Raw genomic sequence first — 72089 nt, forward strand, 5'->3', positions numbered from 1 at the left:
AAATTAAATCGGTATAAACCTCACTCTGATCCCTCTAATTTAATAAGGTTAAACCAGTGTAATCAAAAGAGCATCTCAGTGACTGCACATCAAATTAGCTCTCAGTATAATTGCACTGGTGTTGGAGGAGTCACAGAAGAAAGATATTTCCTCTGATATTTGCTGTAGTTATTTCTGTTGTTGTAAGTGCTGCCAAACCAGGTCAGGGAAGGATGAGCTACGAGGAGGAGGGGAAGGAGGAACGGCTTTGATCTCAACACAAATAGCCTTGGTACTGTGGAAAGACACATGGGGACACTGAGAGCATTCACATTGCTTGCTTGCAGGTATCCAACTCAGTTGCCAAAATTCAGGGATCAGACTTGAGAGAGAATAGCATTTCAGCTGGGTGTCACAACAACCTCCTGATTTGTCCAGGTTAAGGCAGATTCACAGCACAGCCCACGCACCATCCAAAGGAGATTCGTCCCTTCACTTAAGCACTTAATGTTAAATGCCCAAAACTGGGCAGCAACCTCTTCTTTTAAAAGTATCTAAATTATTCTTGTGCAATTCAAGTCATGAAGGGGAAAAATGCCTGGATGAAAAATGGGAAACACGATCCTGTGGAAAATAAAGGAAAGCGTACAAACATCCTTCAGCAATACTACCATCTGTTTGGGCTCAATTCTAAGAATAGCCTATTTGAGGAAAAGGAGTATTTTTATTCTTCTATTCACAGCATATGCCATAAGGTGAAATATATGATAATCCAAATTACTGTTTTCGTGATGCACATTAAGTTTTTAAGGCTGAATTTGATTACTTTTTAGGAGCAAATAAATCCATGAAAAGCAAAATATGATGCAAAGATATACTGAATCTTAACAACATTTTCTTAAGGAAATAAAGTGTTTCTGGGATTAAATATTTACATCTTGCATTTCAAAATTACTTCATGATAATATTTAAGCCCAAGGAGAGAGACCAAAAAATAAATTTAAAAAAAAGTTAATGAAAACTAGTCCAGAATGGGTGACTGGTTTCACAGCCAGGTTGGTATTTTATGCCTTAGCTCACAGGTAAGTTTTGTTGCCACCACCACGTGTGCCATCCAGAGATCATTCCCAAAATCAAATTCCTTCCCTGGACAGGATTATGAGACTGAACTTGTCGGGCATCATCTGAGTTTATGGGCAAGGATTTGCAATATTGGAGGTAATAAATTAAGGAAAAAATTATAAAGACGTTTGACCCAGTGCTTGAAGACCCAAGAGAATCAGAATGTCCACTTATCCTGCCATGCACTTTGGATGTAATCAGAAACTCCGTTTTCATGATTATAGCTTCTTCATCATCCTCTGAAGCATCTGACACCATTCACAGCCATCACCCTTGTTATAAATCTGTTTTTTTTTCATGGCTAATAGCAGAATTATATTCAAAACCATAAAGCAACACAGAAATAAAAGTGCCATCCAGATGATGTAAGCAAGTCAATAGGGAAGAAGATTGCAGGAATTGCAATGGTATTCCAGTTTATTTGAATCTTGAGACACACACTGTGCAGACAACACACTAGAAACAAGCTGATTAATATATTTGAACACTTGAAGCTGACAGTCAAGTGATCTATGTACACCAGGCTTGGATGAAAGGAAACCTAAAGAGAACTTCTGGGAACCCCTGGCCTCGGGATATTGCATTAATAATTAAGGAGAAGTTGACAATGTGCTTTTAGTATCTTCGCATGGTGACAGTGTTAACAGCATTGCTGCTGTCACACGCTGAGCGTGGTCTCTCTCAGAGCCTTGCGGCAGCAGCTTCAGCCAGTCCCCAAACTGGTTTATGGTATCACCCTGTGTGAGCCTTTCACAACTCTTTGCTATCACTTTCTCAAACTATAAAATAAGGAATTTTTTTGTTGGTATTACAACAGCCTGTGGGAACCCCAGCTGCTGAAACCAAGTTTTATTGGCTGAGGTGGTGTGAAAACTCAGAACAAAAAGCTTTTCCCTGCTCCAAACACCCCCAGTCTGAGCGTGGGTTTAGTGACTCACATTGGGGAGCCGTAAATTTTGACAATAGGTTTAAAATATAAACAGTTAATCAGTTAGCACATTAGGGAAGGATACTGAGATCCACTTTGACTACAGCAAACAGCTACGACATTAAATGTACTTTGCTTTTTTCTGCCATTTTGGGAAAAATCCATGTTTAGAAGGGATTTTTAGGTGTTCAGTGCAACGCTACAGCTTCCAACAACACAGTGTTTGTGTTGGGCTGCCCCAAAGCCATAAAGTCAAGTGTGCATTTGAACAGGTTTGGGTGGCCAGGATGCTGAAGAACAGAAAGTATGTCGAGAAGGGCTGGGAAGGTAGACTACTCCACCCCTATGTGTGTTTGCACCCAGTGTTTGTGACCACTCCTTGGGCTGATTACAGGAGGCAGAGGCAGGGGCAGGGACAGGGACACGGGCAGGGACAGAGCCACCGGGGCTGGGTGAGCAGCACCTCGCCCTGACCAGCTCCGGCTCCCAGGGCGCTGGGTGCCCCGGCCGCCCCCTCCCAGGTAACTCCTGCTGCTGCTGCTGGTTGGCTCTTCTTAGGTTTTGCTTTTACTCTTCCTCTGCTGCCACTTCTGTCCCATGCTTGAGTTTAGTCTTGCATGTTCTCTCATGCTAAATGCTCTTGGGAGCTCCTACAAGTGCTTGGCTTATTTTGTTTGGGCTTTAAAGTACCTAATATAAATTTTCCCTTTGGGTGCGCTGGCTTTTTCTGCAAAAGAATAATAAGATCAGTTTCTACCAGGCAGGTTGGGATTGTTCACCTTCATGGCATTGTTGAACTGTTCCCTCCCTGAAAGCCCAAGGAGTTAACGTTTGAATTATTTTGCTTTTCCCATTTGACTACAATGCAGAATGGCTGAAAGAACTGTATTAAAAACTGCCCCTAGAACCTTAAGGACTATAATTCTGCATGTCCTAGATGCACAGCCAGCTGCCAGGTTGATATTCAAATTGTTCTTGGGTGTTTCTTGTTTGCCTTGGGTGAGTCATCTCAATCCCTCCTTCTCCTGTCCCTTCACTACTGTCTATTGTGTGTCCATTTCTCCTCTTTAGCCACTGACAATGCTCAGATGTGTTTGTCCCCTAGTTTCATCATACCCAACACGTCCCTGAGTTACCTTTTCCTGCAGGAGAGCAATTGAGAGCTGCACTGAAGGAAGGTAAGGAGACTTTCTAAAACCCTATCCTATTATGAGTCCTTCCTTGGCTCCACATGAACCACAGCAGGAGCCCTGCCTTTCTAGCTGGACACTGACATGTCCCCACATTCACCTGTTTTCCAAGAGGCAGGATAAAGGGCAGGGATGTACTAAAGGTCTTGGGATCCAGACCTTGCCCTGCAGCCACGATGCAGGATGCTTTTTGCATAAATTAATGCATGCAAGGTCCTTCCTCTGCCTCTGGACTATAAGTTAGTTTATTTAAGTCTTTCTCCAGCTCCTGCAGAGTGGACATATCAATAATGAAATGAGACGCAAAGAGAACTAAGTAAAATTGATTATTTTTTCTGACATTTAAGTACAACATATGGCAAGTTTTAGTGAGGAATTAATTGTGTACTTTTTTTATTAATATACGCTGTGATGCAGGTGATTTTAATGTTCTAGGTTGGTCAATACATTAGAAAGGTTGGGCTTATCTGGCTTTAGCCAGAGTACACAGTAGGTCACAGATTTTGTTGTAATTTTCTCTCATAGTGTTCAAAGCTTTTACCACTCTGCCAGAACGAACACAATTATTTTTGAGAGTGAGAGAAAAAAGAGAATTTCACTAAACCTTGAGCTCATGCTCAGGGCACACAAGGCTTCATATAAAGTTAAGAAAAAATCTGAAAAATACAATTTTCTTTTGGATTATTTTCTGCATTACAATAGAAGCAGTGAAGCATAATTTGAGAAAGGAACTGTTTGAGAGCTGTGTCTGATCTGGAGGCTGGTAGTTCATGTTCCTTTTTAAACCAGTCGGGCTGCATTCCAGCTGGTCTGAATGAGCCCCCCTCGAGGATAATATTCTTGAAACTTAATCAAGAAATCTGTATCTCGAAAGAAAGCCTAGGAATGAGAATGAGCTTACTCCAGTTCCTTTTGACTTCTAAGGGGTTTCTTCCCATTTTGGAAAAAAGCTCTAGCATCAGGGTCATCTCTTTTCCCTTCCCAATCCCCCAAAATTGTCTTGTCTCTGTAAACGTTGTCAAATCTCCGCTCATAAAATAGACATCTTGCCAACAACACCTCCCAGGTCTAGTGGAGGTTTGCTCCACACTCACAGTTTAGTACAGAGACCAGCTTTGTGCTTTTCAGACATAGAACAAGGGGCACAAGTAGGTCCTTCCTGGTGACTGTACCAGTAATAAAAAAGCATGATTAATAACCAAGACAGAGTAAAAACACCCAATGAAGAGACTAAGTCAGCAACCCAAGGACCAAGAGGTCCTCAGTGGTTGACAACGTCTGATTCTGCCCACCAGGAACAAGTGCGTGGCCAGATCCTGAGAGCTCCCCAAGACTTGTGGTTCTCAGGAAAGTCACTGCACCCTGGGAGTCCTCTGCACCTTTTGCAAACCTGTTCACTTGTGTGAGGATTTTAGCTGGGTACCAAAATGGGGCTTGGTGCTTAGCTTTCGGCAGCCCACATTCAAAATGGTGGTCTTCAAAACGAATTGGTGAAAAAAGACACCAAATGAGAGCCTTGTGGGAGCCCCTTATTTTTCCTAAAACATTCTTTGCTCCACATTTAATAACTTTAGCTTCAAGAGAAGGTGTTTCAAATGAGAGAAAAATGGATTTGTTAGTATAAATTAGAGTCCTGAGCGCTTTGAGGAAGACGTAACTGTTTCATGTTAATGGTGGAGCTGAAGTAGAGCTTGTTTATGTAAATCTAGAGCCACAGATGGGTGCGATAACATGCAATAGTCTCTGCAGCAGCAATTTCTAGATGTGATGGCAGAAGCGAATAGCTGTGACATTACTTGCTTGGAAACTTGAAACTCTGCAAATTTGATACCATTTTGTATGTGTATATTATTACTTCTGCTGATACTCAGTTTTGTCTATAGGTGGCAGTGACCTTTCATTTTTTCTGTAAAATAGGGCAGAAGCTTACATACATACATATCTTCCTAATTTTACTAAAAGATCTGGGCCAGGGCTGTGAGGCTGTGCCATTGGCTGAGCTCTGCACCCAGAGGAATGACCGCAGACTTGTTACCTTTCTTCTGTAGCCACTTTGCCTCAGAGCATGCCAAATGTGTAGTTGTCATACTGCACATAATGCAAAAACCAGTGCAATACAATAATCAACTACTGTTGCAAGGAGGGAAAAGGTCTGAAGACATATTATATATGTGCATGGTGGAGAACTGCATTTGGTGTTTTGGGATCATATTCCTGAGAGGGTTATGTAGCAGGTTTGTCCCATTTTTAGCAAAAATAGCCTCCAAGTTTTGTCCAGCTTTCTATGAGATGGAGGGTTCTGGCCAGTGAAAATCTTTTAAAATTCCACATAACCACTATGTGTGTTTTATTTCAGTGAGAATTATAAATTTGATTTTAGAGAATGGGTAATGTCTCCAGAGCAAAATATGCCAGAGATCAGAGCCTATGATCTCTGTTCTGTATCAGCTGAAGATAATTTACCTGACAAGGGTAGAGCTGCATCAACAAGAAACTGGTGTAACTGAGAATCAAGATACAAATCGTTGTCAAAATAAAATAAAAATAAATAAAATAGGAATTTGCTCCTCTTGCTCCCCACAAATATGTACTGATTTTATAGCACATGTGAAAAAGGAAGCACGTAACCTGCAAATATTCCATCCTCTGCTTAAGTTGTCTCCTGGCATAAACCAGGCGGCCTTGTGAATGGAAAACAAAAGTAAATCCTCCAGATTCAACCAGATACTAAATTTACCATTGAGACTAAGCAGTAGGATTTGAATCTTGTTTTCTTCTCTTCTGATAGGATAATGCTTAAAGTTGCTAGGAAACAGAATTACATAGCAAGGACAAGAGGCCATTGTACATCCATGGGGAAATGCTGGCTGTTTTTCACCATAAATCAGAAGTTCTGATTTATAGTGGAAATATCAGCTGAGAAGATAAAATCCTTGTAAAATAGCTCTGCACTCCGAAATCAAGGCTCAGTCCTGCAGCCACTATTTCTGCAGCGATTCTCAGCAGTGCATGTTCCATGGCTGCAAGTCCATGTTCCAGCATCAGTGGGGGCCATTCAGTGTCCAGCGCAGCACTAGGCGCTCAGGAGAGAAAAATAACCATCTCTGGAGAGGGGCCCAGCTTGGATTTCATGTCAGTTAGGATGCAACATAAAATAGAAGACAGATCTAGACCATCCCTGTAAAGCAAAGGTTTGTAGATCAGGGTTAGGGAAAGACCAGCTTGAGCTCTGTAAACAGTCACTGGAAGCAGACACCCCAGGCTGTGGGCTGAAAGGAGAGCTGCCCCCAGTTCTCACATTCAAATTCTAGTGAAGATGATTTAGCAAAACTACTCTTTTCATTCTTTTCTCCAATAGCCACAGGTTGTTTAATCAAAACAATAAAGAAGTTGCTCTCATCCATACCTCTGCAGGTATTCCCTGATTCATACAGGCATAAACCAGAGCAATATTAAAACAGAAGAGCTCTTGGCACCCATGGTGGCTGGCCAGGACATCCAATGAGATGAGCAGTGAGGCTGGAGCTGGCTCCAGCCCTCTGCCTTCCTCTCTTTGGAGACCTTCCTCTTTCAAGGTGTGGCTCAGAATAGTTTCTCCTTATTGTTTATTTGTGTAGCTTTAACAGTATGTATACATCTATATCTTGAGCCAAACTCAATAGGAACCTTCCTCTTGATTTCAGTCTGCTTTGCTCTTCAACATGTTGCAAGAAATATGTTTGGCCTCAAAGAATTTACTACAGCACATCAAGCTTGGAAGATACTTAAATGTGTTTTAAGTTTAGGGGAAAATAAAATAAAGAAAACCCCAAACAAACAAAAACTGCTACAGGTTTATGTGTACTTGTACATAGGAAGGAGGCTAAAATTGAACCAAACACATTGCTCCTGAAACAAAATTTAAAGAAATCAGAACAGTTTCACTAAGTGTTGAATTATCTAATGGACTAATAGTAACTAACTAGCTAAGATTATGCCTGGGTTGTAGTCAGAGCTGTGACTCCACTAGATGCGAACATAAGAAAGCCATTTTAAATAGACTATCTTAGGTCTCAGTAGTCCTGCACCTGTGGCAACACAAGATGCTCAAAAAACACACCCAGGACCACAGATGAATGCTGCGGTGGCTGGTTCAGGCTGTCTTTGACTTGCTGCAGTCACAGTGCTTGAACTACTCAAGGAAATGCAGCTCAGTAACTTCTGTGAGCTGCAGTCGACTGGTGAAGCTGCCTAGAGCAAGGCAAATACTTCCACAGCCACAGGCGAAAATTTTACCCAGAGAAAATTCTACTATAACTAAAATTCTACATAACTGCAGGACATGCAGGGCCTAATTTTCAGAGTTTACATGCATGATGTCTTTACATGCTGCCTCTTTTCTCTCTCTTTTTTTTTTTTTTTTAAATGAAAGCCAAACAAAAATATAAAACTCCACCAAGCTGCTGTAATTTATTAATATATTTTGGTCTTTTTCACTTTATTCTGCTGCTAACCCCAAGTTACTATTTGCTGAGTCCTAATGAATCCTGCAGGTGTGATTGCATCCAGTTTTCCTCAACAAACGAGACAAGTTTGTTAGCTTGTACCGTTTTTAGTGAGCAGCTGTGAGCCACTATACATAGCTGGGTTTGAGTAAGACTGGCTGGTGCAGACTGATGGGCAGGTGCCTTTGGGAAAGCAGGTGGGGTTTATTAGGAATTTAAACAACCTGTCACAGTCCATCACCATTGGCTGTCTCTTAATTTGAATTAGGCAGTAAGTTCATATAAATGAGAAAGAAAGGGTTTTTTTTTTCCTCCACCTTGCAGGAACTATGGGGAATACAATGAGCCTCCCAGAGGAAGCTGAAGAAGACAATGCATGTACAGTGAAGAGCTATCAGGTAAGAAAGAGCTGCCTGCTCTCATCTTCCCTGGTTATTGCATATTGCAGTTTTCAAATGCCATGATGTATCCAGTCCTAAGAACTGTGTTATTTGCTATTTCAGGCTCTATCTGAATCTCCTGACAATATTAAAAATGGATCTGTTGCATTTGTTCAGACTCATTCTCCTGTAATGAATGGTGAAGGTATGTACCGGGAAAGGGTGGCATATTTCCACTTCTTTTGCCACCAGACAGGCAGAGAGAGGTTTATACTGGAGCAGCAATAAATATTGGTGCACGGTCTCAAAGTAAAAGATAAGCCTGTATTTTAGCTCTTACTTGTGAATCAGCATGTGTGGCTTTTCAGAAGCTTAAAAGTTTAAAGCTAACAAAGAGTGAAACAGGAAAATATTTCCAAAGTCCTCTGGAAGCTGTTTGTTTAATCGTTCTAAGAATTTGGTTCTGTATCTGGCCAACAAAAAGTTGTTTTACAGACTGAAGATTTTGGTCAGCATGAAGTTTTATAGGGCAGGAGTGGTTTGGTGCTGGTCCCTTTCAGGTTACTCCACAAACCTCAAGGTGTTCAGTGATAAACTGTCTCTGCTTGGGCTCTGGTGGAGGTGCCTCTAACAAGCCTTGGAGGAATTGTTGCTGCAAGGAGCACATACTGGGGCTCTTGAAAGGGGCATAATGCAGCAATGGCACCAATGCAAGGCTCGGTGGCCTGTTGGTGAGGTTTTGTGTTTGGGGGGACACAGTGAAATGGTGTTTGGTGGACTGCAATAAGAGAGCAGTTCAGGTAGGGGAAAGGAGAGCGAGTTGTCTTTAAATAATGTGGTGTCCCTGTGGCTAGCAGGGAGTTACCAGGTGATATGAAAACTGATAGTCTAGAGGGGATGGAGGAGACTATAAAAAAAAAACAAAACAAAACCACCAAGAGGACTGAATGCATTGAAAAAAGTAAACTGGAAAAAGTACCAAGAGGTGGTAGACACTATACCTGCAGTGATGTTGTTATAACATAATTGCCTCTGGACTGGAGGTTTTGCAGTGAAATGCCACTTCTGATCCTGAGCTGGGCCTTAGGAGTACCTCTCATATCTAGAAACCTCCCTTGCTCTCGTTTTAGATGTAGCAGACCTTCTTGAAGACAGCAGAGTACGTTAAATCTGCAGCGAGATATTTGTAAACAAAATTTAACTGTGTCAACTGCTTGTGTTTGAATTCTAGAGAATTTAGGGTATAGCACAGTAATTTATAGAGGTTGATAAGTGGCAGCTGGGAATGCAGCATGGCTGACTGTATTATTACCAGGAGGTCATAATTTGGTCCTATTTACCAGAATTACTCAAACTGTGTCACAAGGCTGATGATGTAACCCTGACCACTTCTCTCCTGTTGCTGTTATAGGATGTATCAGATATTACTCAACTACTGCTAGGGCAAAAAGAGCATGGTGCCAGGGGAGACAACAACTTGCTTCTCTTTCTCTGTACACTAATGAAATAAAATCGATATGTCCTTTTTATGTATAAACTGTGGGTGTTAGTGTAGAAGTCAAATAGTTGGTGGGGCTACGAGTAAACCACTACTCGGTACGTGCATCCCGTTTCAGACCTATTTGGGTGGTGTTCATAGCAGGACAGCAACTGGGTTTTCGAGTGATCACAGCAGTGGCAGGCTGGACCCTGGGCTCTCCATGGGAGGTGTCTGTCAGCAGCTGAGCCCCACTGCCAGTGTTGACATATTGAAAATCTGGTGTGAGCTACATGGCTTGAGCATTAAAAATTTAGCTCCAAGTAGTCTTCAAAAATTATCACCATGTATCCACGGGCAGTTGCTCTTATCCACAGACGTGTGTCTCCCTCCTCACCTTTCAGCACCTCATTAATTTCTCCTTCCACCTCTTGTTGGCTTTGGAGCCTTCTCGAGCAGCATTCAGGCAGCACTCATTTGGAGCAGCGTTCCTTCAGTTCATGTCTCTGCAGATTAAGTCATGTTAATTTTGCAAGTGTTTTCCTTGCATTAGGTTTCTTTCTGTTTTCAGAATACAATAAAAAAAAAAAAAAAAAAACAGTTCTCTCCAATCTCTGTGAGGAAAGAAAATATTATTTTATTATTCATTGTTAAGAGAACCCTCTCAGCCTGTGACATTCAGTTGAAAAATCTAAGCTTAGACAAAAATAATCAAAGACTGGTATGGCAATATGCAGATGGTGCTCATTACAGTTTAGAATCTCTGTTCCATAGCTAATTTCCTAATGCCATCTAGCTGTAATAAGTCAGTATAAATGATTGCCTACTAGAAAATAAAAGCCTGTAGCTGTGTGCTTCTGCTGGTGTAAACCAACAGAGTTCTGGGAAGTAAATAAAAGCCAGATGATTTACACTGTCTGAAGACCTAAAATATAAGTGTACATTTTACTCTTAATATATAAAATGAGGCATATGGCATTGTGTTACTTAAATGGATTGCCTGATTAATGTAATTACTAAATCAGTTTAAGTAGCAAGTTGAAAAATTGGACTGTCCTATGTTGATATTACTTGTATTTTAACTTTATTAACGTTTAAAAAAACAGCTAAAATCCTTAACTACTTAGATACCACTGAAATCTCACTGGTTTGTGTAATGTAATCAAGGTTTTGGTGAAATAAAAGTGCAAGTGCTGTTTGGAGATATAAGTTATTCCTACAGAAAATGTAGTGGTTAGTTTTTCTAAGATGAAATAATGCAAGAAATAGTACTGAAATCTATTTTATGGTCATAAAGTGAGCACTTCTGGAGAAAAAAACTGCAAAAAAGGCAAGTGAAGCAAGAAGATTTTATTAATAGTGTTAGATGTATGTTTGTGGTCTTTGTCTTGTTAGTTTGCATTTCTGTGATTGCCAGTGATCTGACCATGTGCTGTGCATTAAAGGGTATAGTTGATAAATGAGTCTATGAAATCTATATCTGCTAATATAATGAAAAAAGAATCCAGAGAGTTAACTTAATATGACCAGAGGAAGTAATGTTATTTGGAAGAGCCCTGTCACCATCTGCTTCACATCTGGGTGAGCAGATTGGTGACTGGTTCCCTACATTTGCTGCTTCTGCTCAAAAAGGCTGACAGATGTGTGGACTTAGGGATTCTTTCCATGACTTGCCTTTCCTGCTCCTATTATTACCAAGACTGCAGACACTGCACAGAGTGCTAGCGTCCACCTTCTCCTCCTCTAATACCATTAAATAATAATGTTGTCCTTGCTGCTACTTCATGACGTGTTTTACAAGAAAAAGGATAGCAAATTTGATCCTGACTTTTCATAGTGTTTTGTCTGAGCCTTTTTGAACTAGTATAAGTACTTGGTGGGCAACAGGTAAAGGGAAGAAGGTTAGAACTAGAAGCCATATATCTCAGATTTGCACTATGTAGAGCAGAAATGTATCAGGAGGACAAAATGGGGAAAAGTTTATTTGGATGGCAATTACATGCAGATTAAAACAATGACCTGCTCATAAAAAGAAAGATTACACAAGGAAGAAAAGATCAGTTAAGATGCAACTCCTTTGTTCCGGAGGATAAATCTGGTTCAGCAAATTCTGCATCTAGCCAGTGTCTAACAGAAATGGGTGTACCGCAATAACTCTGCGTGCCTGTAAGGCGTGAAACACAATGCAGTTTAGTTATCTTCTTTAAAGAATAATCATTACTATTCTTGCTGCTAACTCATTTTCCCCTGTTTCCATTAACTTTAGTAAATCTGTTAGTCAAATAACAATGCTAGTTAACGTAGTGAAACAAAATTATTCTTAGAGCATAAATGTACTGTCAACTTCATTGCACGGAATAGTAAAGCAAGATTGCAAAAGAATATTAATATGTTTTTTCTTTTTAAAGAAAGGATCAAAATGTCTTTTTTTGGGGGCGATTCTCTAATGCTTCTGAAAACTCAGTCATTTAGTCTTGTCACAAAAGTTTTTTGGGGTCTCCCTCAAAAATGTAAGGTATACTTGAAGATCTGAAAATTCCACACCTACTGTAGCGTTATGATACTAACCCAGTTCTAAATAATGGAAGGGAAAATTAACCTACACAACATCTATAAAAATACATTAGAAATGTAAATTAGAAAATTTACTCTTTGTTGCTAGGTACTTAGATTTTTAAGTATTTGCTGCAGTAATTTATTCAGGGCTATTATAATCCATTGTGCTGGCCTACACTGGTGGACTTAGTGCCGAATGTTGCCTTGTAGCCCTTAATGGTTCCTTCATGGCCGTTAAAATCTATTGTTTCCATGATTATCTGAACTCCAGGGAACAAGATAATGCTTTGGTAGTATAATTGCATTCCTAAGCAAAATATCTATTTGTAACTGGCTTGTATTCAAAATAGTCAAAGATACTAAAACCATATTTGTAGCTAATGGCTTGCTCAGTTCAGTTCCACAAAAAACCCTCATTTTTTTCTATTGTCAAAAGCAACAACATTAGAAAACATTTTCTCCTACCATTTATTTTATGGCATGTTCACATGCTAGTAGCCTACAGGAGGAGATGTCTACACTGAAGACTTTGCCAATTCAAGCTGTTCCTCATTCTACAGCTGAAAGCCAATGGCACTATGAAAGAGTCAGTAGGATAAATGGCAGGAGGTGAGAAGCTGCCAAAGTAAGACAGCACAGGACCTTATTTCATATGTTCCATAAGTGTAAGTATTACCCAGGAGGGTGCATATAACTGCTGAAACCAGACTAGCAATCGAAGGCTGAGAAAAAGGAGTGTGCTTTAAGAAAGCATCTGAAGGATTTCATTTGGGCAAATTGAGCCTCGAAAATAGATGCCTACCTAGTACACGGCTTAGGCTCCTGCCAGGAGTAAAAGAGCAAACTAAGCTTCAGAGACAATTGGGTTACGATGGAGGAGGGAAGGCAATCTGGAAACGCTGGACAGAATTGCTTTTGGTCCCACTTGAGGGAGTTTGGCTGCCATCTGTTACGTGCACCAGGTTGAGGTCTGGTTATATTCCCACTGATCAGCAAAAGCAAATCAGCGGAAAAAAGCTCAGGCAGCCTTTTCATTTATGTTGGACTGGCAGTGCTGAACTTTCTTTCATGTCAGTCGCATTCTCAGGATTCTTGCCTGCATCTGCTGTTACCTCTGGTCAAGTGCTGCATCTTGGTCCCGAACACGCATGAAGTAGGTGCTTCACTGCAGGCACTCCACACCGATGCTTTCTGAGCTCTGCTGCCTTCCCGTGAGGTTCTGGGTGTGCCAGGTCCCATAACAAACAGAAATAATTCCATTCCTATGTGGTCAGTTCTGCAGCTCGCATGGTCAACTTAAAGCCTGTGCTCACCTTAAGGCTTTGTCCCTTATAACATTTTATTTGCTGGTTCTGTCTATTAAAACCAAAGCATTTGCTTTTTAGGATTCAGTGCCAATTCGGCAGACTTGGTCCCATTCTTTGTCAGGGAACGTTGTGCTGCTCTTCATCCTCAGACTATGGAAGTGCTTGAAATGTTAAAGTCAAGGATGTGAAAGGAAGAGGGAGAAAGTCTGTCAGCAATTACTTCTGAGCAGGGAATGGTATTGATGTAACATTGCACTAACCATTACTCTTCTCTGTACAGTTTTTCTTATAAGTCACGGGAAAAAATGTCAGTCTAATTTAGAAAATTTCAGAGAAAATATCCTGATTTTGAGTGTGTTCTTGCAGAAGTGACTTTGTGCAGCTATAGTACTGCCTTTCTAACATATCCTGATGAAATGAAGGGAAAGGAAGGAGAAATCTTCTGTAGTGTGACTGTCTTTTGTTAAATACTTGAAAGGAAAAGGCCTGTGTAATAGTAGTATGAAATGCAATCTCACAGCAGTGCTGTACATTCTATATTGATCCTCGTTTCAGAGCACGTTATTAATTCCATTCAGTTATTAATCTCATTCAGAGTGAGCAGCTTTGATCTACTTGCAGGCCTGGCCTAGAATTTGGGAGGTTTTGCTTCTATTCCTAATTGTACCTCTGGATTGTGGAATAATCTTGGAAAGAATGGCACTTCTGTGTCTCTTTAGAAACAAAAATGTCGTGCACTTTCCATCCAAATACTGCAATTTCAAAGCCTTTCTCCTTCTGTTTTCTGTGAATATGGCATGAGTCAAACTCTTCTGTTCAGCCCACCGCAGCAGTGTCTCCTCTCTGGTGGTGGGATCTGCTTTGCCTGGTGTCTGAGCAGACTTTCCCTGAAACAGTTTGAACTGTTTTGACACAAAAGACACGCTGCAGAGCCCATGCTGGTGATATTTTCCAGGTCTTTCATTCCTTCCATGATAATTAGAGATAAAAGGAGCTTGATAGGTTCATGAGCTACTTTTTATTTGGTTGGTTTTCTTAATGATGAGCTTCTGTTCCTATTTTTATACTAAGGACAATTTTCCCGTGTTCCATTTTTTTATCTGTTACATAAAGCAGAAGTTCAGCATCTATTACAATTATTTTCCAATGGATATTGTTTCTGCTTTCTTTAGCTGAGGAAGCGTTTCCTTTTTTGCTTCCCTCCCAAGTTTCCAACTATAATTAGAAGTAAGTGCTTCAGTTCTTTTTCATATAGTACTACAGGAGGCTTAGGAAACTATAACTGATACTTAGTGGCCCTGACTGAATAGTTGAATAGGTGGCTGAGTAGCTAGTTATTTTTACCTTTTTTTTGCATGTTGGTATGTTGAAATAGGTGCTCATGAAATATTGCAGAAGAATATTACTGGCAAAGGATTCCTGCCAGGGTGCGTTATTTTCTTACATGAATAGTAACAGAGAATCCAGGGAAAGAATTTTCTCTATTAGAGTGCACACAAAAGTGAAGATATCTTTACCTGGATGGAACTGAAGTGCTCTGGCCCCTCCGCATGCTTGCATATGCCCAAAACACAATAAGAAAGCAAATTTCAGATTAAAAATGTTAGAAGCAGAGAAATTAGGAGCCAGCTCCCTGACAGCTGGTAAAATGCTGGCTGCAGTTGTGAATCTGCCACCACAGCCATTACTTTGCCAGCTGTTACTTCCACTGCAGGCAAGTATTTAAGCAAAGTTACTTGAGATTCAGGCTGGCACACTCCGGCAATTCTGGTTGCTCAGGTTTATGGAAGTTCCCACCTCCTGCTGGTCAGGACCAACCCTGTGAAACGAGGGCCCAGCGAGGACCTGCAAATCCTGAGTTAAGGCTGTGGGGAAGGGGATGCCAGGGCTGGATGTGACCATGGTCCCTGGGCACTGCCACGGGAGGACAGTATCAGCTGGATACAGACCCCTGTTGCACAGTGCCTGTTGATGCTTGTGTGGTGTTATGCAAAATCCTTGCAGGAGTGGGAAAGATTGGGGTAACTGGAGTAAATAGTAGAAAGGTGGGGTAATTTTGCTGTGCAAAGTGAAGTGGTAGCTTTGAAAGATCTAAAAATGTTCTGCTTTCCTTTTCTTAAGAAGGGATTTAAAAGATGAGACAGAACACTGGAGATCTGTACTGTGGAAGATAGGCATCTCAGGTTGTGTTGGTATCTGGGGTTCTATTTCTGTTGAAGTAAAATGTGAAGGGCATAATATTGACTAGACTATTACAATTATCGTTTGAAATAATTTCAATTTTACACTGAAACTGACAATTTTTAAACTTCTAATTTAGCAAGCCAGTTTGAGACTGTGAAAAACTGACAGTTATAATTAAGTAGATCTAAATTCATCCTTGAAATCTGTGATGATTGACAGGGAAATCTGATATATATATATATATTCTAGCCAGAGTAGGGAAGAGGAGCTCAAGCTGAGAGGGAGCTGTAAGGCTTACCTCTCCACAAGCCTCCTCTTGTTTACTGGGGTTTCACACCACATAATCTGTGATTCAGTCTCCCATCCACAAAATAGATACAAGACAGATTATTTTTTTTCTTTTGTCTTCTGTAAAGCAGGAGCCTTCTGCTGTCTGCATATGCAGTATTAGGGATTTTCACCTCAGCTGTATTATCAAAGTGCTATCCTAATATAAAATCATCAAATATACTTTAAAGATGAAAGATTTTTTTCACATCTAAAGTGTGATGGCCATGTGTGTACACAAGGGGGAATTATTTGTGAGAATTTTGAGGGGGGAATGGGATTAAGAGCCATATTGTTTGTGGGTAAAAGACAGAAACATAAGGATGAGAAGCCTGGCTCAGATGTGATTTATAAGTATTCAAATCAGGCTTAAACTAACCTGCACACAATGAAGGAGGAGTAAAAGTAAAAATTACACTATGGAGAGCAGGCAATAGGCAAGGAACAGTGCTGGAAAAATGAATGAATTAAGTTTTGACTGCAAAGCCCTTTGGGGAGTTTGGGAAGTCAGGAAATGCAATCAGTCCTCGCAGTTTCCATTCTTTTTCCCACTTAGCTCTGAGAGAAAAGCATAATATACTAATATATAACTTTGTCTCAAGTTTTATTGATACTTTTTTTTTTGCATATCACTTTACTTTTAATGGGAAGTTAAGATATCCTTGGCATGTCCACTGGGCTAAACAGTCAAAAACCTGGGCCACTCTCTGGTGTTGGCAGCTGAGAGGGGACTGTGGAGAACATGAAATTTGCACCAACTTCAATGAGGAATGACAGGAAAGAAAATCAGACGGGCAGGTCTGATAGATGAGTGGCAGCTTGTGTTTCGCACAGGATGACAACAGGGTCTCTGAACAAGCTGCACTCTGTGTGGTCCTCCCCGAGGCTCCACGTTTCAGAATTAGTTTATTAAAGAGCAAGGTCACCATGATTAATTGTACAACCAGTATAACTTCTTTGCTGTGCTGGATAATTACCGTTTTATGCTTCTGTTCGTAGTGGATGCAAAGGCAAGCGTTGCACGGGATAATGCGGCCATTTCTTCCCCGAAGACAATGGAGCAGAGCCCCATTCCCGATGCGGGCGGGCAGAGCCTCGGGAGCGCTGCCAGGAAAGCTCTGCCATCTGCTAAATCCCGCTCTGTCTTCGCGTTTTCATGGTCTGTACCAGGGCGTACTGAAGACCCAGCTACAGATTCATCAGTTGGATCGGCAAAACTTGATGTCAGCTCGGAGGCGCCCGGAGTGAACAAAGCACCAAGTGACAGCGCGGAGGTTCCCGCAGCAGCTGCGGGGGAGAAGGGCACACATAAAAACCTGACCCAGGCCCCGCCGGCAGCGTCGCTTCACGACATCGATCTCACAGCGTCGGTGACACCTGAGGGAGAGGATGCGGCTGCCTCCAAGCCAAAACAAGTAACCTTCTTTGACAGGATCTTCAAACTGGAGAAGGGAAAGGAAAGGAGTAAAACGCAAACTGATACCCGGGAGGAAAGGCAGACTTCAGACCTTCCTGACGGACACATCACAGCGAAAGAGGCTGCTGGATTACAGAGCACATCAAACACTGTCCCACAGGGGAAGGCAAGTGCTTGAGTAGGAATATCCATTTCACTCTTAATGAAATGTCTTAGGAATATTAATAGTGCAGGACAACTTGATGTCATGGTGGCTGTGTGAATGAGTCTTAAAATGATTGCAGGTAACCCCCCACAGGATGGCTGAATAGAGGTATGGGAGAAGGACCTATGGTGGAGTGGTAGCAGCTCTGATACCTGCCTCATGACTAAATGCTGGCATCTGCCCTCGAGTTTAAATTCACTTGTATTTTCTCTGAAAGGTTTGGGCAAGATAGCTGTGTTGTGCTCCAATTGCTGGGATGATGAACAGCAGCCAGCTACAAATGAAAGCAAAAATACCTGAAAGTAAAATTGTTTCTTATGCTTCAGGAGCTTGGAATTTGGCACTGGATGGTTTTAAAGAAGTTCTTTAGCATGTTTTCTGCCATTCTTAAAAGAGTCACTCTTCTTGAACAATAGCTGCCTGTTGCATACTCTGCATACCAGAATAGGGAATATTATGCGGTAGCAATTTTTGTACTCTTAGCTACTTTGATTTTTTTTTTCAGTCAAGGAAGGGTGGTCCCTTAGAATTGACTTTACAGGATGAGACTGGGATATAAGAATTCAAGTAACTCATCTGAGAGAGCGTGCTAATCAAAAGGAGATGAAAACAGGTGTGAGTTTAGATTTTACACATCCTACAAAGTTTGATACCAACAAATATACTATAGGAATAATTTTCAGGTAACTAACTACTGAAAAATTCCATCCCCTGACTGGGACTAAGTGGCATAACTCTTACTAGTTTCACTGGAGAAGTGGCAGTACATGCTACCCAGTGATCTAGTTCAAATCCTGTCCAACATCAGGAGCAGGAGGGAGAAACTAGCTTCAGGGCCTCCTCATCAGAATCTACGTATAAATGCAGTGTTAATAGTAACTGCTTTTATTGGCCTAGTTCAGGCTTACAAATTAGACTGCTGTATGATCCCATTCTTCGAATAGCGTAGAACATAGTTCACAAGATACCCAGTGTTTGCACTGACAGCATTGTGGATTATCTCCAAAAGCCTCTTCAATCTCTATTGTTCTGCCTTGTCTTCTCTATCTTATGTCTCCTCAAATTTGAAGATCACGTTTCTTGTGTAAACTTATAAATTGTAATATTTTCCTGAAGGTCCATTTGTAAGACTAAACAGTTGCATTTTTGACTGTTGCCCTTCAAAAGCATCACCCATCACTAGTAATTCAGAGAGCTATATATGTGTGTTTTAAAGAATCTGCAGTTTCAACCTAGCAGAATATCAAGTCATTTGCTACATAAGCAGAACAGGGTGAATAATTCAGAATGAATAATCTGTTCAGTGCGTACTGGCGCTTCTGTTTGTAACTTATAAGACAGAAGCTTTTCAACAGTTTAAATTCCTGCAGATATTTTTGACTAATATGCACAAAGAATAAGTTTTGCTTCCCAAGAATTGTTACTTTTACAATCAAATGCAAAATTCATAGTTTCCTATTTTGCTGTGACTGCGAACTACAGAGTGTGAAAGGTCACAGTTTGTGCTGTTGAAGTAGTACAGTGCGAAACTCTCTAATGAAATAACAATCTGAAGTAGCTTTAACTAGAAGTCAGAGTTAAACATTTGCTGGTAGCAAATAGTCATATTGAGAAAGCTCAAGTAAACAAGTGTTTGTAATAAGCAACTACCAGGGGACAGGACAAAACAATCTAAATCTCATTCTGCCAGTTCAAACAGATACTAGAAGCACTGTTCGCTCAGATCAAGCTTTTTTTATATCAATAATTCTTAGTTTGTTTATTAATTTTGTGTTCTGCTCCAGTCTTCGTCTTATACCTACCCACATCCTGAACCTCCGTAATGGGAATACTCTGGAAATCCCAGGCACTCATCAGCTGTAGGTTATGTTTGGTATGTGTGTAAGTGTTTGCAGGATTCTAGCCCACACAACAGCTTTTTGGCGCCTGGGGGCCTGCTTGAGGACAGGTCTTCTCTTTAACAGAACTGCCTCTACATCTTTTACATGTGTGCTTAAAGCTGTACCACTGAAAATCTTTGAGGGCTCACAAAATCAGGGTTCAAGTTGCTCAGGGTAAATGAGTGGCAGAACACAGGGGAGAGTGGAATTTTAACTTTCCCATTGAATTTCTGAACTGTAATTTTTGTCTTATTCTTCAAATATGAAAAGGATGTTGGGGGGAGAGAGGAGTTAAGGACCTTTCCTGGGAAAAATATATCAACTAAACACTTCTGATATGTTGCCAAACTTGCTTTAACTCAATTTCTAAAACAAAGGCCATGTCTGCCTTACAGCACAGTTGCCTTCTGTTCCCTCTAAAGTTGCTAGTTCTCATGTAGGATGGGAGAATGACCAAGTCTAATTTAATTGCTGTTACTGTAGTAACTACAAACTGTTACCAAATAATCATACTAAAAATCCAGATATTGCTGCCAGCAGGTTTTTTTTTTTGGTGGATTATGACTTGTAGTATCTGTAAAAGCTAAAAGAAAAGCGAAGTTTCCCTGAATTGAGTGCCAACACAAAACAAACAGCGTTGCTGGTAAGTAAGAGAGAGGCTCCACAGTCGCAGCTTAAGAGCTGCACAAACATTCTGTGTTTGGTGAACCACTCTTTATTTTTGTGGTCTACAAAACTACATTCAGAACACGGCATAATTAAAACAAGGACAGAATTCATGAATTCATGAAGCATTTACTATGTAAGCCAAAGAAAAGATAAATTATATGCCTGAAATGTTTCACTGAGCCATGATTCATACAAACAAAAGTGCTGGCAGGAATACATTCTTTTGATATGTTTTCTAATGACTGAACTGAAACTACAGTATAAGTATTTAAGGTGTTTATTACCCCCAAATTTGGCTCCTCAAAGAAATGAATTGAACATTTGGATGTATCTGTTAACTTCTCAAAATAACAGAAGAAAGTCAGTATTAGAATTTTTCTTTCATTATTTGCCTCCAGGGCTTTGCACAGCATATTATGCAGTGAGCTGCTGCAGAGGGTTTTGTGGTTATTTGACTATGGCTCTGAAAATGGTGATGTTGTAGGATTCCACATTATCTCTCCCTGATTTATATGCTGATGGCCTGAGTCTGTGCTCTTTCCTACAGCAGTATTCCCACAAAAGCGCAAGATGGATCACAGCACCTATCAAAGTCCAGATCCAAGTTGTATCTCAGTAGCTAATGGCAGCCTTGGCTTGGGAATCCTGGAGTAGGGTTCCTCGTGCAGTAGTGGGTCATTATGGGGCCCATTTGTGCTCTGCAAGTCAGAGTTCAGGGATTTTTGGGTGGTGGTGTGCCTCAAGCTCTGTACTGCCTGCAGCAGCTTTCCCATCTGCTGGCCAATGTGTGGCTTTAGCAGGGACATACCCTGGAAAAGTTAGCGCTGCCAGTGGTGGTACCTGTCACCTCTGCAGCTGTCCCAGGTGGTATCTGCTGCTGGTAAGAGCAGATAAGTTCCCTCAGAGCTTAGCAAAAAGATATCTTCCTCCTAAACAAAGGGCAGCCCAAGGCCAGAGCTTGGGCTTGTGTGTGTAAAAAATAAAGTTTGTTTATTCTTGTTTGCTAACATCAAGTAGTGAAGAGTTCGCTAGCATCAAGTGCTTCAAGAAACTAGTTTTGCTTAGCAACATATCTTCTGCCTCCTGCTGCCTTGGTCTCTTGCCTCATGTCTTTGTTGCCTCTTTAATATCTGAAATAGAGCCAGCATTCTTCATATGACCAGAGGTCTTTAGATGGCATCCCTGGAAGCAGGGCTGCTGAAGCTGGCGTGGCCACGCATGTTCTGCACGGGACATATTGTTCTTGGAGCCACTCTGGCCTGTAACTGGCAGCTGGACAAAGTGGTGTGTTGGAGCCTTGTAAAAAAACTTCTAAATAGCCTGTTGAAGCACTCTGAACTACTGTGCTGTGTTTCTTCCTGGGTAAACTTGGAAAACAGTGGGTGGAGAATTAGACAGAAGTCTGTTCTTGCAAGTAAAACCTTGTGTATTTTAACTCCTTAAATGCTGCATGGAGACTGGCCACCCCATGCTCATCTTTCCTGATGTCAAATTGATCCTCTGAAGATTTAACTCACTTGTGCATCTTTAGTCTGCTCCTTCCATTAGTGACCTACAGAAATACATGTCCTCTGCAAAACCTGTATAAATACTGTTTGCAAATCTCCTGCTCCAGGGAAAGGCTCTCAAGAGCACAATTTAAAATTTTCCTGGTAAAAATTGCACTGAACAAGTATGTCTAATTGGCACATCAGGAAAATATGCTTGGTGTCCCTTAGACCTCCAGGCAGTCTTTGAGAGGCAGTGATTCAAAGATGCTTTATACTGGAGACACCTAGATGGGTTCATCTGTTTTATTTCTTCTCCTTTATTTCCCTCTGGAGTAACCTAGGCATCTAGTGTCTTAACTTTTAACTATCTAAACTCTATTTCCTAAGTGACCAGATGTGTAAGGCTGTCTAAATAGTTGGGAGTGATAACTTCTGCTAAAGAAATATGGCATTGTTATGATTGTCCATTCAATACTGTCTCAAATCCCCTACCAAAGTCAAGGCCACCATTGTGCTAGTCACAATATATTTCAATAATAATTGACAGATCTAGCCCTGCACTTAAAATGTAAACAGGTACACAAAAGGGAGGAGAATTATTGGGAACTGACTTGGATATTACTTGCCGGATGTAGTGCTGTTTAAAGATTAAAAAAGGAAATGCTGAATGGGACATGAGGACTTGTCTCAAGCTGCTCTCATGAACAACGTTTGTGTTGGCTTTACCTGTGCAGGCTCAAGGCAAAAGCGGCCAGAATGGCAGGTAAATTCAGTGTAAAGGGGTGCCAAGCTCTCCAAAACTGGTCTAAGAGGAGGGTTTGTTCTTTTCTTTTTAAAACATGCTTAGGTGTCTAAACAGAAACTGAGTATATTACATACTTGTGAGTGCTTGAGCACTGGGAAACTATTTTTGGGCCCTGGGAACTGTAATTCCAGGAAGAGAGGAGGCTGCTCTATCTGGCTCAGAAGAATTACTTTGGGTTGGTTGCTTTTGCCATTCTTTTAATCTATAACATGCTTGTGTTTGCTAGATAAAAATTATTTCTGGAATTGCAGAATACAGAGTATCAGAACCAATCTTTGCATGGTACAATCAGACACTGAGCCATCAAAGGCCAAAATCTCAGCATTTGTTCCTATTCACAAGTTCAGCCTTGAAAAGAGAAAAGCAGTGTTGTTTGGGATGCCGTGTGCAACTTTACTTGTGTTTGTTATACTTGGTAGCTGAGAACAATGTTCCTCCAACCAATGGCAAATGCTGAATATATTAGAAAAGAGGGAAAAGAGAAGTATAAATGTTCAATTGTTCTGAATATGTAGGCTGGAGAAGTATGGTTGGAATTAGGGTTGTGACTCTCAGAGCAACATAACGCAAGTCACAAATGTTACTTTTGCATTCCACTGGAAATTAAGTAAGCTAGGACTAAGGAAACGCTGCCCTCTCTTTTTTATTTTTTGGTGGGTTGTTTGTTTTTTTTTTTAGGAGATAGATGCCTGCAACCAAAAAGACCTACAGCAGGACTCGGCAGGTGTCAACGGTCTCACTGTTGAGCAACCTGAAAAGGCAGAGGTAAAAGAAGACAACCCCCAACCAGTGGCTGCAGTAGAAAACTCCGTCATGAGCTTCCTCAAAACATTGGTAAGCTTTTGCCTTTTCATCCCTAGGCTATGCTTTAAATTGTTTATAAAAATCTCATGTTGGACATGTTGAACTAAATGTACCATGCCCACTGCTATGGGCACTGAGAAGTAAGGAAGCCAAATGGGTGCCTTGGAGGATGTCTTGAGAGTGATAGGGATGTGTAGGTACAGTGCAGTTACGATCAAATGATGACCTACTCTGGATACTTCCTCTTTTGCAGAGATACTTGTAGACTTGGAGATATTTTAGCTGTCTTAAGTATTTTCTGCATGTTGAAATTTTTGTAAAAATCTCTAAAAGTTCATTTTTATTGATTAATTGGATGTATAAGCTTGAATAATATATCTTTTGTCCAGACATTTTTCATTTTAGCTGTTGACTTTAAGTTTCCATCAAGAAACATTTATAATATAAACTTTCCCACATAGGGGGGAAAAGCCATATTTGTACTTCTTTCACCTTTGTGCTAGAAAAACCTGCGAGTTTCAACAGATAAGCTTTCAGATCTTTTCAAAGACTGAGTTGGGTGTGACTGATTATTTTTTTTCTCAAATATATTTAAGGTCTCCCCAAGCAAAGCTGAAGCCAAAAGTGATTCTGAAGACAAGGTAGGCAGATTTCTCATTCTGTCACTGATCACTAGATGGTTTTAACAGAGGTATTTCCTCTTTGTTGTGTTGCTTTTTCCCCAATTGATGACATCATTTGAAGGAATTTAAAATATTTTTCTCCTGAATAAGTTTGAAAGAAAGATGAGCATAAACAGGGCAATTCTTCATAATATGTTACAATCAAGATCTGAACTGTAACATTTTCTGTAAGGTTGATGATGACCTGGTAATGCTTTTGGTTCTCCTCTGGTTTGTCCTTGATATAAAAAGCACAAGTCCCTGCAGTAAAATCCTTTGAGTCCACAGAAAACTCCATTTGCTTGTAGAGCTGTGCAAAGCTTCTGGTTTTTCATTTCCAGTAGTGTATATGCATGTTTCCTTTATCTCTCAACACCTGCTGGAGCTGCTGGGGAGGACATGTGAGGTCCCTCTCCTTGTGGCAGCTCTGTGCCTTGGTGGGCAGGATCCTGCTCCCACTCTCCTGCCCTGTGGTGCACCCACAGCTACTTAGCTGCTGCACTGGGTGTGCACCTTAGGGTGCAGGAGGATGGGCAAGGATCAGCTTCCCTAAAATCAAAAAGCAGGAGGAGATCCCAACTGTTCCTCTCTGGGACTCTCCCAGCTGAAGCCCCCCTGTATGGGCTGTGCTGCCGTCAGGGCTGATGGGCTGTTCCTACACAGCAGCTGAAACCTGGGGAAGATGATGGAGCTGCTCTGGGCGGGATGGGGACTTGCGGGGAGGGTTGTCCTTCCCTCACCACTCAGGAGTCTTCCTTTTACATGCAAAGAGGAGAATCAGTGGGTTTTTTTAAGCAGGGTGAATTGAACACTCAAGCTGTTCTAACACAGTGTCAGGCTGACTGCATGTGTGTGGTGGTCCCACCAGGACATGAAACCCATTGGCTGGACAGGTACAGAACAAGCCTGAGAAATGCTTCTCCATGTAACAGGCAGTTGTGGCCCCTTGCTTTCCTTTTAACAAAACATTTGTTCTTGGTTTCCACTGGCAAGAGGAAACATTTTAGCATCCATGAGCAGTGATGATCCTTTATACATGAATTCAGAAAGTCTTCATTATTACATCTTTTATTTGCTATTAGAGATATTGAAAATATCAGATTTATCCAATGTATTTGCCAAACTTCAAAAAAAAAAAACCCAAAACACTGGGGAAAAAGATAAACTGTAAAAATGTGAAGTTGGAAACATAACATTTTAAAATGGAAGCATGTAGGTGTTCAAAGACTTCTCCTTTCCCCTTTTTTTTTTCCTGTTAAGTTAGTGCCAAAACTTACAGTAGTTTCAACAGGAGCACAACTATGATTTGTATTAAGCTGCCCTCTGTCTTCTGGTGTTTCAGTGGACTACAGGCATATCACTGTGAATAACAGGAACTTCCAGATTAAATGTCCTTAAACATTGTTACAACTAAAATAACTACAGCTTTTCTTGCAATGTCTGTGATAAATTTTAATTAATGCATAAAGAATAAAACCCTAAAAAAGGAAATAGTCTTTCCATGCAGCTATTAGCCAAAATAACAATTGTCATCAATGTTTTTGTTTTCATCCCTTTTTTTTTTTTTTATCCCTTTTGTCCAATTCAATTTTTATGTAGCCTGGTACTAAAATGGTGAAGTCAGTCTTTCCAGAAAGCTCGATGAGTACATGGGGGATACACATCACTCCCCAGTTATAGCTCAGTAACTCTGGAACTGAGGTCTTCTAAGATATCCAGAGAAGGTAGCTATCGAATCGCACCATTTCAGCGAGAGTTGTAGCCTTTTCAACAACTTGCGAAAAATCCAGTTGTTCAGTCCCGTTTGCATACCTGGCTTTATCAAACACACCCGTGTGCTTCTATAGCAGGTGACTGTTGGTGTAGGTGTGCTGTAATTTGGAAACAAATATGCTGTTTGGGTTTGGTTTGCTATCACACCTCTGAGAGTAAACAAATCCAGATGACTAGCAGGATATGCAAACTCATTATATAGGAGTTAAATGGGAGTTGCTTTTTACAAAGAATTTCTTTACCTTCACTATTGTTTTCCTGATACAAAGAATATTTTCACTACATTAAAGGAAAAACATGCGAAAAAGGTTAACTTGACAACTACTATATAGAAAAGCTGCAGCTTTTAAAGCTGATATAATTAAACAATGACAGTTTCCCCCCTGAGAAATAACTTCTGTATTAATGGTAAAGTTGTGCTCTTAAGTGAGGCTTCCCCTTCATGCATTTAGAGCCCCTCCTGAGTGTGTGGGGCTGTCCCATGGTTTGGCTGGCACAGGGACCACTGTGTCTTTCACTCCTGGTCCCACTATCATTTTGGCTGCTAGTGTGGTCCCTTTGCAGGGAGGAGCTGGGTTTTATCTCACAAGGCCGGGGAGGTTCCCAGTGCCTCTCAGCAGTGCTCTCCCATGGCAAATAGATGACCTTTCTCATGAATCTGAGAAACAGCTACAGCCCACCAGGGCAGCGTGATCCCTCCTGCTGAAATGCAGAGGTGTGCAGCATCAGTGAAGCTGACCTTGGGGTTTTTGCAGCAATATGCTGTCATCAGTGATGCCGCTGACGTTAATCAGCTGGCTAAAGACATGTGTGCTTTCAGCTGCCTGGGCACACCCTTAACGATTGTCACTTCATCCATGTAAACACAAGAGTTTAATGCGAGTTGAGTCATACTTCCTTGGATTCATTGATCCTTTCCAAGTTCATACTAACCCAACACAACATTTGGATCAGATCTGCCCTGGACCATCTATTTGATCCTTCTCCAGCAGATCCTGACTTGTTCCCCATCACTGTACGTTTGGGAATACTGGGAATGGAACAGAGTACAAGGAAAAATGGCCATTTTTGATGCAACTGGCCACAACCTCTTCATAGTACAAAGCCCTTTGTAGGAAGTGTTTAATTGCACTGAATGAAACAATCCTGAGACCAAGATCTTGACTAAGTGTCCTCATACGTGCTACATTCTGTACTTTGGACCTTTCCTCCTCACATATTAGTTGTGGGCAGCCACTGTGCTTGATACTACACATTGTGCAGACTGTAGGCTGATTGTTTCTTTGGAGTTTGGGTCTCTACATGTTTTCACAGTTCCTGGAAATTTTTGTCAACCATTTTGATGCGTTTTACTAAGATGGAAGCTTTTATTTTTGCTTTGTTCAAGTGTAAAAGAAATCAGACTGAAGCTTGTGGAGGAACAAGCTAATTACCCAGAGGGTGAACACTTGAGTAATTTTTCATTGAAACAGAACTTCAAAAATTTATATTTCTTCACTATATATTGGTCTGATTCTTAATTAAATTGGGAACTAAATTGCCTAAGGGAGATCAGAATTGAAGTCCAGGATACTAGCAAGTAGCAAGTAAAAGAAATACTACATCCTCCTTTGCAGTAGGTAATCAAAGGCATCTTACTGCTTTAAAACCTGACACAGACACTGAAGAGTGAATAATGCTACCCCATATTATTTGTGATTAGTCATATATTATGGGCATTTGTACACTGCTGTTACCGTAGAACAAACTCTTGTGTGAACTTGTTTGTATGTTGAAGCTCAGTTAAGCAACCCTGCAAATTTGTGGGTTTGTCCCCTTCCTTTTTTATTATTGAAAAGATGAAAATGGTAAGGAAGGAAGGAGAAAAAATTCCTGTTGTTCATTAACATGAAAACATAACCATTTTTCCCCCCAGTGATAAATCCAGAGGGTTGGTTGAAGATTAGAGGGGATGAGGGAGGGGACAGCAACAGCAGATTGAAGAGTGATGAAGAGGAGGTACTTCAATTATGATTTAAAAAAAAAAATTCCAATGTTGTGAAAAGGTAAATGGAACATTTTAGCAAATGTTACTCAAGTTTTTCCAAGACTTGTAGAAAAGCTATGTATTTGAATAGGCCCATCTCTACCCTATGCAGTGTGATTCAGTCTGCATTGAGCTGCAGGGAGTCTACTACCACTTCTTAAAAATAGCCTGGTTCTGCCTTTTTTTTTTTTTTTCCCCTACATAGGCATCTATTGGGTTTCTGTGTTTTATAGCCCTTTGCGGATTTTTCAATGTACTGCCTAGTTTTTTAGTTTTAGTCTCTAACATCAGTAGGCAATGATTCCCAAAACAAGTGCCTCCTGCAAATATTCAGACTGAAACTAAAAGGAAGCAGCACTTTGTTTCATCACTTTTAGTGATCATTCTATCACCACTATTTTTCTGATACTTTCATTTCTAACTAATTTCATGAACATTATTGCAAAATTGAAATATTGTATGTAGCATGTATTGTGAATATTCATACCCCTATTTTCCTAAATAATGCATTATGCAAAACATTTTAAAGTTCCTATAACACTGCAATAAAAAGGATGCAAATATTTTCAAAGTTTTACATATCTGCCTATTTTAAACTTACAAGTCCCAAATTTAGTTGACTACTCATGAATTTAAATACAGAAGTCTCAGCCTTTGTGGGATTTGGGTTTCAACTTAATGAAGAATATTGTGGTTTAATTGAGTTAACTGGATTGCCCTAGCTTTTACAGTTATTTCACTACTCGTGTAGAAGAAAGCCTGAGGAGAAATGCGTAATTGCAAGAAAACATAATTTGTTGTCCAGGGCAAAAAGGAAATATTTGGTTTTAATATTACATGTATGAGTGTTTGTTTTTCATGAAATTAATAAGAACTTTGCGATAAGTACTCAACTTCCAATGGTGTTGTACAAAAGGGATCAAAAGCGGACAAAGGCCATGGTGGGCAGCCTGCTCCGAAGACAGCGGCAGAATCCCAAACTAAAGGAGCCAAGAAAAAGAAGGCAGAGAGTCCCAAGCTAGGACAGAGTACATTTAGCAAACTCTTTAGGCATAAGGTCTGTATGAAACGCTAGCGAGAGCGGAACCCTGAGCAGTAACAGATGGCTCCTGTCACAGAGCAAAGTTATTTCATTGGCGACTGAAATCAGCATCTGGCCAGCTGTGCAGTGCTCTGAAACTACTGCTGTGAGCATTTCTGTGCCACATGTTGTGAAAACAATCTTCATCTGCAATGTTTCTCTCCTTATGCCATCTGTGAATTCAGGGTTCTGAAACAATTCCTCTAACCTTCCCCACTACGTGCTTCCCAGTTACACTTACTAACGCTGACTAAACTTCCCTGGCCACTTAAAATAAGAATAAAATAAAAGGTACTGACAAACAATGAATTATGCAGATATGAGCAGTGCCTGCAATTGTAGGCCAGTTGAAGAGCCTTAACATGCACTGTCATGTGCTTAAAAAATCAGTGATTTGGTGAACTGCAGCATCGGATACAGCAGAGAAGGTTGGAACATGGAATTTCCTTCAGAAATAGTTACTTTTCACTGAAAACAAGAAAAGTAATTGATTGAATTCTAAGTTTAGTTTGGATAGAAAAAATTGGGGTTTTCAAGGATATTTTGAAGTTGTTCAAAAAGCACACTTTTTGTGCAAATGGTTGTTTAAAGGACACTAGCTTTTATCTTAAAAATCCACTGAAAACTTCATCAGCTTTAGTCTCAAATCCCATATTTGGGCATTTCTGCATTCTCTGAAGAAGATAATCTACCATGATGCTCTGCGGCAGAGAAGCAGAGAATTGCAGCTTTTTTAGCCCAAAGAATGCAGAGACCCTTCCACTGGGGGAGGAAAGTAATTAATATTTAATGCTCACTCAAAACACCCACGTGGAATTTCTGGTGAGTAGGGGGCTTTATAATCAAGGGCACAAGGCAGAGGGAGTTCTTTAAGATATTTTTTTGAAACAAAAATGCTCTTTCCACTGTCTCATTTTTGAGATAAAATTTTCAGCTGTGTATTACTGAAGGAATAATAACCTTCCCAATGGTTTTAAGTCTACAGTTCTTGCCAACAGCTTAAAGTTAAGATCTCATCTTGTATATACTACATTGATAGTTAATAGTTTTGATATTTAATACAATTAAAATATGAATTATTGTTCATAAAGAATTAGGGCATTCTGGTAAAAAAAACAGACCTGGCTAGCACTTCTTAAGGAGCTCTTTCTCCAATAAGTCTCTTCTCCAATAGCTCAAAATCTCACAATGAGATGTTGGGAGAGATCATTGTTTTCATTAGGCTATTTGACAGAAACTTTAAAGACTTTTGGTCTAGAATGAAAGCAGTTATCTTGAAGGAATGCAACAGCACTAAATTTTAACAGCAATAAAATCTGTCTTGTAAAATTTATTTTACACTTTTAAAATTTTTTTCTTGTTTCTACATTTATTTTCACAGCTTTCTTTCCATATATGAAATATGAAAGCAGTAAGTGGGGTATCATTTATGGCATATTAAGAATAAAGGAGGTGGATTAAAATGGTGCAAACAGGGTGCTTGTAAGGCTGATTGAAAGCGGAAATTCAAATCGGAGCAGTGATATGACAGGCAAGCCCTGAAGTTATCACCTGTAGTTTAAAAAAAAATGGTTCTGTTTCTATCTTCATTTAAAATGCTTTAGCTTGATGTGTCAACTAGATGAATAGGTAATGAATTCCTTTATTTGAAATGATCATTTTAATATAGTAGTCGTATTTAATTTTAAGCACTTCATTCTCCCCTCTGAAAGTTCTGTCTCTGCAAGTCTTCCAAAATGCATTTCTCAGTGCCTTAGTTAACCTAATAGTAAATCTTTTCTTAACATCGTTTTTCGGTGCCCTGCGTTTACACAAATACTAGCTTTAAAGCAACTTGTGAGTGTTGTTTTCAAATAGCAACGCACATCCTAATAGAAATCCATAACATAAGCTGATGCAATGGAATTTGGCCATTTGACCTCAAAGACTGAGTTTGGATGGCTTTTTAGTTCATTTATTCCCCTGCATTGCATGCCAGTTTTGCAGTATAACTGTACTTATTTATGGAATTCTGACTTGGAAGGGTTAATCACTTATTTTCAGCATTAGTACTGACGCCAGCTCATGGCATTACGTTACTTTTTACCACTTGCTCTGGATCTTGTTCATTAGAGCTAACCGCAAAAAGAAGTTCTTGGCTCCTGCAAAACACCTCTCACCTATTCATTGAAGAAACCTGCAAAGCGTGTGGCAGGCTGCCTAAACCCAGGGGTGCTGGGCTCCTGTTTGAGTTTGTGGCTTGCTGCTCCTCTCTTTGTGCAGCTCAGATACTCATCTTCAGCGTAAGCTATGCTGGCTGTTAGGCTCAATAGATACTGATCCGTATTACTGGCCAGAACGGAGTTTAGCAAACTGGATCCCTCCTGGCTTCGTGTATTTTAATGAAACTAGTAGACCCAACACTAAGAAGGATTTTTTTTTTTTTTTTTTTTTTACAAAAGAGTATATCCCCCCCCTAGTGCACAAAAATGAGTGGATGGACTAAACTGCAACTCCTGTTTCCAAGTTATAAAGCCACTGCTGTTCTGTTCCCTTCACTTCCAGGCAGTCATCTGCCTGTCTTGTATCTCAGAAAGACAAGCCTCATGTTTTGAAGGTGATGTTAGCAAGTCCCTGACTGGTATGTAATTCCCCCAGAAGAAAAGACCCAGCTCTGGCTTGTACATGTGCATTGAAAGTTGCACATGCAGATCCAGCTTAGGAAAAAAAAAAATAAATCTCAGCTACTATCTTAAAACCCTGTATAATGTCTTACCTGAAGAAACTGGGAATTTGTATGTAAATCCACATATTTTTAAAGAACAATTTGACGACTGCAAGCACAGTAGCGTGAGTACAAAGCGATTTAACACAGGGCTGCAACGCTGCTGCAGGTAGAAGGATGGGAGCTGGCAGCCCCTTCAGGCAGCCGCACCTCTGCCAGAGATCAGTTTCCATGGTTGCAGGAGCCAGGACTTTCACAAACATTCACTAAAAATAAAATAATTTGTGGCACAGACAATTCCTGAACTGTGTAACTGTGAGTGCTGACATTGCCAGAGACAGACTTGTCTTTGTGTTTTGTTTCCCTTCAGGCTGCAAAAGAGACCCGACAGACAACCAATACCAAAGTGAGTAGGATGATTCAAGTGATCTGTATGAATAATGCAGTCAAAGGGTAATTATTCTCGCTGTCGTTTTCAGTCTCAAAGACACTGTTTTAATTTCTTAATTAATCATCTCTGTTATGAAGGGTGGGTTGCTATGTAATTTGCTTCTTCTGTTCAAGACATTACTTCATTTGGAAGGACGGGGCGATGCAGCTCACGAGCTGTACCTTGTTGCTTGCTGTGTCCCGTGCGATGGTGGCCCACCGCACACGTACCTCTTGTACCAGGTGACGCTTGAACCCACTGCGAGCATCTCATCCTTCGCACGTTTCCAACAGCCTGTGTATTTGTGTTTCTTTCTAGAGCACTGAACAGCAGCCTGCTACCTCTGTAAAATCAGACAAAAACATTCCTTCCTCTCAAGAGCCACAGACAGCTAAGCAGAATACAAAAGCCCCTGAGCCTGCAGCCCAACAGCCAGCAGCGGCCACTGAAGCCCCCAAAGAGGTGACGAAGGAGAAAGCAGCATCCACCCCTACACCACTGAGCAAGCTCTTCTGGAAAAAGGTATGTCTGGATTTGGGAGCTGGTCCATCCCACAGCTCCATCTTCACGCAGCCTCCAGAGTTATTGCTAAGCACAGAGTTACAGGAGAGCAGTCAAGGCTGCGAAGCTGAGCGTGTCCCACGTGCTACGTGCACGTCGGGTGCAAACGCTGTATGTATGCAGTTACAAATGCATACGTGAGCTTTGGGCGGTCCCATATACATGTGGCTGTTAGACTCCTGCAGAAGAATCTTATAAAACTGCAGTCTTTTAAACCTGCCTGTACTATTTTTGAATGATATTATGGAAGAAGGGGTATTACTCTGTCAATTCAAGACACTTGTTAAAAATCCTACAGAGATTATAGTATTCTTTACTAAATTGTATCGTTAATAGAGATATAGCTATAAAAGCGCATTTCATTTTTATGCAAACTCTTTGATTTAATTCTAAATGTCTGAAAACCTGAAATCTAGTGGATTTATTCTTACTCAATTGAAAAAGTTTCATACCAGAGTGAATCAGTCTTTAAGTTTGGGGATTGAGGTCAATTGCTTGGGAAGACATATTTTTCCTCAAGTTAAATAATGATCTGAACTAAAATTAGGACCAACTTTGAAAATATGGTTCCTGTTTCCATGATCCTCAGTGCTTTATAAGCTGAAGGTTTATTCTTTTCTCATTCCATTTAAGAGAAGAGCTGTATTAAGCTTTACTGAATCACTGTATGTTGAATAACTGCTTTCCCAGGCTTCTGTTCAAGTTCAAATCCCAGAAATGAAATGCTTCCAAGCACACAGATGCTGACTGAGTGGCCAGCCCTGTAGCTTCTTTAGCTGTATTTTCCCTACTGGGCAGTGATACTGGAGATAGTCAGGGTATGCTACTTACATTGAAAAAAAAAAAAAAAAAAAAAAAATGAAGGTGTTTAGATATTTACATAGTAAACATGCTTGAAAACAATCTAAGCTTGAAACATTTGTTACTTGGGACCTTATTTCCTGCGGAACTGGGTGAATCAGGTACTTGGAATGTGAGGAAAGTTGTGAAGAAGTGGGAGGGTTTTTTATATAGTTATTGCTACGGAAACCTACTCCTCTGAGTAATCGGGCTTGTTTGAAAACAGAGATGAGAAGCAGGATGTATGCTGAACATCAGGATGAAATAAGAAAAAAGAAGAGGCCTTCTGGCAGATGGTTGTACGTGGTTTCAGTGTAAAACTGAGTAATAAATCTGGGCTGAAGTGCAGTATTTTCATAATGAAGTAACAAGGTCTTTTGTGTATTTAAGAAAGAAAGAAAAAGCATGTAAGAAGGGAAAGTTTTCTTGCAGAAAAGTAGTGAAAAATCACTCCGGGGAGAGGGAAGCGATCGGTGGTGATGGTTGGTTTCAGAGAATATATGAATCCGATAAGGTTTTGGTAAGATTTCAAAACCTTATTGTGAAAGATTAACCCAAACCAATGTAGCTATAGGTATTTTACCGCTCTGTATAGCGTAGATCCTGCTCACAGTGAACACCAGCTCCTCATGTCATATTATAGCTAAGCTGAACTAGGTCTAGGAAACTACCTGGTGTCTTTTTAACTCTACAGCAATCTTCACGTGAAGTTCTGGGATCTCAAACATCTCAAGGGTATAAACCTTGTAGCAAAACTCTGTCTTTCGCTTCTGTTTGTTCATAATGTTTGGTTTAATTTATCCTACATCATCATTAAAATAAAGTTGCTTACATAAGTGAATGCAAAGTGTAGAGAACTCTCTACAACTTTGTGCAGGTTATGGTTGCTACAAAAATATTAAGGGTTAGTTAAATCACTTACCCAAATGCACTGAACTACAACAGTAGTGTGTGAAATCTGAATTTTAACTTTGGAAAATGAGGCCACTTCTCCTCAGTTAGAAATTCTTGGGTCTGGAATTATCCTGAGACCAAACATTTCTGCAAGATTTCTGCAGCAGGGAAAAAAAAAAATCTGCCTGCTTGAGCATTGAATCCTTACCTATAAAAGGGTGATGTTGCTTTACTGGATTTTCTTGACAGAGAATAACATATTTCCTTTGATGAAAGACCTTGGTGACCTAGTCAGCTTGAAGCTGGAAAAAAAAAAAAGTAGAGGTGATAAAATAAAAAGTCCTTAGGCTACAGGTTAGCCTCAAACTCAGCTTGGTCTGAGGATTCTGTCGTGGTTCGGGGTTTGTTGTGGGTTTGGTTTTTTTTTCCTGCAATGATTTTATCTCTTTCTGACACCCTTAATGTACTGCCTTTTTGCTAGGACAGAGAATTGAAGCTAGCAACTGTTCCAAATAGGTGTGTAATTCAGTCATGTGTGGCTTTTCCTTTTGACCTAATAGCAACCACAACACTCAATAGATCCAGGATTCAGATACAACTTCTCTCTTTCTAGGCAGTCTCTCAAATATCTGTCTTCTGATGGGCTTTCACTTCAAAGTGAAGCTAATGAAATACTTGTCAACACATTGCAGTTAATGCTGCTGCTCTCACTACAGATGAATAAATATGTAAAAGAAAAAGAAAATCTTTATTCAACTCCTCAGATGGAAACCACCTTGACTGTATTTGCCCCATTTCCTAATCAGCCTGCACAAGAATTTTCATGCCTACTACTGAAATGTTTGTCATACTAGCACTTTTTTTTTTTTTCAAATACTATGGAGTATTAATAGAAAATTACAGTCAGTAATTTCATATATTTGTGTTGGAAACCTGGTTTTCAAGACCTTGTAGATATCTGATGAGGGCAGAGAAACATGGCGCTTCATTTATATCTGATCAAAGTAGAGGAAAGTAATTGAGGGAGAATTATCTTTAAAAGTGGGTATATTTTTTAAAAACTAGAACTTTAAGCTGTTGCAATTCTGTTGCCATACAAACACAGAAAAATCATGCCCTTTTTACTGAGGGGTATTTATGCACTGATAATGCAACAGGAAACTGGTTAGCTATTAAGTGAAGATTTGGGTGGAGTGTGTGGGATAAATATTAAAATTACCCAGGACTTATCATGTTCCCATGTATTCCAGGATAGGAGCAGGTAAACTGTTCCCATCCTGTAATATACTGCCTATTGGGTGGGAGGGAAGGAGTTTCTGGCCTTTTTTTTAACTGGGTAAATGGATGAAGAAACTTGAAAGAGAATTCTGTCTGCTTGAGGGAGTGAGGAGGACAATACGCAATGGGCTTTTGGGGGCTGTTTCACAACCTGACTGTTGGCACAGCTGCCATCCTGACAGCAGGGAGGGGCCTTAACCTCCTCAACCCAGCGAATAAATCCAATAGAACTTGTGAGTCAGAACCATGCTTCTGGGCTGTTTGCAGATCCTTGTGTAGCCATAAGCTGGCAGTGGTTAATACTAACTGGTTAATGGTCTGAGCTGTTATGGCTCAAGATCAGCCGAGTGGCACCTTCAGGCAGCAGCTGCAGGTCATGGGGACCTTCAGGGTGGAGGTCTGAGAGCACGTTGATGGCCAAAGCTGAGCTACCTTAACTGCAGCAACCTGTCATCTTTGCATTGGCAGAGGAGGGCAGGAAGGTGGGTTAAAGCCTCTCTAACCCTCTCTGCTTCCCGCCTGTGAGTCTGCGAGCAGCAGGAACAGATCTCAAGCATGACTGCTCTTTTAAGTGGAAATTTCTTGAGCAAAAGGTCATCTCTCATCTACATTGTTAACACAAAAGCTGCTTCATGAAGAAGGTATGACCCAGGAAAACCAGCAGAAGTGTTCCTTAAGTCTAATGAAATGCAGTGGAGGGAGCCAGTTCAGACTCCAGCACAAGATCAAAGCAGGGTGTAGTGTTTACCTCTCTTTTGAGGAAAGATGCAGCAAGCAAAAGGAAAATCCTCATCAAAGTTATCCAGCTTGCAAAATAAGTTACACTCTCATAAGGTAACAATTTTTATAGTCAGGATCTAAGAAAATGATATAGTAATAGTTTACCAAAACTATAGGAGAGTTTGTAAGATCCAGAAAGAGAACTAAAAGGGTAGAGACAAACTTTCTACTGTGTTCAAAGTAAGCTTATTACTAGAAGAAAATTAGGAACACAGCCATTGAAGAGACGGAAGGCTGCTTCCCAAACTTAGTGAAATAGAGAGCCTTGTAAAATATTCTTATCTTCACCAGTTGTGTTTTATAAATTAAAATATTATTTTGAAAAAGAAAACAAAGATAATTCTGTAATAGGAAGAACAAAGGATGTTGCTCATCTAATTTCTTCAAAGAAACGTACATTGAAATATTTTTCTGAGCTTGGCAGAGTGCCTTTAAAAAAAGAAAATAACCCAATAGCACTTCTGTCTCCCTGGTGCATAACAGCAGTAGCTGCTGACTTAGGCTGAATTTGATACAATTTGTGTCTAAGGAAATTGGAGGCAAAATTTGGACCTATGAATCCAGCAAACTCAGTTGATGCAATTTATAGGTGTATAAGGTGATAATTTACATTTATGACAGCGCTTATGCATTAAAGACTCATAAGGCTGATAGAGCTAGGCTGTTTGCAAACTATTATATACAAACTGCAGCTTCCTTCCAAATCTAGTCACAAAACTTGATATAATTTTTCTTTTTTTCTCCCAGGTGAAGTAAAGAAACTGAGCCTGGTGCTCTAGAGAGCAGTTTAGGTTATTGTAACATCATTCAAAGTTTATTGACTTTATCTTTGTCAGATTCTTCCTATTACACTTTCAGTTCCTGCCAGAAACACCTTGGTGATTCTCTTGAATGCACAAATGGAAAATTTTCTTTTAGTTTCCTAGGGGAAACAGGAACAAAATTTTAAAACTCTGCTCTTAAAAGTATATCAGAAACCCTCCTTAGCTGGAAGGGGTTTTGCCTTGTACTGAAAGACCATGCAACAGGCATTCTCTGCATCTCTGAAGTACACAAGATACCATGGCCATGTGTCATCAGCCTCCAAGAAACTGCCACCTTGGTCAGTCTTATTTGAGATGATTTTGTGATGTCTCTAGAGTTTCCTTTTGTCCCAACATATCTGAATATTCTGATCTGATTGCATGGAAGTTGTGGAATCTTCAGCCTTGAAGATATTGAAAGCTCAATTTGACAAGTTCCTCAGCAACCTGCAACCTCTGCTTTGAGCAGGAGGTTGGACTAGGCCTCCAGAGAGATCTTTGAGATCTCAAAATTGGTTAATTCAGCATCAGTTAATTCAGTCTTACAGAGGGAGATGGATATACAAGAATGATTCCTGGAGATAATTGCAAGAAAATGACCGTAAGGTTTTCAATAGCAAGCCCAAGATATCAAACAAGATAACCTGTAACTTCTGCAACAACTTTGATATGCCTAATAGAGTGCCAAATTCAAGTAACTGCAGCAGAACATTGGATAGCTAAGTTTAAAAAAAAAAAAAAAGGTAAAAATTAGATATACTGCAGGATGATTTAAACTTTCCTAAGGCATGCTATGGAATCCATCAAGAAATGTACAAAAAATCACTGATTGCCTTAAATCAATCTCTCTGAATAGCTGACTATCACTTAGCTCTTTATTTAAATAGGCAGTGCTTTTCAGAGTTTAGCATTTCACCCCAGGATGCATTTATTATCAGGAGTGACACTAATGCCATTGCACAGATGTCGCCTGAGAGACAAACATCATTTGGGTTGCAGCTGTAACAGCACAGCAGCAATATGTAATCCCAAACTGTAATCTTTGAATGATGAGCTCCCAGAAGCCAGGTTGCTGCTTTATTGAGCCACTGTTTCAACTCATGCAATGAATAATTTCCTTCAAGCAAATAGATGGTGAATTGATTATATGTATGTGTGAATAGGCAGAAATATAGATTAAAATTATTATAGATTATCTCAAATGTTCATAAATATAAATTAAGTCTACAATTCCATGGGGAAGCGGGCGGTGCTGCAGTTATCTCAGGCAGCAGGGGACAAGGAATATTTATTCCCTCATCATTCTTTTTCCCCTACCCCCAAAATGTTCATTTCTTCTGCAAAAGAGGAGTAAAGAACAAGGCAAAATCTCTCATGCTGCCGTAGAAGTCCATGGTAAGTCCTTGTCTTGTATGTGGCGTCCCCCAACTCAAAGAGAATATGATAAAACTAAAAGGTATAATACTTAAAGAAAAATGCATAAATATGTTGAATGGCTTCTGTATGAAGAACTACATAAATCAGGATTTTTTTTATTTTTTTTTTGGCTCAGAGAAGAGTTGGCAGAAAGGAAGATGACAGCAGCAAACAGAATGACTACTGTAACATAGGTGAACAGGAAAGATCAGATGTTGCTCACAATAAAAGCAGTAGAGAGTATCAAATGAAATTATTTGGTGACAAATGAAAATAAAGTACTTTGCAAAAAAAAAAAAAAGAAAGAAAAAGCATACTTTAGCTGTGGAATTCTTTGCCACAGGATGCTGCTGGATGTCAGGAATTTCTGTAGGGAAAATATCCGTCAAGGGCTATTAAAGATACTACATGGGAGTCACCAGGTTGAAGACAATTGGACAAGTATATGAGGGCAGCAGTACTGAAAGCTGCTGCCGGAGGAGGCATCCATTACTCACCCCCCTGAGTCAGGATGTGGGGCTGGGGCAAAGCTTTGGTGTTACCTTTTAAATTGTTCAGGTGTTCATGTCACTAAAATTAATTTGGTCAAAACAACTATGAGTATACATTAAATGTTAAGTACATGTAAAAATTGTGAAATATAAGTAATTGAGATTTATTTACAGCAGTTCCTTCCTATAGTAGCCATAGTATACATTTCAGCTGTGCCTATGCTGGATTTTTAAGCAGCAGCATGTGTTGAAATGTCAATACCTGGGGTAACTGCTTCCATTTGATGCTGTATTGGAGACTGAGGGTGTAACTTACCCTGCTTTTATAATGTTCTGCACCTTTCTGCAACAGGCTGCAAACTGATAAAGGGCTTGCTTCAGGTCAAATTACCTGGTCATTAGCATAATAATGTCTCTTTATGGCAGAAAGTAAGATATTTCTTTATACAGTTAGAGTGGGATGGGAATGAATTAGTAGTTCTTGAGGGCACAGAAGAATGTTATTTACCCGGGCAGAGGAGTCAGCCAAGGAAGCATGTGTTCAGCCTCCTGCCCGGCTGTGCCTCCACCTCCTACAGCAGCAACGGGCCTCCTCTTCATCTGTTCTGCTCTGCGATTTTTGTTGTTCAGGTTAACACATCGAGCATTCCCAAGGTAGCTTTGAGAAGGCTGTGGACATGCAGGAGATTAATCAATAAATCTTATGAGGATCCATATTTTAGAGGAATTTGCAAACTGCTTGCCTCTGGTTGAAGTACTATTATAATAGAAGGAACTTTCTAGTAATTCACAAAAGCTCAGTGGGACCCAAAATCTCTCTCTAAAGGCAGTGTTGCGGCTTACCCAGTAGCTTTTTTTGAACTCACATGAGGGTCAACACTATCAAAGAGGGTCACTGTGACCCACGGGATTAGGTAAAGTAATAGATGAGCTACTTAACCACCTTGTACCTCAAGAAGTCATTTATATCTTTGCGACTGTGAAGAGGGGCCAGTGCTGTGTGACCAGACTGAGAATGCTGTGGCTGGGATGCTGCACTTCCATATTTCACTAAGAAGGGTGCTAAACAGAGTTTTAAAATTAAGTCCATGGTGTATTTTAATTCCTTAATCCTGTTCTTTCGTGTACAAACTGCTGGGTACGATCTTAACTCATTTTTACTGCTTTTACCTGAGTGTTACCTACTCATGGCACATACTACTGTAAGTGTCAGTAGTCTTGTTTAAGTTCTCTTTTTAAATCATAATCAAAGATACATTATTGTGTTTGGGAACCGGTACTGCAATTCAAGAAAGGCTACTTCTTCAGTTTAAACAAGTGCTTAAAATCCTACCAGCTTATATACTTTTGAATTGGGATGAATCAAATTCCTGAAGAAACCTGTGCAGAGACAGTGCCGCTGAGGGTGCTTTCACGCCATGTTTATTCATGATGTACCAGCTTACTCTACTGAAGCCCTTTGCTTGTAACCTCTTAAAAAACAAAACAAGAAAACAAACAAACAAACAAAAAAAACAAAACAACAAACCTCACTGATTAAGTCTGAGTATTTTTTCCACTTTCTTACTGTTTGCCCAAAATAACCCCAGAACGCATCGGAGGAAGCAGAGACCGTAAGCCATGAGAAAGCAGACGCGTCTTTAGAAGCTGTGGCTCCTGACAAAGACGAGAGTAAGAGCCCAGAAGCCGCAGAAGTGAAACCTAGAAGAGAAGAAAGTAAAACCCCCAAAGCAAACCTGAGGAAGTTTTTTAAACTGGTAAGTAAGAGGCTCGGTTCGAGAGTTGCGAGTGATGTGTTCGTTGCTACGGGGGGGGGACGTAATTATTGAAAAATCTTTTGAAAAGAAATGTCCGTAAGAGTGCGAGAGCGAAGCGGTGTCCCTTTCCACAGGCGTGTGTGTCTGTGTGACCTTGTCGCTTGTCCCTGAAGTCCTTCGGCCCCCCCCCGCCCCGAGGCCGCCGCTCCCCCCGCGCGTTTGGCGTCCTGCACCTCCCTCTGGTGGCCCCGCCGGGAACGGCCCCCGGGCTGCCCGGCCCCGCTGCTCCCAGGGCTCCGCGCTGCCCCTTTCCCCCCGCCCCGAGGGGGCACAGGGCATTTCAGGGGGCTGGAGCCAGCATTCCTGATTGCCACCGAGGAAGCCGTTAGCTTCCCAAACCCCTTCCGCTGGGAGATGTGAGACCTGGGCAGATGCTCCTAGAGGGAACCGGCTACTGTTGGCCAGGACAACACCCAATGTCCCCGCACCGCACCATGCCGCTTGCTTCAGGGAGTCCTATTTTTAGTAGTGAAACTTTTTTTGGCAGCTGATGTAGGTTAGCTAAGCTGGCACGTGAAAGGATACAATTGCTGCTTCGAGGATGTTACACAGTAGGTGGAAAAAACGAAAGGCACAAAGTAGAATCTAATCCTCCTTCCCAGAAGAAGACTGAGGTTTATCACCTCAGTGATGGCTGGTATCATCTTGTGGTTCTAGGTGTGAAGAGCTATCCTGATGGATTTGTGCACAAACGACAGCCAGACAGCATTCCTCAAAAGAGTCTAGAAAAGTGGCCAAGAAAGAAAATAATCCAAGCCTAGAATTAACCCTTCTCTAATTAAGATTATAGCAGGCCTTGAGGATTCATATAGCAATTGACCTATTTTGGCAACGTTTACAAACACGTATGGAAGATTCTATTAATTAATGCTGTTTTATTTTCAGGCAGCTATATGGTGTGGGTGTCAGAGTGGCTTATACATTAAAATGTGAAAAACACACGTTTCTTTTAACGGAATGTAACCAATAGCCCAGGTTGTCCAAACTGTCTGCTCACAGGTACATGCTGGTACATACAGCTGGGAACAGTCATTTCTAAAGTTTGATAAAGGTTAAAATTCGTGAGTCAGGTTGTAGAAGGTACACGCAACAACCCAAATCCTGATTTATTTTTTATTTCCAAAAGATTGGTGTTTCTTTTATTTTCAGTTGTTTGTTAGCCTCGGCCCAACCCATGACGGGCAATTTTACTTTTTGTTCTTCAGCGCTACTTTACTACATAGGCACTCTGCTGTATTTGAAGATCCAAGCTAAAATTTTTAATATCAGCCCAGAATTCTGCAGCCAATGTGCCCTTAATTCCACATAAGATTTTAAAAAATTAACTCGTTTGGAAAAATCTCAACCTTGTTCCTAAATCTAAGGAGATTTGTGGTCATCCTGCACAGAGGCTTGTCACCATGGCACACGCTAGGCATGCAGAAGGTGACTCAGGAGCAATGCATATCAAACACTGACATCTGTGGCAAGCATGGTTTCCAATCATGTCACACTACCAAAAAAATAGCACTGATTAAAAAAATAAAGCTGTTCCAAACCCATCTTAATCACCATGGAAGAAAACAGAGCTGTGTAAAAAGCGGTAGACGTATCACTGCTCTAATCCAGATTTTGGCCTAGAAATGTGGACCTGGTACGTAGGGAAACATCTACCCACATGGGAAACAGAATTGTATTAACTGTGTAACTTATTTTGCAGCTTTTTGAAACCTTTCATAGTCATCTACTCTACTTTTGGGTATCAATTTCCAAACAGATCCTGGTTTATTTTAATGTTTTTATTGTCCTTGAAGTATGTCTCAGGCTGTTTCCTCTGAATAACTTTTGGATTCCTGGATCACTGCTGTGTTGTTGCACAAAATCGGAGCTATGTATCTGCCCTACAGCTTCATGCCGTTGAGTCAATCAGTATTTCTGATTCCTAAGGCAGGCAGAAGGATTTTAAGCCACTGCTAAACAACTAGCTTCTGTAAAGCTTTTGAACTAGTGGTGAGTGCTGAGAATGCATGAAATGTTTAAAATTCCCAACACAGGCTTGATTTTCTCACAAGGAAGAGGGGGGAAAGCTCCAGGGCTGTGGGGCCAAGAGCTCCGAGATGAATACTGTGGAGATGTCTGGCAGGGCCCTTGCTGCTCAGAATAGCCATACTGGCAGCCTGGGCGCTAGAAGGTATAATTTCTACTGAGAAAAGGTCTATTTCCACTGTAGTTTTCTCCTGAGGTCTGGCTGCCCTACAGTAACAGTGATAAAGTGGAGGAGTTCCCGAGCCAGCTTTGCAATAGCTTGATCGCGTTCTGGTGATCTGGCACCGTGGAGCTCAGAGTGGAGTAATTTGCTCATTTTGGGGGCCTGCCATTTGCAACCTCCCTAGTCCTCACACTAATGTCATTAGTCTGCTGTTCATACTAATGCTACTTAATTTAAAGCTAACACAGACGTATGAGAGTTTACCCTGCAGCTCTAGCCACAGAATGAATGTACGTTCGAGGAGCACAGCAAAGGGCCTGACGTAAGACCATCCGCTTGTGCTTTCTACCTGTGTGAGGAACTTCATCTTACCTGAAGCACTGGGGATAAAATGATGTCTTCACTTGGTGGCATCTGTTCAACCTCTTTCACTTGTAAATCTGGACAAAACCCAGCCAATACTTAAATGTACCTTGTGGTGTTCCACCTTCCACAGGTGATGATGGGGCAGGGGGCTCCTGGACGTGTAGAAAATGCCTTGAAGTGGCATCAGAGCCTGTACAAACCATGCCATCCACGTGATGTGGGTCACTGATTCATCCAGCAGGTCCTCTCAGAGTGCTCCTCCTGCCTTGCTGCAGATGGAGTGGGCCATGAATTCCTGTAAGATAGGATCTTAACAAGCACAGGTACTTATGGTCTCTGAAACAAACCGTGGGAAGGAATGCGGCAGGACTTCCCCGATAAAACCCAGGCTCCTGTTCACTGAGATACTTTATTGTTTAGTCTCCATTCCGGCAATAGATGGATTATTGCTCTGGCTGCTGGAAGAGATTGACTTTTAATTTGATATTAATATGGTTTTCTACTGGGTTTCTCTTCTGCCTGCAGAAGATGATCCCAAGGTATTCTGATATCATCCACAATTATGTTACACAGGTTAACCACCAGGCACCTAAAAAAGGTAGCTTAACTTCTTAGGAGTCAAGCCTGGGACTCAGAAATTAAGCTTAATTTTACTTCAGTCTACCCTGAGCCTCAGAGAGGCAACTCAGTTATTGCCTGTGTGCCTCGGTTTTGACATGTTCTGCTCAGAGAGCACAAGCACGGGCTGATGGCAAGCAGACATTTAGACCCACAGCACTATCGTTAACACTGTTGACACAAGGATAGCCGCTGTGAGAGCCAGGAGAAATTCACTCTGGAAAAGTCAGGGTCTATCTGGAAGGCTGCCTGCTGACTTGCTCAGTACGGATGTCCATTCTTATTTGTGATTAATTGTTTGCAATTGCAAAGGTCACAGAAGTCATTGCTGTGGTTAAAATGGGAGAGGGTTAACTAATGCTATAAAAGGTATTGGGAAATTATGGAAAGATATAAAGCATTAGTTTAAAGCCCGTGATTCAGAAAGAGATGAAGAAATACCACTGCTCTTCTATCTAACTAGGCTACACCTACATGAAGGTGAAATACTATGCTGCTAGTTGAAAGGCACTCATGCCTCATTAATGAAAATCAAATAGCTCATTATTTACAGGGTGGGGTACATCAGACCCAATGCAGACATCTTGGTAGAAATGGCTACACCTGAGCTGGTCACCCCAGGTTCCCTTTAAGGGCACTGAGTAGAGGTGAGCAGGTCTGAGAGCCCCATAGGATCTAGCACGTGGTCAGATGATATGAGCCCTGAAAGTTCATGCTTTTCTCCATAGAATACAAACAGGTGCAAAGCTAGGTAAGATAAATATTTTCAAAATGTCTGTTTTGAGATATTTTGTGGAGATAAGGGTGTAAAATGGCATTTTTAAATCAGAATGAGCAGAATTACCAACTGTAAACTGAGGCTGTAGCCTTTGTCCTCAACTGGGAAGTTGACTGGCAGCACAGTTGGTCTAAGATAGCATTGAGTATGGTCTCTATAAATAAAAATTCCTATTTTTGGATTAATGAAGATGCTCCCAATTAAAATATATCTTTCTCAAATAACAAAAAAAAAGTATTTCTAAATTATCTGCAGTGTTTGTGCTGACCTACTTCCCCACGTAAATAAACTTGTACGTTATAAACAGCATTTGGAATCAAGAGTAGCTATTTTATGTTGTCCCACCTTACATTTTCACAAATAAGGAAAGAAAATTTAGAAGTCTATTGCTTGTCCTTCTCTTCTCATTTAAAGATAAGCTGACCTACCCTTGTTGCTGCAGGAAGCTTTCAGCAGCAGCAATCCTAAATGTCCAAAGGCGAGTTGGTCAGCAGTGCTCTAGAGAGAAATCCTCGTGATCGTTATGTATACATTTCACTGAAGGCAAGAGGGAACTTTGTCTAGGAAAAGACCTTAAGGTCTGATTAAATAAAAAAAAAAATAAAAAAAGATGGATTGCTAAAGGTTGGGTAAAGGCAGGTTTGTTTGTTTTTTGTTTTGTTTTTTTTTTTTTAAGGAAAAAAATAGGTAATAAAGTGGTTGCTGTTATAGCATACACTTTTTTTTTTCCTGAAGGCATTTAAAGGCTTACTGAAATAGAAATGCAAACTAGATCTTATCACAATACATCTTCATACACTCTGGACTGAGTTTCTATCCTGCAATGTTGAGACAGACCACACTGTGCTTCCTCCCCTCTGTTTCTGCAACCTCTTACACAGATAAAGAGTCATGAGCATAAACATGTGGGAGACTGAGCAGCGGTGTGTTCCAGAAAGAGATTTTTTTTTTTTTTTTATTTTTTTTTTTTTCCCCACAATTTGTGACAAGTAATGAATTATCATGGAGTGGTTTAGTTTTCTATCATGCTGCTGCTACATATTGATTTTCTGTGGTTTTATAGGAAAATCAAAGACTGAAGTAGGTCCTCGCGATAGCACCGTACACAGGATCAGGTTGATACTGTTGTGCTTCAAGTAACAAACCTACGAGCTGCAGAAAACCACAAATCCGCCCGACCTATCTTTAGAACAGAAGTCACATCCTTTCATTGTTTTCATTGAACTTACGCAATGAAAAATGACATTTAAATTTGGGCACTTTGAAATTCTGGAATTTATTTCATGCTTTACTGCTAAACTCTGTGTCTTATATGATACTTGGGAGAATATCTCATTGAACGCTCTAACACACTTGTTAATTAAAAATGTACGTTTGTTTCTTTTATATTACTAATTGTAACTAAACCTTAATCTAGCTGTCACAAATCTTGTAACATTTACTCATTGAGCTACTTTTGTCAAACAGGTTTTTCGCATTTTTAAATCTAGATAGAAACAGGGGATTGTGCCTTAAAAACGTATTTCAGAGCCAAGATTTGTTGTGAATGACCTGCCAGTGCTGCAGCCTCGGGCTCTGCTCTGATTGTCTGGGCTGGGAAGAGCGGGCACCAAGAAGGGCCATTACTTAGATGTAGACAGCGAGAAGGCAGAAACTGGAAAGCAAAAATTGTGAAAAGTGGATGCTGATGATAAAATATAAAAATATATCCATAAAGCTGAGTGGATTTTAATTATTCACGGGATATGCACTTAGTATGATCGTTAAAAAGAAAGGAAGTCCCACTAGATCTTATAAAACAGATTTGCCTCTGAAAAGCAAGCAAAAGCTCTTTCCTAGAAAACTACAGTGGCCAGGCTGATAGCACTGTTGTCTTTACTGGCTGATATGATCTCTGGTCCACTGAGAGCTCATTCATATTTCTCAGGCCTTAATGGGAAAATTGACTTCCAAGAGACAATCACTTCACATAGAAAAGAACTAGCAAAAATCTACCTTGGAGATGTGGGTATTACAAAAATGTTGGTAGAGTTTCTGAAATGTCTGGTTTTATTTTAGTGTTGTAAAGAGTATCCTTAAATCAAACCTTGCATTTTTTGATTCATGTGTGTTTTCGTATGGAATTAATGCCTCAAACAGGAACCCAGTTAGAAGTCCTATAATCCTTTGTTATTTTAGTCAGTCAAGGGTGATGGAGGGACAACCATTTCAGAAGAGGTAAATGGCCCAAGCCCCAACCCCCAAGTAAGTGCCTGGATTTTTTCATCTTTTGGTGATGGGTTATTGTCACCTACTTCCATACAATTCCAGATTTTGAAATGTAAAAAATCACTGAAAGAAAAGTGCTACGTGCTCCCTGAGCTTCCTGTATTTACATCTTTCTTTACTTATCTATTTATTTTACCTATTAATACTATTAAACAAGATTTTAAAGGGTCACTATTAGATTTATAAAAATGCCTTTTTGCAGCTGTGTTCCTTTTCTTAAAATAATTAGTGGTTTTATGTTCAATTTTATTCCTATCTCTCACTATTATTTTACTTTCTGCGTGTACCTTGGCTTAGGCAGTGAAACTCAATACACACAGCTAGAATAATTTTTACTCTGTTGATTTACTTGTCTCCTGAGGAAAAGATCATTTAGGTGGAAACTCTGTAGAAGAGAAATGAAAGTGAGAATGAAAACTGTTCACTGTAATTTAACAAAAGCCGTGAAAATATTTTTTCTTATTCTGTTTTTGTTTCTTTCATTCTATGTTCTTAAAAGCTAAACCAAAACTTTGGATGTGACCTTTACATCATATTCTTTATGGCTTTAAGAATGCTTTAGAAAAATCACATTTTCATTATAAATACACATATTGTTACCTCTTCTGAGAGTCAAACCCCCAGCTGTTGCAAGTCAAGATTTCCAGAATAATTACCTTCAGTAATGAGAGATAAAACACAGGTTCTTTCTATAGACATAAGGTTTCCTTTGCTCCTGAGAGCAAAACTGAAGTTGTATTGAAAACTGACATTTCAGGATTTTCTTTTATTACCTCATTTTTTAATTAATAGTAAAATTATTTTCTTACTCTTCCTATTTTCATGATGTCCTAAGGTTAATCTTTAGGAATTACTTCTCTAAAAGCATCCCTAATATAGAAAGTCTTGTCTTGTGACATTTATTCCTTATTCATACAACAGCTTTGTGAAATGATCCGGGTAAGTGACTAAAAGTTATGGTCCTATCATTTTATTATTTTAATTAGCAGCCAGTTTCCTCCCATTTTTCTTAAATCAGTTTATTAGTCTTCTTCCTTCTCTTGCTTGCACTGGTGTAAAATAGCACAGCATTACATAGAAGACTGTATCTGCTGTTGACTTTTTCCTTTTTTAGAATTTCTGTGAAATGCTCTCCTTAAATTATGCAATCACATCTCTGGAATGCTGTGATTCTTCTTCGCTTTTCATCACTGCCATTCTGTCTGCTGCAGAAATGCATTACAACACTGATCCAAAATCTGCAGAAATATAGGGGTCTGCCTTTTTGCCTTTTGCCCTTAAATAGCAGCCTTGGATTAAGGTCGCCTCTAAAGTGACGGGAGAAAATACTATCCTGTTAATCTTCTTTTTTTTTTTTTTCTTTCTAGTGACACTGTTAATGTTGAGAGAGTAAAAGCAATCTGTCAGGTGCAGATCACCCTTTAGAATAAGAAACATTAACATGTTTCATTATTCATAGGCTTCACTTTGTATTTCCTGAGCTGCTCCCATCAATATAAAATATGCCAATTTCCTGCCTTTCAAGGTTAATATGAAACACCTCAAAGAGATTATCTGATTGGAATTTTTTTTTTCTTATTTTGCCTGGAAAATGTATTATGAATATATTTTTTTTTAAAGTGTTTTGTTTGACTAACATCAAAGGCTCAAACCTGCTCACAGAAACAGTCCCGTTGCATCCAGTTTGGGTTTGGCTGCAATACTGTAACTGTCAGGCACCCACACAATCAAACACGTGTGGTGAGGAAGACTCAACTCTAATTTTACACCTGCAGAATAAACCCACAGATTTCACAGAGTGTTAATAAGGGTTAGAAGTTGTTCTGGCACCTTTGAACTTGGACGTATCCAGTCTCGTAGCTGTATTTGGGTGCTGTGGTTATTTTTGAATTGAATGTGCACGTTTGCAATTGTACCAAAGAGAAAAATTTCAAAAGCGAGCTGAGGCAAATAAGAGTAAGAAGGATCTTGTCAAACTAACCGATGGGTTCAGCAACAGAGAGCTTCCCGTCTGGCAGTTCAAGTGAGTCAGAAAGAAAGAGACAGTATTAAATTTGGGTTTGTGAAGTTCTGCTGGTCCTTGTGCTGGGTGGGAGAGCTCCTGCGTCACTTGGGCACTCAGACGTGCAGCCCAGCAGGTCCGTCTCCCCAGGCGAGGTGAACAAGGTGCAGGTAGTGTGTGGTGTCTGAGCAGCCCCAGGTGACAGTTCTCTACTCTGACGTTATGGAATTGGCTTTAATAAACTATCGACACTCAGATGGTGCCTGACTATGGTGTATGGGGCTACTAATCACCTGCATCTCCAGGTTCCATGTGCTGTCTTCAGGTATCTCCTGCAGCACTAGAACAAAGACTAACTTCATTACTGCATTTTTTAAGTCTAAAAGCAGACAAACCCAGGTGTAAGCAAATATATAGCCACGTATGTCTCTCCTTTGGAAAACGAAATAGTTAATACAAGCACACATGAGGACTTAAGCTAACTGGTCAAGTCTGAATGAATTAAATGCTTGCAGGTTCTATAATTTAAACGTGGGATTTTTTTTAAGATAAGGTGGGGAAGAAAGGTGAATCAAGTGAAAAAGGCCAGTGGTGGTATTGCTACCCCCTCTCATTCTTGTTTCCCCAAAATTAGAGTGGCTTGAGGGTTTTGTAAAAACAGATATGAGAGGTGTATTTGCATTCTGTTTCTCTAGAGTTTCTGCTTTCATGTTTTCCTCTGAAATCATGATGTTTAAAAATGTATTTGTTTTTAATGAAAGCTAAGCTTGTCATGTAAGTGTATAACCCTAGGCCTTTAGAAGAACATCAAATATTTTAAGACTAATGGTAAAATCCCCAAAGTTGGAAAAATTACACAGCATTAAGCTCTAGGCTGCGCCCTGAGGGCAGATGTAAGATTTCCAGCTCTTCAACATGGCAAGTTTTTGTGCTATTTTAACAGCTATGTTAATAGGTAAGGCAATATGGTTTTTTGCATCAGAAAAAAAGAAAATCCCATTTTGTAAACAGACTTCCTAGCAAAAACATATCTAGTCATTTGCTACTCTGCAAACAGTGACAGTTTCATTGTCTTATCCTTTGTTTGCCGGATTTGATTTTTCTCCTGTGAACTTCAAACATATCCCGTACTTCTCTGAGTTTCAGAATCCTTTCCTTTACTATAAATAGGTGCTCTGTCATTGTGTTTGTCCTTGGAATATTTGCTATCTCTCCTTTTGCACTTGTACGTGAAATTTTCTATGATGCTGTGGCCTTCCATCGCCAAACCCTATGTTGTTATTTTTTGGTGAAGTGTTGCAGTTTCATAGCGGAGTTGTTTTTATCCTTTGCTTTATGGTGTCTTTTACTTCTTTTCTCTCCCAAATCCCAAACCCCTTTCTGGGTGCTTTCACAGCAAAAGCTGGGGGGGTCTCAGTTGGCAGTGCATGCTCTTGACTCTCTGCATTTTCCATGTATGATCTCTGCCTCCTAAAAAAGGTTCAGCATAGACATACACGTAAATAAAGCAGGTCTATGCAAGGATGGTTTGATCTTGCAGTCTTTGCTCGTGTAAGTAATTCTATCAGCTCCCTGGGAGTCCTTCCCTAAGTCAAGGCTGCAGGAGTTTGTCCCAAACTCTGTAAATGAAAATGTGTTGGACGGCAGGATTTCTCCCTGCCAGGTGGCCTTTCATTTTTTAATATATTTATGGATCACCTTCCAAAATGTTTACATTTCACACTAAAAATAACCATTGTTTGAAACTGCTTTAGACGTTAAACTCCACAGAGAGGCCAGTTGCCCCAGCTGAAAGTGAACCTGTGGGCCAAAAGAGCAAAGAGAGTTCAAAAGACAAGAAGTCTACCGTGGAGCTGAGCAAGCAGAAAGGCAGCAAACAGGAAACAAGGGAGCAGCCAGACTCCAGGGAGCAGCAAGCAGCCGAGACCGACTCCATCCAGAACGGAGGAGACGCTTCAAAGGAACCCTCCTTCAAGAAGACAGAGAAGAGGCAGTCACTCGGAGGGTTCTTTAAGGGCCTTGTACGTTAACTTGATCTTATCTTTTCAGTCATTTTTCAGCTGATTTAAGCAGCCAGCCTGCAAGCTGTTAGCCATGCAAGGTTTGTGCTCGGATGGAGTGCAACTTCACAAGCAGCTTGCAGGACTAAGGCCAAGCAACAGCAAGTTTTTGGGCAAAGGCAAGAAAACTTGAGCCTCAGGGTACTGATTCACAGCTGGGTACGGTTTACTATGGGAGAGCTATAATTGTTCCCACACCCCTGTTTCAGAGGTTCGTGCCTTGGCTACTGGGATGACTCAATTGTTTCCGTAGTAAGTACTAAACCACCTACAAATTACGGTGTGTTTATGAGGGAAAAGTGGAGGTGATGCCAGTTCACCAGAGTAACGCCATGATGGTGGTTCAGCTGCTGCTTCAGAGCAGATGAGACCTCTCTGCAAGGCAGGAAACCCCTGCAAGGAAAAAATCAAGGTAGACCACTGGGTGGGTGGGAACCAGCATAGTGGTCACAAGATAAGTGCCTCGTGTTAGCTATCTATTATAGACTACTTAAAGCACACAAAAAAATGCACGTGATACTTTTTCTTCCTGATTTTTTTTTTTTTTGTTAAATCTTACCCTAAATTTGCTATGCCCCCTTCACTGAAACCTGAAATGTAGAGATGAAAGAATTCAGCACACTAAAAATTTGAGTTGGTGTTACTGATGCAACTAGTGGTTCCTTGGAGTGTTAAATAGATGGGAAATTCCCCCCTCCAACACCACTTGTCCATATTCAGGGACAAATATAGAAATAAAAGCACAGGTTAGACCTGGAACTGCCTTTCGAGCAAGAGGGCAGATTTCCATTGTTTTTTATAAATAATTTTTTATAAACAATTGGAAGGATGCAGTTTGCTCCTCTTTCCTCGAATTGCCACACCACCAATGAATTCATAGAGCTATAGGGTCATTTTTAGCATCTTTTGGAAACCTTCTGTGTAAACTGAGCTTCATCACAAATTTCAAGTGATGCAAAGAACCTAAACACATTTGACTGTTACTTGTAACAATTCCTAGTGAATCTGGCTCCCCTGAGAGACTTACAGCTTTTCTTCCTTCCTCCCTACCCTACCTCTAAGGCTGACAGGAAGGAAAAAAAACTAGGCAATCTCCAGGTCTGAAGGAAGAAAACTCAAGCAATATAGATTGAAATGGTAATGCAGAGTTAAAAATTAGCCCTGTTATGACACCGGCTTATAAAGTTAGGCTGCCATGCAGACCAGTATGACTCATTCAGAGGCAGATGTTTTTCCACATCATAAGAAGTGTTTAATTTGCACACATTTCACAGAATTACTATGTATCCTACAGAGTGCAATTTGCATTACCAAAATTATTACATATTAGAAGGGGAATTAAGAAAAAAAGAAAAATAACTTTCTGCAACATTGACTAGCAACAGTTCAGCCACTTCTGCTTTCTGTTTCACCCCATTGTTCTGGGGTAAAATCTTGGTCTGCTGTGAATCAGTGGGATTTTCCTGTAGTTTCAATGAAGCAAGGAAGTCCTGGAGCTCACCTGGAGTAACTACCAACTTGCACTGGCTTGCACTCATCTTGGCTCCCAGGGAAGCCAAGAGGAGAAATGGTTTTGCTTAGCACAATGTGAAAAAGCCAGGGTATTGTTTTATATGTAGCTGTGAATTATATTAGCTAATCAAAGTTATGCATGCTCATGTGCACTTTTTTTTTTCCTCACCCCCTTTGCCTCCAAATTCTGTACGAAATTTCCATTATGTATGTGTGTGACATCTGATCCACACTCAGAAGCATGGTGTGTAGGTATCGTATCCTGCGCTGGGTATTGGCAACCTCCCCCCCAGCAGTGAAATCAGGAGTTCTGTTACTTAAACCACTTAAACCATGGTAACAGATCTCTTAACGACAACTGGAGGGGAGGAAGACAGCCACATTTTTCTGGCATAGGTTATCTAGAAATGGGGCAAATGTTAACTGCCTCTATTATTTCTGGAGATAATTGAGATTTGTTTCTCTGGTCTGGAGTTTTGTTGAAATTAAGCACTGACAGCCCTCCTTTGTCAAAATTCTCACTGTAGCTGCTGTGTGAGAAAGGGTTTGTCTGTTGACAATTGCACTTTATTTTGTATGGTGTCATTCATCCAAGCTGTATCCAAAAATCTTTCATAGGGTTTAACAATAGACACAAATTTAGAATTATTCCAGAAAGGGAGATATGAAGAAGCGCACAGAAACACGCTTTCAAGTGCGAGTTCAGGACACAGAGAAAGGCAGGAAAGGTGTCTCTGACTTAAAGGCAAGAAAAAACTTTTTGATTAAGAAAGGAGATTGTGAAGAGGTAAAAAGACCTTTTGGGAAAAAAAATGCAGAATAAATGTAGAGGAAGAAGAGGCATTCTGTGAGATATTTTTGCTTGCTCAAGTAGCATGCCAGACAGCTTGGCTGTATAGTCCCTTGTCTTCTGTTGCAATTATAGAGGCCAATAGTATTCCTACAGCTTCCCTCTCCCACTAATAGAACATAGCACTTTAAATAAATAAATAAATAAAAAGTAGTTTTTGATAACAGCATAGCTGATTTGGTCAGTTTATTGTGCTTTTGAACTGGGAGAAAAAAAATCAACCACAAAATTGAGGTCTGTGTATGGAAAATATCTCACAGAAAATGACTACCTCTTTTTAATAACCCTGAGAAGATTACCCACACCTGAGAAACCTAGTTCTGCAATGCTTCTAAAAAAATAATCTACACATCTAGGTGATCGTACTAAGTCCCAGGAAGGTGTGATCATTAATGTTAAAGTATTAGATCACACACAAACCAATGCCAGAATTTCCATTTCAAGATAACAGCTCAAATATCTGTAACAACTCTGCAGAAATATTAAGCTTTATGTTGATAAAATGGAAGCAGGAGATATTTACCAGGGGATGCAGCAGGCCTAACTTGCTCACATAATCTGAGCCCACCAAGCTCCTCCTAAATCCTGGTGAGCTATTTCAATAGCAGCTATTTTAGCACCACGCTCCCGAATCTGCCGATTCCTCTGGGAAAGGGCACGGAGTAAGAGGATGTCATAGTGCAGGAATGCAGCTGATGAGAACACTTCAGTTCAAGCATCTGCTCCCAGTTGGGCTGACAAACGCTGAAATTTTTGATACAAATGGAGGCACTTAGGCAAGGAAACAGTGTTATGGCCCGGCTGCATGGTTTTAGTACAGACGATAAGGTCCAGTGGTTGTTCCTATAGTAAAAGAGATTCATTTATAAGCTATATAAAATGCAAAGGTATTTAGTGAGTCTTAGAAAGATTAGATTAGAAAGAAAAAGAAAAAAAAAGATTAATTACATTGTTTTCTGAGCTGGAATAACTCATACTTAAGTTGTCAGAAGCTGGGAGTGCTTAGCATGTGGAAACTATTCTGACCTATTCTGATTAGAGTATCTGCTATACTGACACAAACTTCTCCTGAGCAGAAGCTGGAAAAAAAAATATACTCCAATACCGTGACATTCCTCTGTGTGCACTTTAAAGTGCTCTGCCCAAAATAATACGCTTCAGCTTAATTGTCACAAATGCAGGCAACTTCCACGGCAGTGAAAGGGGTTGTGCAAAGTAACTGAGAGCAAGACGTGAGCCGGTGGTACCTGTGCTTCTGAATCTGAGGGCAGAGCTGGAATTTGTCTGTTAAAAGGGCAGGAACAAAGTTCGTTCTTTCTTTCACACTGGGCTTGGAAATTCCAGTTTAACAAGAATCATCTGCCAGTCTCTCTCAAAGCTTCCTGCTTTAATCGGCAACCACCTTGAAAATGGGTGCAGCAGGGAGACTGCAGTACAAGCAAATAACATAGGATACTTCTGCAAATGTGCTAAATGAGTCAAAATGAGGATTGTCTCAAATGAGTTCCCGCTCCTCCCCCCTCCACCCATTTATAGGAAGAATGGCAAATAGTATCATCTTGTTTCCTAAATCAGTCTAGAAATGCCTTAATATCTATATGCATCAGATAGGAGCAGCTACAGTCGACAGACTCCATTGCTCTTGTAACATGGGAAATCTTTTAACTGATGCGTAAGTTTCTAGAGTTGCTAGAGAAATTTGGAATGACTAGGTCATTTACTATTGTTTGATGGCTATTAGAAACTATTACATTTTTTTATGTGTCTTCCATTTGCTGCTACATATAAGTGGCCACAAAATTTTATTCTGTTCTAGACCATCTTCCAAACTCAACATCAGTGTCAGCAAAAGCAAACCCATTGCAGGCAGCTGGGCTGCACAAGTTTACACTTAGTTTGAGACAGGGGATTCTCTTAGTCCATTGTGATTTTTGGCTGCTCTTTCTTATACTTAGATTTTCAAAGGTGAAAAGTTAAAAGAATATCAATGAGGTAGAATCTAATCAATATAAAAAAACCCACTGTTTTTACTTCCCTGAAAGGGATGAGGAAGTTGAGATCTTTCACTCTCCTGGTCTGACACAGAATAGCCCTATGGTGACCCTAAGTGATGAGTCAGGTTTCCAGTGTGAAACACACTGTGTGAAAGGACAATTGGCATATGACTTTGCATGGTTCCTATTGTAAGGAAAGCACATAGCAGTCACCTTTAGCTTCGTCGTGCTGTTTTTCTGTTTAGCACGTAATGGTTTTAGCATCTGGCTCCAAACAGCATTGGCATCCTATGCAGTGTTAACAGTGACCTCTGAAACAGTGTTTGTGGATCCATTTTGCTGTCATGTTCTGAAGTTTCGATGGCTTCAAGGCCAGTAAAATTAGGCCAAGGCATCTTAAACTCATGCCAAGTTTTTATCAATTACTGGTCAAAAATTTAGTTGGTATAGCTAGATCTATGCATTTCCTTCACCTAAGCCGGATTAGTGTCTTGAACTGGTTCCAAAACCAGAATTGTATTTGTAGTGTAAAACAGCTTTATCACCCTAACATTGTCAAATACCTGTCATGCATGAAAGTATTTAATGTTCTTTTAACTTAGAGCAGACCAAGGCTGGCCATAATACACTATTAATCATGCTTGAAGGACTCTTAGCATGGTTTCAGTGAACCGTTTAGGCCAGGGAAATTTTAGAGAAAGTTCTGCCAGAACTGCAATACTACAAGTACACGGCAACATGTCTCTGATACGTTAGTCCAGTTCCTAAAAACAATTGCTTTCAGTGCTGACTGGGAAAATTATAGTAAAATAACCAATACATTTAGGCAAAGCCGCAGGCAGTAGCTTTCTGGGGTTGTCATGATGCAGATGGTGCTCATATACTTATGCATATTAAATAGAAGCCAAATTGAGAAAAGCAGGAAGGTGAAATGAGTGGAAAATATCTGTTAGAAAAACACTAACACTTAATCCCAGCCTTAACTGTCCTGAAATATTTGACATTTTTAATAAATTTCTATATCTTATTCCACAGGGCTCCAAAAGGATGTCTGATGCGGAAGTGCAAACAGATCCAGTGTCTATCCTACCTGCTGGGAAATCCAAGTAATGAACACACGTGGCTGCTGGAGGATCAGCAGCTCTCTGTAACCTCCCTTGCAGTAGAGATGACTCATTATTTTCCTTTACACGGCTGTCATCAAATGCCTGAGGCTAAAGCAAACATTGGTGTATCATTTAAGGTATATCATTTACAGGGTTTGTTCATTAGATGTTAGAAAGCAACTCTAAGGATCATCGAGCAATATGTAGTATATTTAAAGAAAGGTCATGTGGATGATTTTAAGTCTATAGAGGGTAGAGTATGTAAGGTAAGAAAGTCACAGTGAATTAAATAAATGGCAGAAAAAAATGCATGTGACAAAGGAATGCAGTTGGTGCAGCAAGGCATGAGCAACAAATCCTCGGCTTTAGAGAGCTTTAAAGCAGCCAGGAAAAAAAAAATCTCCTTTGATAAATGTTATACTTAAATGTAAAAACAACCAAGACACCTTTTGTGGTTTTCAACAGAGCTGAAATTAGCAAGAAGTCTGCAGTATAATAGAATCAGTGGTTATAAAGTTATGCTTCATATTGGTTATTAATGTAAATTAAAACGCTAAAATGCAAAGGTTTTCTTTACATGATTGAGACAACTTCTCTCTTGTGTTGGTGAGGTGGGATAACAAATTAAAAACTATTTAAGGTTCTAATAGGAACACAAGGGGGCACCCGCGTCCCCGCCGTAGTCCTAACTCCAAGGCTGTACCTACAATCCTGTTATTAATGTTTTTCAGATGATAGGAAACTTAGTTGTTTCATCAGATATTTGTTTATATCCATATTTGTAATTAATCCTAATAAAAAAAACAAACTTCAGGCACCTCCCTGTTTCGCAAGAATCCTGTAATAACTGTAGTTAATAAATTTTACAGAAAATTAAGATTTCTGTGGTTTATTCAGCTCTGGACTAACCTGGACAGGGAACCGTGGGCCTGATATTTTAATCCACACTAGCATCTGAATGATTCAGTACTGTAAATTTTGACCTCCTTATGATTAAATAAATGAATACTTATCCTTTCAAAAAAATAATTTGCTGCTTTAATCCTAAAACAAAGTTTGTTATTTACATCCCTGCTTTCTGATGGTTGACGTGACATTAAGGCAGAAATACACAACACATAAAAACTCTGCCTGTGAAGTTAATAGCTGTCATTCTTTATTTGAGTAAAGATTACAACTGGGAATCGAGTGAGAATTCTGTAAAATCTCCAGAGTTGCATTTCTAACTAGTCATAGATGACAGAAGTAAAAGAACCTTTTTTCTCCATACGAGCCCTTGTAGGTAGGTATTTTTGCGCTGGCCTCTGCAAACCTGTGGATTTGCAGCAGATGACCAAAACTTGCCGGTGGTTCTATGCACAGAGAGCAGACAAAAGGTCCTTTAGTTATAATAGTACTTTCTGTTCTCCTCCCTAGCACAATGGGCCTTTGATGACATATAAAGTGATGTCAACCAAGAGTGACCGCTTACCGATTTCAAACCTGATTCGTAACGACCTACTTCTACATCTGTGTAGGATCGGCGACTTCTGTGCATCCCCATTTATGGTTAGAAAGAGAGAAGAATTGGGTTTGTTATATCCAGCTTTGCTCCAGAAAAAAGTCTTAGGCTTTGTTTTTGCTACAAGATATACAGCTTTAATCAAATCAATGCATGTAAAGCTACGTACAGTGAGAAAACCACCATGGTTACATGCCGGTATGCAAGTGCCAGATGTCAGCACAGTGCCATAGTCAGTCTGAGTGTCATCAGAAAAGAGGACTAAGCTATCATGCTGTTTGCTGACTTCATACTGCTGTAATTGCCTCTGTATTAGAATAGTATTTAAACAATTTCCAAATAAAAATATGGAAATAAAAATTAGCTCTGGCTAATTAATTATATTATAAACTGTATATATATTATTATATGATAGACAGTGTAGGTATTAATATTATATTATGGATGCATCAGGCCTGTGGAAGAGAACAACTCTTCCTTAGTCCTCATTTTAGCAGCAGGTCTGCGATGATCGAATTCTGCATTCCCGGGGCAATTAGGACTGCTGACCACGTGATTTGGCCGTATCACTTGGCAATGGGGCTAATTTCAGGAATCAGGAAATCCTCTTGGCAGAAAAACAAGAAAAACAGTAAGTCTGGCTGTGGATGCCCCTTATGCCACTGAGCTATTATTGCAGATGAAATAACGGTTAGTGTTGGTACTGCCTCCCACGTAGAAACTCCCCATTTTGTTTGATTCCTCTCTGATAACAGGAACAACACGAGCTTTGAAGAAGCAAGTCAGCCTTCTCATAAAGCAGCAACACATGGAGCCCCAAGAGGAAGAAAGGTCTTAGGAGATGCATCCACAGTTAAGTTGAGCTTCCGCATTCCACATGCCATATAAGAAACATAAAAGTACAGCTTTTATGTTCAGGCCCGGTAAAGCTTAACAAGTCATTTGAAAATCAAAGCTTTGGAAGAGGCTGCAATCCAAGACAAAGGAAAAGAGCAGCCAAAGCCATACATTGCATTTAGACCCTGTTGTCAACAAATAAGCTTTAGTTTTATGCGTAGGATCTTTTGAGGGGAACTGAAGCAGATCAGACTGCTTCAAGGATCTTAAGGTGCGTTTCACGTAGGCATTTCGGAAGAATTTTAAGAAGCTAATGCAACCTCGTAAATATAAAAATCCCAGGGAATGGATTAAAACTGCTACCTTTTGTGTAAGAAATGCTTCCCTCCAACGGACAGATGTTTATCCGTAGGCGCACGCGCTCCTGGGTGACATTTGGGGCTCCGACGTGTCCCACCGTCTCTGAGCCACGCTCGCCATGGCAGCACGGGGCAGCGAGCAGCTCCGCAGCCAGCTGGGTGCCGCAGGTTTTCCTAACCTGGAAGCAAATTATCTCCTGTGAAAGGATATCTGAGCTCAATTGTGCTTCTCTGGAAGCTGTCCAGATGTTTAACTCCACTGCATTTCAAGAAGGTTTTTATAGATAACTCCTGGCAGAACTGCCCTGCGCCGACTCTTACAATGTGCAGCCCGAGCAGAACAATGTGATTTCTGGTATTAAGCAGTCCGCTCATTAATTCTACGTGTAACCAGCAGCCATGAAACAGGTAATTGCACTTTAGCAGCTATTATTTATTTGGTGTAAGCTTTGTCTACAGACCGTTGCATTAAAAATACTCCAAAGGCCTGTTGGTTTTCGGCCTGCCCGGTCCACTGGTTGTCTTGGGCCTGCCTCTGAGAGGGTGTCTTTGAGGGGGCCCTGTTGGAGGCCACGGCCAGGACAGCTGCAGCGAGGCCTGGCCAGGCACATCTCCATGGCCAGCGCCATCTCCATGACCAGGCCCGTCTCCATGACCAGGCCTGTGTCCATGGTCAGGCCCATCTCCATAGCCAGGTCTGTCTCCACATCCAGCTGACCACCTGGCCCAAAGTTGCCTGTCCCCACAGTGGGGAGGGGGACTGGCAGAGTTGTCCCACTTTTCCCCCACATTTTAGGAGACAGAGGGAAACTGGGGCAGCACTGAGGGCTGGGCCTTGCCCCTGTCTGTGTTTGAGGACAGAAGGTTTGTGATGGCTGCTGTGACCCTGCCTGGCTTTTCTCTGGCAAAAGTGCTGGGGCAGGGCCTGTTGGCAGCCACAAAATGGCTATGAAGTGTAAAGAATCACTCGGCAGGTCACAGAAAGAAAGACCTTGCTGCATGCAACCCATGGGGTTTGAAGTGTTGCTTTAAACTCTGGTGCCTGAGCAGTGCCAGTGTTTGTGTGAGCAGGCACCACACCTCAGCACCCCGTGACCCCCTCCACACACTTTCAGATCCCCCCGACCTCCTCCATCAAAGCTGGGGGACTGCTGAGGAGTTTCTGCATGTCTACAGAATATATGCCTGAAAATATAATTACAGTCTCATTCCTGCATAATAGGATCTTCAGAGGTTCCTGTTGGGCCACTTGTCTACTGAAAGCGTTTGTTCTGTTCAATTGTGTGCATCCATCAATCGTGTTGTATTTGCATTCCCAGTGAGGTTTGCGGAGCGATAAACACCTCTGAGAGTACCTAGAAAGTAGGTACTCCCTGTTAACTGTGCCAGGCCTGTATCTACCCCAGTCTGGTGTTAAGCTGGAGCAGCTTTCCAGTTGGGAATCTGATTAGGATCTTGCCCCTTGTAAGTACGAGATTCTTGGCTTTAGGAGATGAGGGGTTGTTCTGCTTACACTGAGACCAGGGTAAGGGTATCTAAGGGTATAACAAAGCTGCTTCCAGGGTTTGTGTGTTTCACTTTGCTCGCTCTGCACCCAGGGTTTAGAACATGTTTTAAGACTACCTTAATACTTTTTATATGTAAATATGTTTATAGCTGACTTTGAGGCAACTTATGCAACAAAATCCATGGTTTTATACATAGAGAAGATAGCACGACAGAAGATAAAGAGAAAGGGTTAGTGCACAGATGAGCTGTGGCTGTGGGAATGGACCCCATTTGTGAGGTTAGAGACAGAATAGCTCTAACTTCAGTATACTCATTTGAGAATATCAGTGAAAAATCTGGATTTACTATAGGCTCCACCTCTTCTGGATAACACACCCAGGTCTTTACTGGCAACTTCAGCAGTTTAGCAGTTCTGAGAACACAAAAACAGGAAATTCTGCAGCAGCCTTGACGGAGGGTGAAGATGCGTATGAATTCCTTAAAGATTGTATTATTTTCTCAAAACAAATTATCAAAAGCCTTGAAGAAGAATAAAACCCTTATCAACACTCTTTGCTTTTACTTAATCATTTCCTATTAAATTTGTCACCTACTAAACTGCATAGGAAAACAGCCTCCTGCACAGGAAGCATTTGCGATTTGACTTTAAACCGGAAAGGTACAAAGTCCAAATTCCTTCTTTACCACATCCCACTGTAAGCAGGTGATGCAGCATTCAATACTACCCCTTCACCTACCTTTACACAGCGTAGGAGTAAGGTCCTTTATGATTATCACAATGCATGGGGAATGATAAAGACAGACCCTGGACACAATCTTCAGGACATTTAAAACAGGATTAGAATTTTGCAGACTCATCTTTGTTGTGGTACTTCACAAATTTTAAGGATGTTTGTGATTACTTCATTAGAGTTGTTTGGAAAACATAAGGGAAGTGAGGATTAAGTTGCAGAGTTTTCACTTTTTTTTTCTGTCAGCAGTTTCTAGTCAATTGAAGAAATAGATTTTTAGTTGGTATAAACTGAAATTGTATTACTTGAGTAAACAAGATTGAAGTACCCCAGTATGTTAAGACACTGTCATCACAGGAAGCTTTCTTTTTGCAGCTTTTGAGCACTGGCAGTGGCTGCCATAAGTTGAAGAAAAGAACTGCTTGTGAAAAATTTGCTTTTAAAATTGACCTTCTGAAGCAATCTTTTTTCTTTTTTCTTTTTCTTATTTTTAACCACTGATTCACAGCACTGGAAAAGCATATAATTATCAAATGCCCTGTTCTGAGACAAATAGATTATATAACCTCTGATAAGCGAAACACTGATGGAAACATGAACATATGTCTGTCTGGTAGAGCTGAAAATCTTCCTATCACTCATTCACTTTAGAAGGCCCAAATCAAAACACTGCTGTCACGATTCCTCTGCAGGCAGGTTGTCACAGAATGCTGCATTCAGGGAGTGTCTCCCTTGAAGGGCACAAACAGAGGGTTTGGAAGAAAAGCGTGGGATTTTGCCAGCAGCTGGCTTCAGCCTCCACCTGTGTGAGCTGGGAGGGAGCGTGGGTTAACAGGGCAGTGGGCAGCTCTGTAATTGCTGCTACAATGGGAGGCTTGTAGGAACAGCAAGAGTTTAGCTTGCAGATGTCCTGCTGCCTGCTTCTGATCCTGTATCTGTTCCTTCTCAAAACCTTCTCACTCAGCCTCTGCATAGGAGACCATAAATTCCTATCTCTGCCTAGTTTACACTATTTCTAGTAAATATATGAACATAAGTGCTTGTTGCCACCACTCTGGAGGTGATACCACATTACGTATGAGTGCACATCATGCTTTGTTGCTCAGGAGATCAGGTTCATATAAACATCTAGATAAACAGGTACCTGGTGAGTTCCTAAAGCCTCGTGATTCTCACTGGAAGTACTATAGGAGACTTGTAGAAGTAAACCTGTGCTAGCTCTTCAGCTAAAGTATTTCACAGCCTTGGGTATTTATCTCTGTAAACTAAAATCTCTGGGTGTGACCTGAGATGACTGAAAGGTGTCCTCTCACTCAGCTGCCAGAAGAGTAGGAGAGCAAGTAGGTGGAGACAGTAGGCTCTTCAATGTCTGCAGCACAAATTAGCAGTCATCCTTCATCAAATTCAGCAATCCAGGCTAGATAACTTTATTTGCACCTATTTATTGACACAAAATGGCTGTATATGTATACAAATCCCCAATCATGGAGCAGAATCTGGTTTTAGATGTTATAGAAATAATTCCCTGTACCCAGAGAACCCACTAACTTTGCACACTTGAAGCATTTTGGTGATTGCAGCTAAGTGCTTGCAACTGTGCTAGAAGAGCACCCCTGCCAGAGGCATGAGCTACACAAATTTAATTCCAGTGTGACTAAATTCATGCTAAGGCTTTTATTGATATTGTGACTATACTTGAAAATCATTCTTGGCTCTCTTCTCCCTTCCTCTCCCCTCCACGCATTCCTGCCAGTAAAACTGCCAAGTGAAAACAAGGTTTTTGTCTCTATCAATCTGCTGTTGTGGTGGGGTCTGCAGGTCCCACAGAGAGCAAGGAAGGGTTAATTGCTGCAGTGGGGTGAGTCAGCCCAGTTGGTTTTCATATATGATTTAGTGAGAAGGTTTAAGCTCCTTTGAAAGGGATTGGGAAGGAAGATAGAGCTAGCACATCAGCTGCTAGAAGAAAGGCCAGGTTTGGACAGGACCAGGTAGGAGACTGGGATTGTTTTGTTTTCTTTTCAATCTGGACTATGTGCTCAGCCTTTCACATGGAGTCCATTTATGGCCTCCCAAGGAGACATCAGTCCTTGCTAAATTTTTCTGGGTTTAGCATTCCCTGGAGTTTGTGGTGTGATTTGTCTGGAAGTCCTGTGGCAGTGCTTTAGCTCAAGCCCTCCTTAAAACCTGACCTTTCGGAAGTGTTGCACACCTGTAACCCAGTGAAGCGATATGCTTTCCCATCTTTTTGTTAGAAGCCTAAATGTGGACTTAGCCACCTAACTTCAACCCTGAAAACACAAACAACTTTGACCTCCATCAATATTTATTTAAAGGTGAATGGCAATGCTAACATGTAAATTTACTGAAGCCCAGAAGTATATAGGAATATTCATCACAGAAATAACAAGTTTACTTTTTAAAGTTGCCTTTCCCTATAAAATGCCCTGGTGTTTTGTAAGTAGGGAGTATGTCACTCAGCCTCTCTGGGAGACCCAAGCAGGGATTGTATTGAGTATCTTGATGAGAGAGAATGATGGTGGATTTTGGCTCATCAGCATTAGAAAGCCTGCCTGTGCCAGACAGCATGAAATACTGTTTCTTCATGTACGCTCTATAGTAAATACATCTTTAGTCTATTTTTATTGGGTTAATCTTGGATGGTTTGTTTTGTTCTCCTTTCTCAACAGGCAAAAATATCTACATATCTTAAGTTTGTAGTCTATCTTGAGTGTTGCAAAGCAGTTTAGAAAGAGTGCAAAAAGAACCCAAAGTCTGTGGTATGTTCAGAGCGTAGAGATGTGGTGTTATGAGGGGTCAGGCAAATCTGCCTCCTTTCATTGTCCCTCGTCACCGTGTCAGTCATGATAGCTGACCTGCAGTGATGTAATATAATATGGACACTGAGGCTTTTAACAAATGTCACTTTGAAACAAAGCATGTGCTTTTAGAGAAAGTTGTTTGTTTTAACTGAAACCAAAATTAAGCATTCATCATCTTGTCTCCTGTAAAGCATATTGTTCTAGCTTGGAGAAAACTGAAACTAAACTGTATGCTGCAAATGAAAGAATTTAGAAAAATTTACTCTCTTTTCATCAAGTCTGTGCCTCGTTTTTCTAGCTTCAAGAAAAAAACATTAAGTAACTGCTGTAGACAGGGTAAAGATGGTAGTTACTATTCCTAGTCCATTACACAAGAGTAGGTGCTTTCAACTACTTGGAAACAAACATTGGACTAAAATTACTACTGGTTACTGGCAGAATTACTTGTAAATGCCTATATTCTAAGATGGAAATAGTATTTAGGGTTTTGCAGAAAGTGTTCCTTAAGTTTTTTGTTCACAGACATATCTTTGTTCTTATGTACACACATTTGCCAAGAATTTCCTAAGCAACTAATGATTATGCATGCTTCAATTTTGGGGTACTGGGCTTGTAACTTCTCAAAGAACTTAACCTTTTATGAATGCTGATTCTTTGGTAGTGACATATTGTAAAGGGCACCCCAAATTGACATTATTAGCATGCTTTCAGCCTTCTCATTTATTTTGAATTTAGTCTCCCAAGTTGATTCTTCATGAGACTGTAGTGTTAGTTCCTATAAAAGTTGAAAAATATTATGTTAGTTTGTAACTGGATTTGTAAGTTTGGGGAGAGCTTACTATCTGTTTCTGGGGAATACTTTTTATGCTTTCAGGATCAAAAATCAGACAGATTCCCTGCATTGATTGTATTTATCTACATACTTTTTTTAATATCTGACTTCCTCTTAATACATTTAGTTGATCTCTGCCCTACCAACAAAAGAACATTAAGTACTGAAGTATTTCTGAAAGATCTCAGCTTGCAATCTTATATAAGAATTAAAACTGATGTGAGTAATCCAGTTATCACCAACAAACATCTCAGATATTTAAAGTGAGATCCTTATTCCAGTTGTTAGTCTGAATTTGGATCTTGCATTTAACTGTCTATAGAAGAAACAAATTATTCTCTGGCTGGAAAGATCAGGTTTTGCAAGTTAATGAAATGTCTGCTTTCAAAATAGACACCTCCACTAAGCTAAGGCGTTATTGTTCCAACACTTATTTATACTTCATAGATGTAATTGGGCTTCCCTGCATTAAAGCCAGAGATACAGAAAGCATTGAAATAACTGCCCAGCAGAGGAGGGGAGACTGCGGTGCAGTGACAGCCACAAAGGTCACCCTTAGGGCCTTTCCCTGTAGATGGCTGTTCTACTCGTAGCCTCCTGGAAGTGTGGTGTGAGACAGATGGACGCTTTTTACACCACCTCTTGCAAAGGGGCCAAAATGGGGCTGTGGGGCTTATCATCTGCTGCTTGTGGGAGCTCACAGAGCCTGGGACTTCCATGCCAAGTAGAAGACCCCGAACCATGCAAGGACAGGCACTTCCCAGAATAGTATGCAAGGAACATGTAAAAAGATACATATATGTGTTTAATTTCACTTTTCCCAGTGTATATTACCTCTGAGACATTTCTTTGCAAGACAGCATTGGTAACTCTCCAGGGGACAATGTTTCCAGCCTCACTATAGCCCCGATTCACATGTGGTTGTTGTTCAAGTGAGACATGTCCACGCTTAGGCAAGACAGACTTTTTCTTTTTCTATTTTTTTTCCCTCTTTCATTTGGTGGGATATTTAACTTTCATTATCAGAACTAGTCCTGAGCTGTTTATGATTTAATATCCGGCCCACGAGGAGGTTTAGGCTTGGGCCAGATGATGAACACTATATAAAAACTAATGGCACTGCACAGTATAAAGAACTGGCTCAGGTGGAAAAGGGAAGGTGCGAAAAGGGAGGTGTTCGCAATGAAATGGGCTGCAAACAAGCTGCTGCAGAACCATATGTACAACCTGTTCTCAGCAGTGAAATATTAAAGATGAAGCAGATAAAACAATCCTTGGTATTGAAAATAAGATTACTGCTTTCATGCATGTGTATTAGCACTGCAGCCCTTTCCACAGATGGATGCTATTAAAGGGAGTAATCAAATATCAACATGTGTTTCATACAGAAAGAGATCCTAAGCTAACTGGCTAGCATGAAAATTTTTGTATTTATTTATTTTTATATTAGAAAGATTACTATGATTTTAAGCTTCTTTTTTAGGCTGATGCTGCGTGGTTGATCTGGTGGTTACTGGGAACTTGATGGGATCCTCACCTCAAGTTCCAGTCTAGCAAATGCACAGTGCATGTCTTTTTAAGAAAAAGTATAATGTGTAAATCTGGTTTCACACAAGGTCTTTACCTACTGGTAGGTTTCAACGTGCACTAGGGTAATTTAGATGTCAAAAATTGACTTTTACTGTAATTAAATGGGTATACATCAGGATTACCTAAACTGACTGAAGAAGAATCACAGAGTGCAGAACAGATGCAATGCTGCATCTTGAGTGGTGCTCGTCCTCTCTCAGTATGATAAATATTGCAGCTACGTACTGAATTACTGAGCATGTGACATTTCTGAAACTGATTCTGGACATAGCAGGGGAAAAGGACACCGTACACAGATTTGCAATCGTCACATCAGTCTTCCAGTGAGTAATTGCAATCCTATCCAGCTCTATTCAAGCTGTACAGAGCAGTCTCCTCCCCTGCCTTCCTGGCAGAAAAACAGACAAAATTGTCACTTCCCCAAGTTGCTTCCTTATGCGGCAGCTGAATCCCATCTCCGTCCAGCTCTCCTGTTCTGGGCTTCACTTCCCCAGCGCCTTTGTGTCTTGTGAATGCTGTGTGACAATTCCTGACATGGTCTCTTCAGTAAATCTGAAAAAAACCTCACTGCTGTTATTCCAGGAATTGAAAAGTACTTTCCCAGAATTACTTATATTTTTAACGACCAGATTATCAAAGTTTGCTGCTTGAATTTCTGCTAAACTCTTTTTTTTTTTTTTTTTTTTTTTTCTTATGTAGTCCTGCTGTTCCACTGCAGTTAATCTGTTTGTCTATAATAATGTTAGGTTTGTTTTAACTTTTATTGAGGCGGTTGATAAGATCCTGTGGATTCCTGAACTCAGTAAAATATGTCCCCTACAATTGCATATTACACAGTACGTCTGGATCTTGCAAATTCACTAAATGTCAGCACATTGGTACCAATAAAACTGTACACACAGCTCTTCTAACAGGGCAAGAATGAGTTGTTCTGTCCAAAAATGACTGTCTGAAACAGATTTTCCATGAACTGTTTTGTCAGTGTGTGTGCGTGCATGTACACACATACAATCCTGGCATTCCTGGGACCTCATGGATTAAGTTCCCATAAGCACACATGATATAATTTCTTCCAGGACCAATTTCATGTGGTAATGTCATTGTTGCACAACTGCTTTTCTCAGCTTTAAAATAAAGACATTAAGTACTAAATAATGAAAAGTTTTCCTCCTTACCTCCCTCACTCATTTTTTCCAATGTGAAAGTTAAAAGCCAAAAATTACAGATCACTTTTTTTTTAATCAGAAGTCCAAATATTACATTAAAAAGAGTTTCATTATCTCCCCCTTCCCCGCCCCAAAACCAGAAGTTTTTTCAACATCCTGGCTTGTTACTGCTTTCATAGCAGGAATATGCTTTTTGGCATGTACCGTACGTTACACTAACAACCCAGCCTGCCAACAATTTAATAGCTCTGCTGTGTGATTATAGTTTTCGGGCCGTACCCACTTTATTGACACAGTTTCCTTTCGCTATTGCTTAGTATCACTTCCCTCCTCTCTCTGCCACCCCTTTCTCTCCCCACCCACGTTACTCGGCCACATCTTTCTCTTCGATGCCAGTAGAGGGCACTTGGACTTAGTTTCTCGGACAATTCAGTCGCTAAAACTATTCAAGCAGTTGCACTTGCAGGCTTGTTTGTGTTTTGGTTTGGTTTTTTTTTTTTTTTTTCCCCCCCTTGTCGTCCCATTCATAGAAACCTGGAGACAAAAAACCAAAACCCAAACAAACCAAAACCCCAAACCTACATGATCAAATTTTACATAGAGATCAAGGAGAGGAGAGTGGTGCCTGTAGGTGCTGGTGTGCCAGGGTTGGGGATGTCACTGCAGGGGAAGGCACCGGGGACACCATTTTGGTGAGCTCCAAGTCATCTGTTTTCTTTAGGAGGATCTTTGTGATCATGGAGGGAGGCTAATGAAAGGGTCCTCCAAAATGTTTTCAGAGCAATTTCTTCACAGCAGTGCTCTGGGTAAATAACGCTTCTGCAGCCTCAGCAAAATGGTGGCTTATCCTAACTATAGCTTAGTGCTGAGCACAGGACAACAGTGCACACCTCCAAACCTCCCCGCTTCTTCCTCTGTTTATTCTTTGATTTTTATTTTAATTTTTTTTTTCAGGATTTACAGTGCGAGCTGGATGTTGTGCTCAGTAATCTCTGTTCAGGTTTTCTGTTAATCCTACCTACCTTCACAAAGAATAAAGCAATGCCACTGTATGGTTTGATTCTTAATATTTGGCTCAGGAGAGCTCCTGCTCAGCACTGTTCAGGGGATCACTGGAGATGGGGTTTCATTTGGTACCTTCTCTGGGATCCCACTGACTAAAAGGTGATGTGAGAGTGGGGCAGACAAAAGTGAAAGAGTGTTGCTGAAGGGGACAGGGGTGATGATAAAGGGGAAATGAGAGAGCTCTTGCTTCTTCATCAGCTGCCTTGCAAAAGCTGATGTACTTAGGCTAGAAAAAAAATAATAATATGCCTAAAAATGTATCTATGCACAGCGTGACATGAATGTTAAGCAAGCACCACAGAAGTGCTTTTAAATTAAAAAGAGAGAATAAATGAGAATAAGTACCGTATGTATATGAAAAGACATATTCCTCGCTCCATTCTCTCTTTGTCTTTCAAATGCAGAAGAAACAAAAAGAGAGATTTGGTCGACACCATAACACGGAAGTCACTTTTTGTGCTATTGTGGATGTGTTATTGTTCTTCTCTTACTGCCTTGTTCATATTAAGAGTGAAATAAAAACAACGCTAATGACGAGAAAGGGACAAAGCCTGTGCTGGGACAGACAGCTCTTTGAGAGGAAACATGCTTACCTGTGTACTTTACCACACTGACTTGCAGAAAAACTGTGCTGTTTACTCTCACCATATCCTTCTCAGAAAGCAACTTACAATTTTCTGCTTAAGACCTATGAAATCTCTTACTGTAAACCATTCCCTTCTAGCACTGCCATCCAATTGGGAAAGCTGTTACCTAATAGAAGTAACTCAAGCACGTCTGGTACAAAATATAAATAGGGTTGATGGCTGACAATTGCACCCAGTTAAGCAAAGCCAACTGATTTGTGATTTACATCTGTCATGAGTGTATATACAGTTGTATAGTCAGTTGTGTGCTTTCAGTTCACATATAAGTCAGATAACTGTATAACTGCTTAGTGAGATACATAATTGCCTTACATATGTAATTAATTAAATACTGTATGCAGTCATAACTGCATAAGTAAAATAGGAGTGCAGTAATACCTGTCACAATAGGGTGAGCTTGGACAGACAGCTGAGTTACTAATGAGAAAGCCTGGGATATACTGGGACAACTGAGATCCTTAACTTGTCACATGTAACCTCAGCAGAATAACCACTGCAGAATCAGTCACTTTTAGAAGGAAATGTTCTTATCCTGCAGTCTGCACTGGTCCAAAGTATTCACAGTTCCTGCCCTAAGCTGAAGCTGAGAAATAAGTTGCCAGCATTTCTGGTATTATTTCTAGTGCAAATTCATCTGGGTTAAAAAGCACACTCAGCAGAACCTATGTAGAGTTTGCGTTATCAGTTACATCCTTTCAGCATAAAGGAAAATTTTTAATTTCCTACTTTCATTATAATTCGGAGAAGGCATTGTCTTTGTAAAGTATCTCAGTCTTTTTGTACAATAGTTCACACAATGGAGTTCTAGTTTGTGGCTGTGGCTCTTAGGAACTGTGGTATTTCCTGAGACTGAAAATGGTGAAACTCTTCTAAAACTGACTAATACGTATTTCAGTTTAATAACGGAAAAAGTGTATTCTGAACTCTCCCTTTAAAGATAAAGGATGATTCCTACTCAGTGTGGTGTCGTTCCTGGTATTTGGTGTCAGCATTCTGGTTCAGGCAGATATGAGTCATGGATCCAGATCAAATTTTTGTGTAAATGAAGCAAATGTTCAGGTTCTTTAGTTGGTTCTGACCAGCACATCGCTGCATTGAGATTTCTTTGGTGATAAGAATAACTGTTTGAGCCTGTTGGCTGAAGCAATTAGCAGTTTACCCTTTAATCACAACTCACAGGTTAACAGAGAAGTTATTGGAAGGTGTCAGATACTTAGATAACAGGAAAAAAACCTAAATGTAATTTGAGGTCCTTGTGCTTACAACTGCTGTGTTTTCTTCCCTGGAAAGTTTGGTATATATTTCTGCCTCTCCATGTATTTGAATTCTACGATGGACAAAGACCTAGTTACTAGACCCAGAAAGATTTTTATTTATATTTTTTAACACAGTCTGGAAAGAGAAAAATTATTTGTCAGTTGGCATAGTAAAGAGTATTACACTTCCCTGTAGTTTTGCCTGGCGTAAGGAAGGGTGGAATAACCAGCTTAGCTGTTCCTGTTACATCTGTCAAGCAATCATTATCAGTAGTGCCATTCCTTTAAGTCAGTCATCCTGTTGGAAGGGCAGAGGTGGCACAGGCTGGAGCTCTGAGTTTTTTAAGTGCTTGGGGACTACAGAGCACCAGGATGGACACAGGATTCTGCTTGCACTGCAGGACGATGTGTATCTGTGTGCAAGGGCCACGGATGCAAGCCTTCACCTCACTGAGCCTGAAGAGTTGCTCCCCCCTGCAAGGTCTAGGGGTTAAGTTGCTTATGGGATTGGTCCTAACCCCGTCGTGGGCAAAAGAAGCCAAGTTGGCAGAAACCTTTTTGCTTTTGTGTTCAAGTTCATTGATTTCAGGCCAAATGAGCCCAAGGCAGCCATAAAAAGCAGCTTGCCATCAAATTTGAAGATGGCAGCAATGAGTGGGGACGGAGACCTGCCTGTGGTTTAAGATTCAGTGAAAAGCTACTTGCAGCTTTTTCCTCCGCAGGGAGGTATTGATTTATTATGTAAAACGGGGAGTGTCACCAGGGTGAAGCTGGTCAACCAGCATAAATCTAGCTTATATGCTTCCCTCTCAGTGCTCACGTACCTGTGTAGTACAAGCAGATACAGTAAAAGCTGCGGTTAATAAGACAATAAGAAACATAGTGAGAAAGGGCATATTTTCAGATAGTGCTTTTCTGACCATAACCCCACTATAGTGAATGAAAGCTTGAAATAAAAAACACCAAAAAAATGCATATTGTACACTGATACACAGTATTTGGTCAAATTTTTGTTTGCAGGTCTGTCAGAACTTGCCAGGCATAAAAAACAAAACAAAACAAAAAAAACCCCCACACACCACATCTGCCACTGCCTGACAAACTACACAGTGTTTCCTTGCTTCTAATAAAGATCACACAGCAGCTAATACGCTATCAAATCTTAAAGACCAAATAAACGCAGCGCTTACCTCAGAGGGCCTGTGCCCCGGTTTTATTGCCATGCGTAACAGAGGCAGTGTCATGAGAGGCTCGTGAAATGCAACTTCCCATGTG

General features: G+C 40.4%; 1 protein-coding gene across 1 annotated transcript; it reads left to right on the plus strand.

Annotated features, from left to right (window-relative positions):
* The first annotated feature begins 8032 nt into the window (after positions 1-8032).
* BCAS1 (brain enriched myelin associated protein 1) lies at positions 8033-57374 on the plus strand. The gene is made up of 12 exons (XM_074157325.1): positions 8033-8101; positions 8207-8288; positions 16934-17517; positions 23079-23234; positions 23801-23845; positions 28582-28722; positions 31821-31856; positions 32199-32402; positions 40533-40700; positions 46889-46954; positions 50735-51001; positions 56432-57374. Exons 1-12 carry the CDS (start codon positions 8033-8035, stop codon positions 56504-56506), a joined length of 1893 nt encoding a protein of 630 aa, XP_074013426.1. The 3' UTR covers positions 56507-57374.
* Positions 57375-72089: the final 14715 nt, after the last annotated feature.

Source organism: Numenius arquata, chromosome 12 (assembly GCF_964106895.1).
Source record: "Numenius arquata chromosome 12, bNumArq3.hap1.1, whole genome shotgun sequence".
Classification (NCBI taxonomy): Eukaryota; Metazoa; Chordata; class Aves; order Charadriiformes; family Scolopacidae; genus Numenius; species Numenius arquata.

What these genes read in the sequence shown, in the direction of transcription:
- BCAS1 (XM_074157325.1), top strand. Translation starts at nt 8,033, where the DNA reads ATGGGGAATACAATGAGCCTCCCAGAGGAAGCTGAAGAAGACAATGCA. An exon ending in GCAAACTCTTTAGGCATAAG is followed by an intron (nt 28,723 to 31,820) that starts GTCTGTATGAAA and finishes GTTTCCCTTCAG; the next exon opens with GCTGCAAAAGAGACCCGACA. An exon ending in GCCCAAGCCCCAACCCCCAA is followed by an intron (nt 46,955 to 50,734) that starts GTAAGTGCCTGG and finishes AAACTGCTTTAG; the next exon opens with ACGTTAAACTCCACAGAGAG.